Genomic DNA, 72,089 nt, shown 5'->3' on the forward strand with positions numbered 1-72,089 from the left:
ATTTCTCCACTAGAGGGCAGTCTTACATGTGTTGATCAATAGAGGTGATCGATCTTCTCTGGGCATCATTGACGTCGCCCTTCCACACTAACAATTTTGATACATTATATTCCAATGCATTTGACTAAATATTCATATGGCAGATTTTTTCACAATTATTTGGATAAAGCCTTTACCTCTGTTTAACACGTATACACAACGTGACTGTTACCTCGTGCAGATCACACGGTTGAACACAAATCACACAACGCTAGTTAGTGTCAGGCACATCAAACCTTCATGATGTTGATGCCACGAGTAGGCTACAAGACTTTTATCCATTAAAAGGAATCTGCGGGAGGATAACAACAGTTCAATATGTTATATTGTTGTTTTTCTTTTTGTTTGTCACACATCACATGAACATGATGTCCTGCTATTGTGAAATGTGATGGGCTGAGTCACTGGAGAGAGCGATAAGAAGCTCGGCCCTACCTTGATCAGAAGCTCCGTCCTTCCTTGATCAGAAGCTCGGCCTTCCTTGTTCCTTCCAGCTTCTCTTTCCCATTAGTCCAACAGAAGTCTGATATCTGCCCTGGAATAAAAAGGAAAAGCCTCGTAGGAGCGATTACCCACACAGAAAAATAGGCTAGGACACACCAACAGTATTCTGCTGGAACGACCTTTTCATTGATAATTAAACTATACTGCACATAATCAATCAATCAATCAATCAAAGCTTTATTTATATAGCGCATTTCATACCCAGAGGCAACACAATGCGCTTTACAGAGAACAAGGGAGGTGGGCAGACATCCCACCCCTACATATTCCAGAGGGAAGCAAAAAAACGGTAATCACCCAGGGGCCAGATAAGTGAGCTGTAAAAAATTCTTCCCTGACCCCTCTCAACGAGGCGATCGAGCAAGCTCCTGGAGTATGTTTGTCTACCGGCTAAGAACATTTATAGAGCAATAAATAACATTAAATTACATTTTCAGAGTAAGAGAGGCTAATAACATCATAGGAGAGACATGGCAAACATTGGTGTATGTCTGTGTGTGCATAAATGTGCCTGGGCCCAGATAGAGGCAGGGGTTGGGGTAGGGTGGGGGGTAGGAAAAGGATACGGACCCGGGTTAGGGTGAGGGGAAGGGGATCTGAGCCCAGGACTGGTGTCTGTCAGTGTGTGTGTGAGTGTGCCTGGGTCCAGGTAGAGGCAGGGGTCAGGGGTAGGGTGGGGGTAGGAAGAGGATACGGACCCGGGGTAGGGTGAGGGGAAGGGGGTACTGGACCCAGGCCTAAGGCCGGAAGTGGACTGTTGTATGTCTGTGTGTGCGTGTGTGTGTGTTAACTAATTTGCTACAACATCTGCAGCAGACACAGGGGTATCTATCGGACTCAGGGTGGTCTACTGGTGACAGTGGGGCATCCACTGGACCTGGTTAGAAGATAGGAGGGAGAGAGAGAGGCACTAGGGAGAGGGGAGGCAGAACAGGGTTAGTAGCACACGGAGCCATATATAGAGCAATACATTACGTCAAACTACATTTTCAGAGCAAGAAAGGCTAAGAGCATCATGGGAGAGGTGTGGCAAACACTAATGTGTGTGTGTGTGTGTGTGTGTGCCTGGGCCCCGATAGAGGCAGGGGTTGGGGTAGGGTGGGGGGTAGGAAAAGGATACAGACCCGGGTTAGGGTGAGGGGAAGGGGATCTGAGCCCAGGACTGGTGTATGTCAGTGTGTGTGTGAGTGTGCCTGGGTCCAGGTAGAGGCAGGGGTCAGGGGTAGGAAGAGGATACGGACCCGGGTTAGGGTGAGGGGTAGGGGGTACTGGGCCCAGGCCTAAAGCCGGAAGTGGACTGTTGTATGTCTGTGTGTACGTGTGTGTGTGTTAACTAATTTGTTACGACATCTGCAGCAGACACAGGGGTATCTATCGGTCTCAGGGTGGTCTGCTGGTGACAGTGGGGCATCCACTGGACCTGGTTAGAAGATAGGAGGGAGAGAGAGAGGCACTAGGGAGAGGGGAGGCAGAACAGGGTTGGTAGCACATAGAGCCATATATAGAGCAGTACATTACATCAAACTACATTTTTAGAGCAAGAAAGGATAAGAGCATCATGGGAGAGGTGTGGCAAACCCTGATGTGTGTCTGTGTGTGTGTGCGTGCCTGGGCCCAGATAGAGGCAGGGGTTGGGGTAGGGTGGGGGTAGGAAAAGGATACGGACCCGGGTTAGGGTGAGGGAAGGGGATCTGAGCCCAGGACTGGTGTATGTCAGTGTGTGTGTGAGTGTGCCTGGGTCCAGGTAGAGGCAGGGGTCTGGGGTAGGGTTGGGGTAGGAAGAGGATACGGACCCGGGTTAGGGTGAGGGGTAGGGGGTACTGGGCCCAGGCCTAAAGCCGGAAGTGGACTGTTGTATGTCTGTGTGTACGTGTGTGTGTGTTAACTAATTTGTTACGACAATTGCAGCAGACACAGGGGTATCTATCTGTCTCAGGGTGGTCTGCTGGTGACAGTGGGGTATCCACTGGACCTGGTTAGAAGATAGGAGGGAGAGAGAGAGGCACTAGGGAGAGGGGAGGCAGAACAGGGTTAGTAGCACACAGAGCCATATATAGAGCAGTACATTATATCAAACTACATTTTTAGAGCAAGAAAGGATAAGAGCATCATGGGAGAGGTGTGGCAAACCCTGATGTGTGTCTGTGTGTGTGTGCGTGCCTGGGCCCAGATAGAGGCAGGGGTTGGGGTAGGGTGGGGGGTAGGAAAAGGATACGGACCCGGGTTAGGGTGAGGGGGAGGGGATCTGAGCCCAGGACTGGTGTATGTCTGTATGTGTGTGAGCGTGAGTGTAGGTGTGCCTGGGTCCAGTTAGAGGCAGGGGTCGGGGGTAGGGTTGGGGTTGGGAAAAGGATACGGACCCGGGGTAGGGTGAGGGGAAAGGGAACTGGGCCCAGGTCCAGGCCTAAGCTGGATGTGGACTGGTGTGTGTCTGTGTGTACGTGTGTGTGTTACCTAAGTACTACAACATCCACAACTGACACGGGGGTATCTATTGTCTGCGGGCGACAGTGGGGCATCTACTGGAACAATGTATACAGAGGATTCACAGGTAGGTTTGAGGCTGCCTTTCTGTGTCTCAAGTTCCTAGCTAGTGATTGTAGGCTAGGTCGAAAAGGTATGTCTTGAGGTCTCGCTTGAAGACCTCCGTTGTTTCGGCCCTTCTTAGGCACTCCGGTAGGGTGTTCCAGAGGTTGGGGGCATAGAAACTAAAAGCTGCCTCTCAGTGTTTCTTGGTCCTGGCTTTTGGAACTGTTAAAAGTTCAGTACCTGAGGATCTGAGTGGTCTGTTGGGCATGTACTTAACAAGCATGTTTGAAATATATTCTGGTGAGTGATTGTGGAGAGATTTATAGACTAGTAGTAGTATTTTAAAGTCTATTCTAGAGTTGACTGGTAACCAGTGTAGTGATTTTAAGGCTGGTGTGATGTGTGCCCTTCGTCTAGTCTTAGTGACGACTCGTGCTGCAGCATTCTGTATCATTTGTAGCTTAGAGATTGCTTTCTTTGGTAGGCCTGATAGTAAAGCATTGCAGTAGTCCAGCCTGCTTGTGATAAAAGCATGCATTACTCTTTCGGTGTCAGCCTGAGAGAGAAAGGGTTGCACCTTGGCAATGTTCCTTAGGTGGTAGAAAGATGTCTTTGTAATATTCTTTATGTGGTTTTCGAAATTAAGATCTGAGTCAAGTATGACACCTAGGTTTTTAGCCTGGCAATTGGTGTCAATTTCCAGAGTTTTTAAGTGTGCAGCTAGTTTCTCTCTTTCAGCTTTTTCTCCAATGATCAGTACTTCTGTTTTGTCCTGGTTTAGTTGGAGGAAATTATGTGACATCCATACATTTATATCTGTAGTACACTTGACAAGGCAGTCAACCAAGCTGTAGTTACTGGGTGTTACAGAAATATAGAGTTGGGTATCATCTGCGTAGCTATGGTAGCTAATGTTGTGCCTCCTGATGACACTGCCAAGGGGCAGCATGTACAGGCTGAAGAGTAGAGGTCCTAGGATCGATCCTTGGGGCACCCCACAGGTCATTGGGATCTTTCCTGAGCTATAATCACCGAGGGCGACGAAGAAATCCCGACCGGTTAGATAGGTCTTAAGCCAATTTAGGACTGGACCAGAGAGGCCAACCCACTTTTCCAGTCTTTCGATGAGGATTGCATGATCTATAGTATCAAAGGCTGCACTCAGGTCCAGGAGGACGAGAACAGAAAGCTCTTTGGAGTCAGCATTAATTCTGAGGTCATTTACAACTTTGACTAATGCCGTCTCTGTGCTATGGTGGGCGCGAAAGCCGGACTGGAAAAGGTCAAGGGTACAACTTGTAGCTAGGAAATCATTAATCTGTTTGAAAACTATTTTTTCCAGAATTTTACTCAAAAAGGGAAGGTTGGAGATTGGTCTAAAATTGCTAAAAACTGAAGTGTCTAAGTTGTTTTTCTTCAGTACGGGTCTCACCAGAGCAGTTTTAAGTATTGGTGGGAAGACACCTGTAGATAAGGAGTCATTAACAATGGATAAAATGTCATAGGATACAGAGTCAAAAATTGTTTTGAAAAAATCGGTGGGGATGGGATCCAGCAGGCATGTGGAGGTTTTGAGTTTGGATACTACTTTCCTCAACATTTCTGTGTCAATCAGTGTAAACAGATATATAACAAATATGTCCATTGCATGGAGGGAGAGGATCTGTAAACGGGATGCATGGCCTTTCCTGGGTGATATTTCTCCTAATATTCATAATCTTATCTCTGAAGTAAGCTGCAAATTCCTCACATTTGGAGGTAGAGAGCAGGTTATCAGGTGTTTTTACGGCAGGGTTTATTAGGCTATCAATTGTTGAGAAGAGCACTCTTGAATTATTTCGATTGATAGATATCAATTTTGAGAAGTGGTCTTTCCTTGCATTTCTTATTGCTTTATTAAAAGCAGAGAGATGTTCTTTGAGAATATTATGGTGGACCTGTAGCTTGGTTTTTCGCCATATACGCTCAGAGCTTCTGCAGGTTCTCTTTAGTTGATATGTTTCCTTATTTCGCCATGGAGCTTTATTATTGGTTGTGATCCTTTTCAGTTTAATAGGTGCTACAGAATCCAAGGCTGCCCAAGGGCCCCACTTCTGGAGTTGATAAATTGTTTGTGGTCATTATTTCTCTAAAGCTATCGGCTACTGCGGAGGTAAGATAACGTTTCTTGATAAAGCGCTCAGTACTACTTTTGACTTTAGGAACCAATGCAGTGAAGAAGATACAGAAATGGTCGGAGAGAGCGAGGTCACTAATAGAGGAAACAGTGATAGTCAGGCCCTTAGTAATAACTAGATCAAGGGTGTGGCCGCGGTTGTGGGTTGGCTCAGAGATATGTTGGGTAAAATCCATGGAGTTTAGGAGGTTGATAAAGTCCCTAGCTTTCGAGTCCGCCTCAGTGTCTACGTGTATGTTGAAATCTCCAGTGATGATAATCTTATCATAATTTGTATGGATGATGGACAGGAGTTCTGAAAATTCTGTAGAGAAGGCAGAGCATTGTTTGGGAGGCCTATACACGGTTACTGCCAGAACTGGGGGCTGGCATTTTAGGACAATAGCGTGGTATTCAAAAGAGGCGAAATCATCAAAGGAGATGGTCCTGCAGCTGAGGGCATCTGTAGCTATGGTGGCTGTACCTCCACCTTTTTTCCCACTTCTGATAGATTGAAAAAAGCTATAGTTAGGAGGAGAGGCTTCAATGAGGGCTGCTGGTCCATTTATATTTAGCCAGGTTTCAGTTAGGAACATACAGTCTAATTTACGTTCACATATAAGATCATTAATGAGAAAGGTTTTGCTTGGTAGGGACCTGACATTTAGAATCGCCATTGAAATAGCTTCCGGAGAAAAGGGCTGGCTCGCCTGTCTAGTAGGCCTGGATAGTATATTCACTGGAACGGATATCAGGTTTTTTATATTAGATCCACCTGACTGTTTCATTATGGTAATAGGGGTGCGGTGGGAGATAATTCGCTGAATGGCATATTCAGGTGGGCAGAATTTGTTTATAGAAATATAAACGTCATATAAACATAAAGCTTATGTATCCACTTACTTTTTCGAGTTCTTTGTATTTTTGCTAGATATAAAAGAGGAGAGAAAATATATTTCCTGAAATGTTTTGTATATATAGGACAGCCATACGGGTTCTAGGCTACTTACAGGGGAGGCGTAAGTAGCATTTGCAGATTTACCGGCTCCTCTTTTTCCCATAATCCCAGATGTGGCGCAGTACAGGCTGTCGGGTCATTCTTTCCAGGACCTCCTGAAATGCCTCAGGCAATGACTCTAGAGAGAGGGAGAGAGAAAGAGAGAGAGATTTGGAATAAATTGTACAATAGCCCATAGGCTACGTACATATGCTATTAGATGTCATTGTTCTAGAAAAATATGCGAATAGAATAGTCATACAAATGTACAGCAATACAGAAATGTACCTCGCCGGAGTCTCCAGTTGTCGTCGTAAAAATAAACTTCCTAGGAGAGGGTATTCGGCAAAAATAAGAAACCTATAAGAATTAGTAGGATAATCTTCATTGTACCAAGTGGCTTTTCTGAACCTATTCATCTATGCGTAAAACAAGTTTTATATCTTCACCATAAAACTCATAAAAATAGGCTAAATGAAATTACTGCTGTCCAACGTGTTTTTGGTTGGTTCTGATAATGTTAGGAGCTACACTCCATTGACAGAGACAGATGCGTAGTCTCTTTGTTACGCACAGCTGAAGTGGATGTCGGAGGTTTTCCTTGTCAGATTGTTGTTACTGTGCTAATGAGCGCAGGTTTCTAAAACGTGGGGCAAATTAGTCAGTCACAGTTGTCTCTGTCCGTGAATTTTTGGCTTTCGAACGACCAAGCAACAAATCAACAAACAACCGGCCAAATCTTAATTCTAGATTACAATTACCTCCTTGTGCGCACCAGGGAGACCATAGGTATTTTTTCGTTTATGGGCCACCGTAGAAGTGCACTGCACGCCTACTAATTAAAAGTGACTTCAAAGTGAACAGGGAAGGGACGGACGAGGAGGTACAAGACTGTCCGCAGTGTAGATTTTAATTTCAACACGTAACATCAATGTCTAGCCTTTACTATAAACAGGTCAACATGCTATATCAGCGGTAGTGTCTCATTTTCTTCCAGAAACATGGCTTGGTTGTCTTCAAGGAGCCTGGTTCTGTGCTTCATTGTGACAGCTCATGTGATCCAAATTAATACGGAGTTGAGATGGCAGCGCAGTAAATTAGCACAACTGGGAGACAACTATCGTTCATTTCTGAATTCTGAGTTTATCGAAAACACGGTCAGTTTGAGATCAAAAAGAACCCCCCAAGTTAGGGGACTCGAGCCGGGGGATACGGCGACTGCTTTCAAAGTAGCAACACTGGATGGATACTTTGTTTACCCGCCACAAACGGGGATGCAAGGTTCCCTTATAATTCATGCGTTTACCAAAAAGTCCGGATTTTTGGAGTGCCTGTGGAGCTCGGACTCGTCTCTGGCCGCCTTGGTCCAGGAGCTGCCCGAAAGCGCGCAAGTCCTCTTCGTGTCGCTTGACGACTCGAGCGTCAGTGACGCGCTGTGGATGAGAGAACAGCTGGAGCGCGCGGCGACGCAGATGAGGTTTGACTGCATCTCAGGCTCCCCTGACAGACCGGTTCTGGTGGTTAATGTAAAGCCATGAAATAGAATATTCACTCAGTGATTCATTAAAGCACATTGGATGTACTGTGTGCTTGTGCACTTGACAAGTGTTATTTTTGGTATTCACAGAAAGAAAGAGGTTTTGTCCAGGCTGCATTTCTCCCCAGTGCCTGTCTTTGCCCTGGGTAACTGGATTCCTAGTGTGCTGTACTCCTGGGGTTGTACGGGACACAACTGTGGCCTGTCCCAAGCTGTTTTCACTTCTGCATGTAAGGCATATGGCGTCATGATCTGTTCTGATTTAAAGCCCAAAGGAGTCTCTCGGGTCCGATTTGTACATTTAGAATAAGTGGCAATGCAATGCTAATATTATTTTTCACTGACAGCATGGAAAATGCCAATAATTGTCAAGAGACTGGATGCCAGATATGATTGGCTGATGGGCCGTTGGAATCAGAAGCCAAGCCGTCTGATTGGTGCAGGCGACGGGTGTGAGCCCGTCCCCTCCCTCTCAGGTGCTGTTGCCTGGGTGACCGAGGACAACTGTTCTTTTTTCTCCAAGGTCAGTGGTGTCAGTTATCTCATATTGTACAGTCAAACGTTCTGTAAGAATAGCAGGACAAAGAAAGTGCAACATTGTGGCTGCCAGTTGAATTAGGGATTTTTAAAATGTGCTTTCCAATAAGCCAGACCCATACAGCAGTGTCACAGTGTCCAGTAGTATAGTGTTTCTTGAATGACCCTCTTGTGTTCTCCCTTCTCCAGGTGCAGAACATGGCCCGGTCCAACGCGTCGGGGGTCCTGGTGTTTGCGCTGGACGGTAACCCGATCCGGGATATGACCTGTGAGAAGGACGAGTGCTCCACGCCGCTCGGCCTCCCGGGCGCCATGATGCACCTGGACCCGTCTGTGTCCCAGGCCCTGCAGTAAGACCACCACCCGTAACACACCGTCCTGTAACACACACCCTCCTACCCTGTAACACACCCCCTCCTGTAAAACACCCCCTCCTAACACACCCCTTCCTGTAACACACACCCTCCTAACACACTCCCTCCTGTAACACACTCCCTCCTGTAACACACTCCCTCCTGTAACACACACCCTCCTAACACACTCCCTCCTGTAACACACTCCCTCCTGTAACACACACCCTCTTAACACACACCCTCCTGTAACACACACACCCTCTTGTAACACACACACCCTCCTGTAACACACACACCCTCCTGTAATACACACCCTCCTGTAACACACCCTCCTGTAACACACTCCCTCCTGTAACACACACACCCTCCTGTAACACACACCCTCTTAACACACACCCTCCTGTAACACACACACCCTCCTGTAACACACCCTCCTGTAACACACACCCTCCGGTAACACACTCCCTCCTGTAACACACACACCCTCCTGTAACACACACCCTCCTGTAACACACTCCCTCCTGTAACACACATACCCTCCTGTAACACACTCCCTCCTGTAACACACACCCTCTTAACACAAACCCTCCTGTAATACACACACCCTCCTGTAACACACACCCTCCTGTAATACACCCTCTCCTAATAGTGGAGGAACCAACCCTCAAAAAGAGCCTTAGTTTTTGAGATACCCCTCCCCGGGGTAGAACAAAACGGGACATTGTTTTTTCATATCTTTAATATGTCCCTTCATGAAATGGATTGTCCCAAGTTTTACTTTTACTGCAAAAGTCATGAAATTCATCCATGAAGTGACTTACCCCATAGGCCAAAAAAGTGCAAAAAACGCCTACTTGTTTTGAAAAAGCCATAAAATTCTTCAATAAAGTGATTCACCACATTTGCAAAAAAGAGCCAAATGCTCCAGGCCTGCCCTGAAAAAGGAGTTCCAAGGTAATCCTGCATCATTTCCCATCTACTGGTTGGATTTACTTTATATTTCCACAGATTGTCTACAGAGACAATTTCTGAGTTACTTCTAATCCTGGTGTAATAATACTGTAAAATACCTTCATAAAACACAATGACTGCTAAATAACACGGAATACAATTTGATACCATGTTTTCACCCACTTCATATTCATATGGAATCTGTAGATGACAATCAGGTTATATCTCATACACCTTAATGCAGCAGGAATGACAAATATCTTTTTATTGGCAGCCTTCTATATGGTAGTCAGACTTAAAGTGCAGTATGGGTTAAGTACACACAGTGGAATACACTACTACAGAAAACTGTGCCATTCTTGAAAAATCATGAATCAAGTGCTTATTCTCAGTTTCATTTTTTTAGTTACTTTTTGTGATATTTAGAAATCAACAAACTATTTGAGCAGTGGGGGAGGAACTGAATAATTACTGGTCAAATTGTTTTCCAGGGGGGTGAATCAGTCACTAGCATTAGGACAGTCTATGGAAGTGCAGGAGCAATATTCTGTGCAGTGCAATCCCACAGACAGACACTGGCACTTTCTTGTTTTATTGCAATCTGTATCATTGCAATAGAGATGGGTGAGATCTCTCACAGCTTTCGGTGCAGGCTCCTTTTTTGGAAGGACTGGCTGTAGTGATACATCATCTTTTAGTATCCAACCTTTTCCAACTGGATTCCAAAGGAGGGGTTTAGCGACTTGAATGTGGCACCATATGCCAGTTTGGTACATTGCTCATAGGACGTGCTGTTCAAAAGCATCTTCAGTGGGAGGCAGATGTGAGACTGGCATGTCTGTGGTTGATGCGAGATAGACCTACATAAAAATCCACAGCTTTCAATAAACTTGACAAGCACATAAATGAGCTTCAGGATCTGAGAACCTTTGGCTTGACTGATTGCCTTCCAGAGGCTCTACCGGTTAAAATAAAATATGCTATTCATCTCTATGGTCCAAAAAAAGAAGGCAAAGTACCACTCTTGTTGGGCTCCGATGCATTCCGATTGCATCAACTACAGACATGCCAGTTGTATGAAGGCATTTTACACTATGATTGTGTGTGCATTACTGTCCAGGGTTGTGTGATGCTTAATGCAGTAGATCTGTGGTAGTAGTGCTTGCAGTTAGTGCATGCTGCATGCCGCTTCTGCTTGCTACTCTGCTTTCAGCTACCGCCGCCGGCTAGCCCTCCTCACTGAGGGTGAAAAGAGGAGCCGAGTGCGTAAGCCTCCTTCTGCCGGTACAAAGACATTCCACTGCCAAGACTCCTACAGTGCCTCCCCGCGGCCACACATGGTAACTGGGTACCTCGCGGTCCCAGGCTAAACTGTAGGGGATCTCGGAGCAACAGAGGGCCCCAGAGGCAAGGCGCGCAGGCCCACCCATGTGTGGACATGCCCTGGCTCCTGCCAACCACTGCCCCAGCTATGGGCAAATAGCATGGGCAGATGGGGCTCATAGCCATGGTAGGCAACCCATCTAGGAGAAGGTAACTCGGAACAAAAACCACAGGTGCTGCTCTCGCCTGGCTCCGCACCGTATACTGTGATAGTATTTTAAACTGATCTAGTCAAAAGATTTACCAAGATACGTTCAAAAGGTTAAGTCTGGTTTATTGTGAAAAACAATACGAGCGCAAGGACTTCCTGAAAAACGCAACAAAGGTGGTTTCGTCAGCGAAGTGAATTCAAAGCTTGTCATGCCCAGTCTTATATTCAAGCAAAACACAGGTACGGCGCTTTGAGGATGTGATTGGCTAACTCATTGCACGTCATGAAATGGCAGGCGTGGCCAAGAGTACAGACATGTGACAAACAAAGAAAACAAAAGGTCTGAGCCAGGACGGGGAAGACGAAGGTGTGGCCCTTCTGACTTAAACAAAGAGATGAGGAAGAGCGAGGCAGAGGGGGTGTTTACAATTACAAAGGGGAGATTGAAACTAGAGGTTGCAGGGGACTTGATGAATACTTGGGGGGAGGTGATGAATTACAAGAGAAGTGAGAGGACAAAGGTTTAAGGTGTTTGGATGTAAATTCCTGGACAATCCCCCATTTGTGCCTGAACAGGTACACAAAAATAAAATATAAAATCCAAACACAGTGTAAACAGTCAGCTATGCTATACATGTGGAAAGGAAATAATCTCTCCACTAGGTGGAGCAAAAAAAAATTTTTTTTTTTTTATTATTTTCTTTCCACGTGCAAAATCACGCACCAAAACCCCTTGTTTCAGAAATTTGACAGGAAACAAGATAAAAAAAAGATGACATGATTATATACTATTTATAGTCTAAGAGTGGACAACCATTCACCAAAAAACTTGATTTAACAAGGCAAAAAAAAAAAAAAGGTTACCAGTGTAAGAAGGGCAAAAAACCTCTTGGTCAATTTAGAGGAAAAACCCAAACTTATTTATCAACTCATGTTTCAACCATTGTAACTCTTGTAAGCAAATATGATATTTTTCAGATTATTTCAAAGTTCATTTACTCTTGTTGTGAATAATCGCATGTGATGTCCTATGGAACATAGCTTCCATGTGTGCGTCTCTGAATGTTTAATGTAGGTTCCAGTGTGTGCGATTAGAGGCGCAGTCATTGCTGTTGAGATTGTCCATGTTGTCATACCACAACCACAAGAAGGAGGTGACCGGCAAGGTCAGTCTCCGATTGCTCATCAGAGGAGAGGAGAGTGTGGCGGTGACTGTCAAGGTCACTCTTGTTCACAGTGTATATCCAACAGTCATTTAGGTGACACTTCTCTTTTGGGCAATAGAATGTCATTGGGGAATGCAAGGCGTCTTCTCTTCTAGATCGCAACTTCAATGTAGCGTTGTTTGAATCAGTTATGTTCAATGTTAGTTGCAGTGTGTGCAGGTGTGTGTGCGTGTGTGGTGCATCTTGTGAGGTCATGGCTGTGGAGTTTCTCCATGTTGCCATCATAACGATCATGAGAAGGAGGTGACCAGCAAGGTCATTTTTCCTCCGATTCCTCGTCAGAGGAGAGGACAGTTGTGGCAGCTCATGGCTTTGGCCTCTGAGCCCTCTGGTTCAGCTGCATCCTTGATCTCCTGGTGTTGGCGATCCCCTGGTGGACCGTCCTCTGCTGCTTGGACCCGTCGGCAATGGCTTGCATGGATCCACGAAGTCCTCTCAGATCGCTGTCTGCGTGGTGAGTAGAACCTGGTACGGCCCGAGCCACCTCGGCGAGTTCCAGCTCCTTCGTCTGTGGTCGCGGACCAGGACCCAATCCCCAGGAGAGATGTGATGCAGGAACCCCTCCTTAGCCTCAGGAATGGCGGTCCTCACTCTGTTGAAGACATCCCTGGCATGGAGAGAGTTCAATAAAATCCATTATTACATGTTCCCATGGCCCACTTGGCCGAGGATGTGCTGACAGTTCCTTTTTTTTTTTGACGGGTAGGTTCCTCCCGCAACATCTACTTCTCTTCCATGTTTTCTGGCCTGTTCTCAGGCTGCTTATCTGCTCCTGGTAGTCTCTTGTCTCCCCACTGGGCAGGTCCACATAGAGCGGTCAGCCAGCGAGCTCTCGGCAGGTGAGGAGGGAGTCCCTGTCCTGGTTCAGCAGGGTGAAGGTGCGGTGGGACACCACACAGCCAGGGCGCCAGCAGCACGTACAGGCTCTTGAACTGAACCCGGTCCATCCCTGTACTGCTCCACGTAGGGCCGGCCCGGGTCGTGCTGCTGGAGGGCTCACCTCGGCGCTCCCGCTCCCCCAGTACAGGCTGATGAAGTGCTCCGTCTGTGGATCCACAGATGAGAGAGACAAACAGAGACAAAACAGAAGAGCAAAAGGAGAGTCCTCTGGTCTGGTCTCCCTGTTCCCCTCTTTGGTCAGGAACGGTTATTCAAAGTCTGTTGGAGATTCTCAGAAACATGGTTAAGCGCAAGCTCCTGCTTTGGGGAAAAAATGTTGTTATTCAGTCAGGAAAACTTAAACAGGGTGTCTGTTCAAGTGTCATTTAGAGCCAGTCTGCAGTAGCCTACAGTGACATCAGGGGCAGTGTTAGAATGACTTCAACATGCCCAGTCCCCAGTCATGATCAAGGCAATTGGATTTGGCTCTAGAATTTCTCTCGCGATTTTATGAAAATAAAATAAAATAACCACATTCTCGTCTCAACAAAACAACACCCCCTAAGGGTGAAAACAAAATTTCCTGAAGTCAGGATAAAAATAGAGATGGGGCAAAGAAAATGACACTAAAATGAACTGGCTTCATTTACAATTAACTAATCAAAAAAATCCATCAAAGCTTCATTTGTATAGCTAAAATTTGTATATCTAAAACCTCCCTCTTCTGCATTTGAGGACAGAGTATTGGACCCGCTTCGGACAAAATGGTCTCTTCCCTGTTTCATACTTATCTGTTGCTCACAGTGAGTTGGTGACATGGCGTTGGCCTTGCATCTCACGAACCCCAGATCGCCCATCTGTAGGGAAACAGGCCAGTAACCTCCATCTCCACCTCCGGTCCTGTGCCCGTCTCCTGGTTCAGCATTCACCCATCACTCCCGGAACGACAGTTGTCCCGTCTGAAACAGGGAGAACACTCCAGAAATGTCCAAGAATGACCCTCAAGTCATTCGTGACTCCACACAGTTCATAGCTTCATGCTGGCGAGGGGCAACCACTCCTTGGTAGCCCACACAATACACTCCAGGAAAATCTGAAAACATCAACACAGAACTTCACAGAAACAGAACATCCTATAGAAATAGACTAACCCTAAATTACTACAAAACAGAACAATCTAACCAAGGAGACGTGTACACACACCTGAATCAAAAACACAGGTGAAATGTAGGCGACATCCTCAAGCTTTATCGAACAAGACCCGCTTAAACAGAAATGATATATAATGCTAAACATCCAGTAACCTCATGTTCCTACATATATCAGAAAGAGAGACAAAACAAACAACAGTTAAACGGACAAACAGCAGGTTCCAAGCAGTCCCCAGGAAGGCATGATCCAGGCTCCTCAAAGACCTGCCGCCCAGGGTCCATAGCACCTGAAAAATAAGACTCAAACACAGACTGGGTTCAATAGCAGAGGGGAAGGCCTAAAGCCAACTCCTCAAAAAACACATCATCATTATATGAATGAAATTCATACAGTAGAATGCATAAAACGAACAGCTTATGGCCATTCATTGACTATTGAAACAAACAAAACTGAATCAAACACCTATTCAAAACCCTGTCAGACTTTTGAGTTCGCACCAATACCTAAAAGATCCGCTCAGAAACATTAACAACAACTTAAGACTCAAAGGCTCTACATCTATTTCATCCTGTTTATTTACCTTAAAAATTATATATATATCTCTATCTTGGCTAGTTAAAATCTCCCTTGTGAGTTGTTCAAGGGAACTCCAGCAGGTGGCGCTCGACCCCAAATCGGAGGCTCTTCCCTTTCATTCAGCTTGCGGTAACTGTGACACTGTTCAATCCAGTGACCATATTGACCACAATGAAAACATGCCTCATCTTTCCCACTCTGTCTGTACCTGTGAACATGCTTAGACCTACTGCTACGTTGCCTATTCTCCCTTTGTCGCCGTAGAAGTTGATTCCCAGGTGTGGCATATCATCCTCACTCGGTCAGACAAAGAGGAGAGAGAGTTATTCATTAACTGTTGTTTCAAAATCTTTTTATAATCGGCGTTCGCTTTGTCCATGCCACTGTGTGACGCGAAGATTGATTCCAGTCTTTCCCAAAATTTCTCGAACTGCTCATCGGAATTTTGTTTACAATATGTGATACGGTCCCAATCCATCTTTTTAGGGAATCGAGTTTTGATTCTGTTCAACAGCGCAGCGTTTTGTGCAGTAAAATCGACATGAGAAAAAGGCAACGTTATATCAAACGGGTCTTTTACTTCGATCCATTTTAACCCAAGTACTTGTCGCATGATCATGGCGATTTCCTCGGCGTGAGGCTCATACATTCGAACTAAACTGTTAAAAAGATTCTCGAACTCGTTCATGTCTTTGGTTGGATCGGGCAAGGTTTTAGCAACATCACGGAGTTCGTCTGAACGCCACGGTCTGTACACCCTGATTTCAGGGGTCCAGGCCGCGTGGCCCTCTTCATCATCTGTTTGAGACGGTCGGGGATTAGGGTTCGGGCATCGTACCATTGGGGCTAGGAGTTGCGGTTCCTCCAGACTATTACTAGCTATTTGTAGTTGTTCCAAATTTAACTTAGCCTCAGATATGGCTCTAGCCAATTCTTTCTTCCTGTCCTGCTTTTGCTCGGACGAATACCTCGTAGAAAGGGGCGCGCTTAACTCGTATTGTAGAGGGGAGAGAGAAGGGGCGTGGCTAAATGCGGGAGCAGCAACAGCCTGGTTGGGTGTGAGCACGGAGCAACGAGTCGAGGGGGGGGGGAAATCTAATTTTAAATCAGAGTTATTCTGCTGGGGAAATGGTGGAGAGACTGTTTGCGGAACCTCCTTGTCTTTCCTTCCTGACCTAAAAACCCGCTCTCGTGCTACTCTCTCCCAAATCTTAAAAACAGACCAGTCTATAGAATTAACAGGCTTTTCCCTTAACCTAATCATCTCAACCACCTCTAGCTGAGCCCGAATCTTAGAATTTAACACTAAAATGTCAGATGTGGATGTAAGAAATCGAAAATGCTTTAGCACATAACGAAATCTGCCAACAAACGCTCGCAGAATAATGCTTCAGCGCAACAATCTCCTCAGGGCTAGACAAAATGCAAGTTAGCAGTAGAATCCTGTGACATCCTCTAGCCATATGTTAGTAGCCGGTGTTACAGGGACACCTAGTGGTGCTCCCAAAATGTTGCATGTATGACCCGGATGTGGTCTATGGCCGTGCGCGGGGAATTCAGTTTAATAAAGGCTATACTGCGAAAAACCCTAATAAACACGACGCAGCCTAAAACCCCAAAACAGCAATGAAAGGAAACCTTATAGTTAACTCACGGCGGGAAAGAATACAATTTCGAAAGAAACAAAGACAATAACCCGCTTAGTACTCACCCAGTCAGGAAGTTCTTTGTTCTCTGGCTCAATGGCGGATCACCGGGAGAGTTGTTTTCCTGCGTCTCCTAGACAACCAGCTAGCCAACTGGAATCTAGCAGTTACGAATTTTAACAGTCTAAAAAGTGTACAAAAATACTTACAATATCCATGGCGCGCGTAACAAACAATACAAAGCAAGAGCCGAGGCTCAAACAGAGAACACATAAGACACATAAGACGAAACAAAGGCCCACGTTACAACAAGCATGCCCGGCTGCACCAGCAACTTGGTCAAGGCTAAACCGGATGTCTAGATCCTACCAAATACTGTACAGCCACTTGGTCAAATCTAACTTCTCGTTAGGTTTACCAAACCACCCGGGATCAAAGGGACAAACGCTTCTACCAGAAACGCGGATTGCAAAACTCTCAATCACGCCCTGTAGCTACATCTGTTGGAAATCGTTCTTCAACGAAACATCAACAATCACTTCGAAGCTAGTTGGCAATCGTGCTAACACGAAACATCAACAAACGGGGCTTAAGCTAGTTGGTATCGTTCTGAAACGAAACATCAACAATGCTCGCCCTACCCTCGGTAGGAAAACATACAAGGACGAAGTCAAAGGACAATACGATATAAATATCTATTGCTGTTCACATCTCCTTGGATAGTTACTTACTTAATACCCACGCTGGGGTTTCTGTTTTCAACAATCCAGACCAACACAACTGAACCAAATCAAGGCAAATACAACTCAGAACCATAAGAGGGTTCGTTTAAACGTACCTGTGAGCCTCAAGAATCCAGTGGAAGAACTGAGGAAATAATCTCGGCGTGCGCTCTGGCGCAAGAGAGAAGATTGATTTTCCAAAACCCACTATAATGGACCGACACGTCTGCCGATCAGTTCATCCACTGGAATCCCGAAGCAACACGCAGGTAGTCCTCCCAGATCATCCGCGTCGCCAACTGTGATAGTATTTTAAACTGATCTAGTCAAAAGATTTACCAAGATACGTTCAAAAGGTTAAGTCTGGTTTATTGTGAAAAACAATACGAGCGCAAGGACTTCCTGAAAAACGCAACAAAGGTGGTTTCGTCAGCGAAGTGAATTCAAAGCTTGTCATGCCCAGTCTTATATTCAAGCAAAACACAGGTACGGCGCTTTGAGGATGTGATTGGCTAACTCATTGCACGTCATGAAATGGCAGGCGTGGCCAAGAGTACAGACATGTGACAAACAAAGAAAACAAAAGGTCTGAGCCAGGACGGGGAAGACGAAGGTGTGGCCCTTCTGACTTAAACAAAGAGATGAGGAAGAGCGAGGCAGAGGGGGTGTTTACAATTTACAATTACAAAGGGGAGATTGAAACTAGAGGTTGCAGGGGACTTGATGAATACTTGGGGGGGGGGTGATGAATTACAAGAGAAGTGAGAGGACAAAGGTTTAAGGTGTTTGGATGTAAATTCCTGGACAATACCATCTGGAGGTGTGGAGGAAGGGCAGATGAGGGCTTTAAGCCCAAAAGGTCCAGAGTATGGCTGTGAGGAGTTGCACCCCACAGTCCTTAACTAGCATTGTAAAGCCTGACAATGGAGACACCGATCATCGAGAATCCTATACTTCCAGCGGCGGGAGTCCGCAGGAACCAAGCAGCGGATGGTGGTGCTGGTCCTCCCTCGGGGAGACACTATGACGACTGGACCCCAAACCCTCTCCATTGGAGAGGAAGGGTTCAGTCTGACCACAGCCCACTGTCCAATGCACTCTTGCGCTGTAGGAGACCATTTATTATTGGAACCTTCAACCCAAACACAGTAAGGGAGGAGACACGGCTAGAGGAACTAGCGCACTGTGTTGGTGAGAGGGGAGTGGAGATCCTGGGAGTCCAGGAGCACAGGAGAGTGCACACTGACCAGCCAATTGTATACCACAGAGTGGGGGAATGTTCGTTCATCACCTCATCTGCCTGGTGGAATGACGCCCAGGCTGCCACAGGTGGCGTGGGGCTAATGGTGAGCCCTCAAGCACGAAAAGCTCTTCGTAGGGTGCAGCAACACACGGACAGGATCCTTATCGCTGACTTTGAGGGGAACCCGGTAACAACTGTCATGAGTGTGTACTCTCCCACCAACGCAGCACCAGTTGAGGAAGTGGAGAAGTTCTACGAGGACCTAAGCACAGCGATCCACCATGTGCCGGCTCACAACTTCCTGATAATCCTGGGGGACTTCAATGCGAGGCTCGGACCAGAAGATGCACCCTTCACATACCACAACACCACCAATCGCAACTTAGAACATCTACAGATGTGGGAACATAAGAATGTAACTTGACCCGCGGTATTCTAACAGGCGCTTTACGTCATTCCGCACCACCGCTCGCCTGCCCATAGGGGCACAATAATACCACTCATTGACTCATTGCTGTAGCTCATCTCGCACATTAGATGAGCCTACCGTTCTCAAACTCCTTGTTCTTTGTCTGGTTGTAATTTAATTATTATGAACAAAGCCTATCTATTTATAGTTTCTATCTCTGTAAATGTCGCCGGGTCTATATCTGTTAACTGTCGGGACAAGTAGAAGTTTAATACATTAGGCTGAGTGTTCTCATATGGAACATGGCATCAGGACGAGTAAGATGGCTAACGGAGATGACCAGAGATGTGTTTGAAATGGTTCACTCACTCCCTCCCTATTACCATGGATGTATTGAGTGCGACTCATAGTGAACTACATGGGGAATAATTTAACAGTTTTGGGACACTACATGGAATATAACTGCGTAAGATATTCATGACTCAAACAAGCAGACGCGCCGATCACTGATGGCAGCAGGTTGAAATATCAGGTAGTATTCAGGTTCCATGTTTAGTTGAATGATAAATCCCATATAAATGGTTGGAATTCTAATAATGTGCAAGTGTGATTTTGTCAACTTTAGTGCTGTCTGCTAATAGCAGGCTGTGAAGCTGCACGATAGTACAGCTGTAGCTATTTTGATGCTATTAGTTCAACTTCTGTTTCTCGGGCAGGAACGGAGACAAACTCGCATTAGCAGCAAAGCAGCTAGAGGAATGATCTTAACATTAGCTAACTGCTTTAGCTACTGCTAGCTACCGTCTTCTTCACTTCTCCTTCGGTAAAACATGACACCGTTGTGTTGTGGTATTGTGGAGGGCTTAGGCAGAAGCAGGAAGAGAAACCACTTTTGCCCCATATAAGTAAAATAATGGTCTCAAGCATTTTCGATTGTAAAATTGTGTTCACTTGTTTTAGTTTGCAAACATATGCAATTTTCTTAGCATATCTACTGGCTACATGATAACATAGGTTTCAAGTTTCGTGCGAGCAAGTCGTGCCTAAGCCAGGGAGAAATGACAGGAGACCGTGGCGGGGCATTGTGATGGCTTAGAACCAGAGGGGTGCGCGAGGGACATTTGGGCAGAATGAACAGGTGAAATGAAAGCTCTCGAAGAGATCTTTCTAATGCTATTGGTCAGCTTTGTATGTAGTTTTAATGTGAAAGATGCATTTTGAATGCAGTCAAGACAAATTATTTTGCCTCTTAACTTTTGTCAAACCCCCTGGTTCCAGTCAATTGGATTATAGGCTATAGGTACAATGACGTTACCTTATGAACATAAATAGTAACCTATAGGCCTACATAAAAACAATAGCCTAAAACCATGTTTATTTACAATGTATTTTCTTTCATTGATAGCATGCCAATATATTAGGGTGAGGAACGACGCGCGGTCTCTTTAGCCCTGAGACCATCATCAGGCAGGCAGCTCAGGAGGTCGTTGGCTATATATATTATTATGATATTATGTCTAATAATACATTCGTTGAAAGTACACAGGCTGGTCTACTATACGGAATTGGACCGAGGAGTGTTCTCATATGGAACTAGGCTGCACACGCCCGCCCGCGACAAGAGCTGAATTGTAGTCAGCTTTCCCCGCTGCGCGCAGGACGCGTGCATCCCCCGCTCCGAGCGAGAACGCAGGCGGAATGTCACTCCCCGTCTGAAACGGCCTTGACTCCTGGAATCCCAAGGTCTTTCATATTGAAATTCTCTTGATGGTCTGGTAAGTTGCGAGACGTGTTAAGGGAGTGCATCAGTCGTGATCCTTGACAGTAGGCTACCAGCCTGCGCTGCGCTCAGCACAAAGTTGGATGAATGGATGGACTTATTGGAATCGTGGAAAATGTTTATTGCGCTCTAAAATCATGAAAGCATAAATGTAAAAATGCAGCAACAGAAGTAGTCTAGATGAGATGGTGGTTTAAATGAATGGCAACACATAAATTGAGACATAAATTGAGACTGGTGATAATGCTGATAATCTACAGTAGGGCCTACCTCTGGCTGAGTTCATGGTTACAGCCATTCATCTCTTACACATGGGCCTATACAATACTTGCACAATCTACTTTGGACGTTAAATCCATCTATCAATCAAACTAGAGAATTCGATGGCCGGTCATGGCAAAGCACCCGCTAACGCAGGCTACCCCCCTCCCCACGATCCAGGGCTAGGAAACCGGTTCATCCAGTTTATTTGAATATAAAAGAATTGGGGGGGGGGGTTACAATAGTCTAGTCCAGGTTCGCTGGCGAGTGATGAGCTAGTCAGATGGCGCATGCATGTGTGGACATTGTAGGCCGATTCTGTGAAACCTAAAGAATAAAAGTAGGCTACGTTCAACATTCATTGGAGTGGTCCAGTTGGATAGACTAGTCTAATCTAAATAAATTGAGGACCTGTATTTTCAGTGTTTGCTGGTAGCGAATGAATGCCACAGACAGACAGGGAGGAAATCTATTCGTTTCATTGTTTCATTGTTTGTGCTCTGTATGCACAAGATAGTTAATGTTCGGATATAAATGGCAGTATATAGCGGGAAAAAACCCTATCAAAGGCCAAGATTAGAAGGGATTTGAAGATGTAATTGGTCATTTTAAATGGGCCTACTTTATTTTTTGATGCCTATTTGAACGGACTGCATCGATCAATGCAATGACTCCATGTTTTTAAGTTTTACCCTTTTCATCAATAAAACATCATTTTTACAACCATGTCTCATTGATTGGGAAGGCATTTAGAGCTGCCGGTCTATTAGCCTACATTCGGACTCAGAGGATGACATAACTGTTTATTGAGAAACAATTGCAGGCTGGGCTATATAAAGAAATACCACAATGCATGTAGTCTAGATATATTACATTATGTTTAGGCTATAGCCTACACTTTATGGTAGACTGCCCTCTCGCTCGCTAAGCAGGCTACATTGTGGCTGTTTTGTTCATCGCAGAAGCCTATAGCCTAGGCTACACATTAAAAAAATGTTTTTTTTTTTATATAGACCTAGAAGGAATCAGAATATGTGGAAATTTAATTTTAGCCTATTTTAATACAATTCAAATTCTGCTTAGAGGGAATTATTTTCAACGGACATTATGACCTGAGCATAATTAATAATTATCTAAGTTAATATAGGCCTATGAGAACGCTTTTTACGATAGGCTAGGCCTATGCGTCTTGTGATTGTTCTGTAGCCTAGGCTACAACTTAAGGCTTATTTGGCCCTATTGAATTAATTTAAGCCTACTAGGCTACTCATTATTATCGAATTATCTAGTTGATATATGAATAAAACAATAAGCCGTTTTAATGGCCATGGGCTACTAGTTGTAGCTATACACGAGTTGATGCGCTCTGCTCTTATACGCACGGTTGAGGCGGCAGCTCAAATACACTTCGCACATATCCTCTGCTATAGCCTCTCACAAACAGCTAGGTGCACTTCATGCATTGGTAGACAGTTCTGCAGCTTGTCTTCACCATGCAGGTATTTTGGTGGGGGTATTCTTCTGTGGACACTGCGAGGGGCGCCGCAGGTGGCTGTTTAGACGCCAGAGCGCGCAGCTCTTCAGCCAACTGGAGGATGTCGCGTCTGGGGAGGCTCTGCGTCTCTCCACCAGTCCCCAGCGAGTCCAAGCTCCCCCATATTTATAATAGCCTACGTAGCGCGAAACTGTGCATATAATAGGCTGTAGCCAGCGCGAAACTGCGCATTCCCTATAGCCGTTCATGGAACGACTGGCGGCCGGTATAAATAAATAAAAACATACACGATATTTTGTTATTTTAATGATCTTGAATATATATATATTCAAGATCATTCAAATAACAAAATATTGTGTATATTGTGCATGTGAAGGCACTCACTGTCAAACCTGCCGCTATCTATGCACAAGATAGTTGAGTGATCTTTACTCATGGCGACTATGTCAATTTTGTATGGATCACAAGTTGATCGAGCTTATTTTTTCTTTGTATCGTGCTGAAGCCATATAGCCTACTGCGCTCAGACTTGGCTACTTAAGCTGGTGCCCCGTCTTCAAATTTACTTCCGGGGTTTACGAGTAGCCTACCAGTTGAATGCGTTCCAGAAACAAAACGCAAAACCCCCACGTTCACCACATCTTTACTAACAAATATATTTACAATACTGTTATTTTGCGCATTTGACCTAACAGCCACCACGTCTTGACCCGACGTCAGTTACCGAGATAGATAGGCTACTGTAGGCCTAGATATAGGTGTTCGTAATAATTAAATTACATCCAGATGGCGAAAACATGTGTTTGAGAACAAGGTAATAATAACAATTAAACGTTATTTGTATAGCACCTTTCATACAGATAAATTCAGCTCAAAGTGCTTTACAACAGAGCATTTAAATTAAAGAATGTGAAACTTAATGATGCTTCATTCGTAGACTATAGGAGAAAAACAGAGCCCAGCCTGCTAAATCTACTCAAAGACGCCACCTGGCGGTGGTGCATCACTAAAACGAAATAACACCCGTCTGAAATCCCACGAGATTTCCAACGGGATTTCCCTGCCAAATACCGCGACGTGAAATGCTGCAGCATGTGACATTTCTAACTTCCCACATCTGTAACTGCTCTGCTCACGGAACACAAGCTCCTGGCCGCCAACACCTTGTTCCCTAAGAGAATGGGCAAGAGATGGACATTCCAGGACCGAGCTACCGGTATGCTATGTCAGCTGGACTACCTACTGGTAAGAAGGAAATGGAGGACGTCTATCATCAACGCAGAGTCGTACAGTACGTTCGACTCTGTAAGCTCCGACCACCGTGTGGTCTCTGTGAGGCTGCATCTGAGCCTGAGGGTCCCCAAGAACATCCCGAGGCCTCAGCCTGACTGGGAGGCCTTCGCAAGAAGCCCTGACCTCCAGGCCAGCTACACGGTGGAGGTGAGAAGCCGCTTACAACTGCAGGCCGAAGAGAAAAAGCCTGGACAACATACAGGTATGGGCAGTTTCTTGCTGCAAACGAGGAGGCAACAAGGAGGTGGGTGCCGACAAAGGGGAGACTCAGAGCCTCCCCCAGCTCCAAGCACCCGGAGGTCATGAGGGCGCGGGCACGGATGGAAGAGGCGCGTAGAAGCTTTGAGGAAGAGAGGACCACAGAGAGTCGGGAGATGTTGAACGAGGCCAAACAGCAGCTGTTCAACACCTACGACAGGTTCAAAGGGGAGGAGCTGATGGAGAAGGTGAAGAAGGTGGAGGCGGTGCATGGCGAACAACAGTACAAGGAGTCATGGAAGGTCATAAATGAGATGAGTGGGCACAAGAGGTCGAGGGAGGGACAACTAGCAAGCTGCAGCCCAGAGGAGAGAGTGGCCTCCTGGTTCACCCACTTCCGGGATCTCCTAGGCACACACCCGACAGTGGAAGGAGCTGAGGAATAAATACCTGCAGTCCTCACAAATCTTGTGATTGAGGATGGCCTCTTTACAGCTAAGGAGTTTGCCACAGCGAAGTCTGCTCTGAAGCAAGGGAAAAGTGCTGGGCCGGATGGCATCCCCCAGAGGTCCCTAAGAACTGTGATCTTGACAACATCATATTGGAGATCTGCCACCAAGCTCTGATAGAAAACATCAAGCCTGATATATATATGGTCCCTCTCCAACATCATCCCGGTGCCAAAATCTAGAGATCTGTCTAAGCAAGACAATTATTGTGGCATTAGCCTGACATGTGTCATAGCGAAAATGTACAACCGTCTGATACTAAGCCGGATTCGAGATGCTATTGACCCTCACCTGAGGGACAACCAAAATGGCTTCAGGAAAGGAAGGACCACCGTAGCCCACATCCTGGCCTTAAGGAGGATCATCGAGGAGGTGAAAAAAAAACAACTAACAGCAGTCCTGTGTTTTATTGATTTCAAAAAAGCATTTGACTCAATACACAGAGGCGTGATGGTAAAAATCCTTAAGGCCTACAGGGTCCCTTCTAATCTACTCTGGGCCATAGAGGCCACGTACAGGGGCACAAGAGCCAGAGTGGTAACCCCGGATGGCAACAGTGAGGAGTTTGACATCCTAGTAGGGGTGCTACAGGGGGACACTCTTGCCTCCTGCCTCTTCATTGTAGCCCTGGACTACATGCTTAGGAAAGCCATCAGTGGGCAGGAGCAGGAGCTTGGCTTCATAATAACACCTAGGAAGTCTAGAAGAAACCCCGCTGTAGTCCTGGCAGACCTGGACTATGCAGATGACATCTGTCTGATGTCCAACCGTGTAGAGCAGGCACAGGAGCTCTTGAACAGAGTAGAGGCAGAATGTGCCAGGGTTGGCCTCAGGTTGAATGCAAGAAAGACTGAGGCAACACCCACCTGGACCACCCACATCTCAAGACAGCAGGGGGCAATGCTCTAGCAGAAGTTAGTTACTTCAAATACCTGGGTTCCTGGGTCAACTCATCAGAACAGGACCTTAAGGTAAGAAAAGCGCTGGCATGGAGGGCCCTGAATGGCATGACTAGTGTGTGGAACTCCAATCTCCCTCGACACATCAAACTGAGCTTCCTCCATGTGACCGTGGAGTCTGTCCTCCTATACGGCTGTGAAACTTGGACCCTGAAGCCCACCCTGCAGAAGTTTCTGGATGGGTGCTACACCAGAATGCTGCGTGTTGCTAAATGTCAACCAGAACGAGCATGTTACCAACAAGCATCTGTATGGGGGGCTACCAAAGCTGAGTGAGAAAGTGGCATCCAGGAGGATGAAACTTGCTGGCCACTGCCACAGACATTATGAACTCACAGCCAGCAAGCTGGTGCTCTAGGAGCCAACACACGGGCACCGATTAAGACGCCCCACACCAACATACATGGATGTACTGAGGAGGGATGCAGGAGTGGAGAGTTCTGCAGAACTGGCTGGATGTATGGACGACCGAGACGATTGGAGACTTGTCAAGCTCATCTTGAGGACGACCTAATGAATTACACCAGGATTAGAAGATTGACACTTTGGTTGGTTTGGGGTGTTAGGGTTCTACCTGTAGACAATCTGTGGAAATATAAAGTAAATCCAACCAGTAGATGGGAAATGATGCAGGATTACCTTGGAACTCCTTTTTCAGGGCAGGCCTGGAGCATTTGGCTCTTTTTTTGCAAATGTGGTGAATCAATTTATTGAAGAATTTCATGGCTTTTTCAAAACAAGTAAAAAGTCTGATCATTCATTTTATGAAGGGGATAAGTCAAAGTTATGAAAAAATAAGGTCAGGTTTTGTTCTATCCCTGATAGAAGAGTAGGACCAGGATTAAAAGTGAATATTCCTCATACAAAATAACTTTCTGCTCTTTCCGCCTATAATAAGGCCTTATATAGAAGGCTGCTGATTCAAAATAGAACCAAATATTGGCATCCTGGTTGCTTTGGGATGTAGGGACACTACCTGTAGACCATCTGTGCAAGTATGATGTAAAAACAACCATCTGGTAGAATGACAAAGGATTATCTTGGAATTCCCTCTTTCAGGTTAGGCGTTTTTTGCACTTTTTTGGCCTATGGGGTAAGTCACTTCATGGATGAATTTCATGACTTTTGCAGTAAAAGTAAAACTTGGGACAATCCATTTCATGAAGGGGACATATTAAAGATATGAAAAAACAATGTCCCGTTTTGTTCTACCCCGGGGAGGGGTATCTCCAAATTTTGAGGGTTTGGTTCCTCCACTATACCCTGCAGTGAGACCACAGCCCAGTCTACATGTCTGCTTGCCCAGGGCTCTCGTTTTACCCAGCTACGGCCATGAAAAACTAGCTCTTCATCTGCAGGAGTGGAGGGTATTTATACTGGGGGAGTGAGTTTGACCAATAACTCGCTATCTACTCAGGACTCACAAGGACTCTGGCTCTCTCGGTTACACTCACACTTGGCTCTAATGTCCTAACCCAGGAGAACGCCCTAATACACATGATGGGGTCACGGTTCTCCACCCTGTGCACTTTGGGACATGACTGTGGAACCAAAGATTGCATTTCTTTCCATGAATTTTTGTGTCTCCATTTTGTCCATTAAATCGTGTCTGGGTATTTATTATGGAAAGCATATATGATTATTATGAATGACATTCCAGTCACCTGTTCTGATTTCATAGACAAGGCCAGGTGGTGGAAGTGTCTTTCCAGACGACTCCCTCTCCAAACTTCTTCATGGGTATTGACCAGCACGGGGCGTTGTCTGAGATGGGCTGGTTCCTCTACCCTACCTTCAATTTCCTTAACTGGCAGGCCCAGTGGTAAGTACCACAGAGCATCTGGAGTCTAAACACGTGTTATAACACAGTTATACTGTATCACCTCAGGAGATGGTGGGAGAATGAGACATTCAGGTCCTGGGAATGGGAATAGCAGAGCTCTCTTGAATTGCACCGAACCGAAAGCATTACATTTACATTGCATTACAGTTATTTAGATGATGCTTTTATCCAAAGCGACTTAGAATAATTGCATTTACCATAGTAAAAGCCAATCTACTACTACTTGCCACAACTCACACGTGCATCTCCTTTCTAAAATAAGTGACTTAGAGCATAAAAAAGCAGTGACTACTATGTGTTGACGTGTTTTTTTTCTCTTCAAAGCCTGCTTAGCAGAGCAACACTTCATCCAGCTTTTCCCATGGCTTCTCCATCCTCTCTGCAGGTTTGACTTCTACGAGGGGCTTCAGAAGTGCCTGCGCAGCTCGGCCAGGGTGGTGTCGGTGTATGACAGGGTCCAGATGCAGGGGGAGGAAGGAGCCATCAGCACTGTGACCGTGTCTTCTGGTAGAGTTAACCCTTTGTATGGTTGTTCGTGTGTATTTTAAAGCTACATGAGATAACTCTGCACTTTGGCGGCCCCTCTGGTCGTGATAAAATCGGCACTGCATTTTAAGAACCACACTTCCCACAATCCCCCACTCACTCGCTATAATGATGGGGGGGGGAATGATTAAAAAAAACGTGCGGGGCGCAGACTGGATTGGAAGATTGTAGCTACTTTCTGGAAGGATGGCTCCATTGCAGGTAAATACCGGTCTTTTTTCTTTTATGTGCATGTAGATTTCGTTTCGCGGGGTGAAGTGTTGTCTTCCCTAATATTGTGACACGCAAAACGTGTCACTTCCGTTTCCACCACAAGATTTCCCGCCAGTGTACTAGCCAGTACACCGAAATTCTAAAATAATAAATTCACAGGGTCTCATGCAGTCTCATGTCACAAAAATGATTTTGGGGGTCTTGCTAAGGCCAATTCATAAACTAATAGCAAGTAAATGTGAATATTGAACTATAAAACTTATCTCATTGAGCTTTAAACAAATTACTATCATAGGCACTGTAAAACTGTATTAAAGTCCATTCTGTTAACTTCCTTTGAATGTAGAGGATGCAATATTAATGTTTTTTTTATTTTATTTTATCTACTGTTGGCAGACCTTTTGGATTTTGACATGCTGGAGTTGGACGCCTCCCTGTCTTGTCCTGGCCTGAGAGACGCCACCTGTGCCCACTGGGACCACACTGTGCAGCTGTACGTGTGTTGCGATCATTTCAGTCCCTACTGCAACATGGAGCTGGGTCGCTGGATAACAGCGTTCCGCAGGTATGCTCTGTCAGTCATCAGTGCCTTAATCTGTCCTGTGTGACCTCAGAGACTGTCCTATCATGTGACCTCAGGGGCTGTCCTGTCATATGAGCCAATAATGTTCTGTTAAAGGAGAAGGCTCTTTTTCAACAACCTGGACCTTATTTACGGCATATTATAAGACGTTTGATTCACCGAGATAACTTTGGTGTAATTTGGAGGCCTGTACAAGAAATTTAAAATCCAGCGCGAGCCAAGTATATCCATGTAATGGCGGCGGACAGGGCACCGAGAATGCAGCTTCTAAAAAATTTATTTTCTGCCGCGAAACGATTGTTTTCATCAATCTATTTTTATGAAACACTAGTTGTGCTTCCATAGAGCGAAGGCTTGTTGTGGTTTTCACATGCCTCTGTAATATGATCTTTAGAAACGTCTTTAGAAACGAAATAAAGTTTCCCCACTTGCTCCAGCACGCAGCTCACATTCTCTACGCTACAATCGGCTTCCATCATATTCCAAGTCATCTTCTATATCCTCAAAATCTGAGAAATATTCAGCGATATTGCACACAGTATTCCAGGCACCAACAAGCCGATCATAGTGTAGAGAATGTGAACCGTGAGTGTAGCCTACAGACGGAGAATAACCAGTCTGCGCGCTGCTCTGCGCATGCGTGCTGGATCAAGTGGGGAAGCTTTACAGAAGACCCCACTCATCCGAACTTCAGAGATCCGAACCTCTCGGTCTACCGGACAGGCTTAAAAAACGTTTTGTTTTTTTCTTAGCCTGCTATCTGGTTACTGGTGGGATTTTCATTACAGTACTGTATCCTACAGTGAATAAAAACAGAACTGTATGTAGACCTACATGTTGCCTGTAGGCTGTAGCCTACTGTCACGTTTCATTTCTTTGTTACTCTAATGTCGAGCGCAAAACGCAAACGAGTCTGCTGCGCGAGATCTGCATTCCTTGGTAGCCAGAAAGCGCGTCAGCAACCTGAAGCAGCATCGAGTCATTTTTCGTTCCCAGTTAATGGACTTCAGGAACACAGACGTGTTGTGGGCATGTAGATTAGCCTACTAGACCTACTGTATTTGTTAAATAATAGCCTAAGCCTAGGCCACGTTAGCCTACATCGGTTGTTTTAGAGACTTTCTTTTAGGCTACAATAGCCTAAGACACGACAACTTGTCTGTCATTTCATTTATTTATTTATTGATTATCATTTGCTCTAATTGTTCTAATGTTGGATTGTTTTTAGGCTATACCATTTTGTTCTGGGAATACAGTAGCCTATCGATGCAGCGTACGCCTCATTTGAGAATAAAGTACAGTATTTGATCAAAGCATGCACTCAAGTGGAAATTCGGTTATTTTATTATAGGCTACTGTAGGTCTATTATGCTAGGCTATATGAGTTTAGTTGGCTATTTGATTGCAATTTTGATGCATTTTCACAAGTAATTAATGGTATTTATCTGTCTATTATGAGTCTATATGAAACAAGTATACCAGTTATTGAATTTGGTGCATTTTAACATACGTTTCAGTCATCCGGACATTTCAGAGATACGAACGACCTTTGGTCCTGTTGGGTTCGGATAAGTGGGGTCCTACTGTATTTTGTTTCTAAAGACGTTTCTAAACATCATATTACAGAGGCATGTGAAAACCACAACAAGCCTTCGCTCTATGGAAGCACAACTAGCGTTTCATAAAAATAGATTGATGAAGACAATCGTTTCGCGGCAGAAAATAAATTATTTAGAAACTGCATTCTCGGTGCCCCGTCCGCCGCCATTACATGGATATACTTGGCTTGCACTGGATTTTAAATTTCTTCTACAGGCCTCTGAATTACACCAAAGTTATCTCGGCGAGTCAAACGTCTTATAATATGCCGTAAATAAGGTCCAGGTTGTCGAAAAAGAGCCTTCTCCTTTAACAGTGTCTTATCATTGTCCCAACGTTGTCCCCCCAGAGGTACTGGGCGCTGGCTGACCGATGTGTCTCCTCTGAGGCCTCTGCTGAGCAGTAGGAGGTGCAGCTTCACCATGAAGACAGCAGCCTGGGCCATGCCCTGGATGGTCACCCTCAACCTCCGATTCAGCCACAACAACCACACAGGTCATCATCATCATTATTATTATTATTATTATTATTATTATACGTGTGTCCGCATGATGCCAGACATTAGGCTGCTATAAGAGAGAGCATAGTTGGGTTTTCAGCACCATTGCTCATTTATTCATTAATTCATTCAAACGTTATGGTAGGCTCAAGGCCCAGATAAATAACAAGACATAACACAATGAATAACATACAAAAAAAGAATCTTGGTTAAAATATGAATGTGTTGTCTTGAACAGATGCGATTGTGCTTAGATAATGGTATTAAGAACATTGTCCTAATTTAAAATCATAGATGTGATTGCTTAGCTAGTTAGTTCTGTTGCGTAGCTAGTTAGTTCTGTTGCTTAGCTAGTTAGTTCTGTTGCTTAGCTAGTTAGTTCTGTTGCGTAGCTAGTTAGTTCTGTTGCTTAGCTAGTTAGTTCTGTTGCTTAGCTAGTTAGTTCTGTTGCTTAGCTTGTTAGTTCTGTTGCTTAGCTTGTTAGTTCTGTTGCTTAGCTAGTTAGTTCGGTTGCTTAGCTAGTGAGTCCTGTCGCTTAGCTAGTTAGTTCTGTTGCTTGGCTAGTTAGTTCTGTCGCGTAGCTAGTTAGTTCTGTTGCGTAGCTAGTTAGTTCTGTTGCTTAGCTAGTTAGTTCTGTTGCTTAGCTGGTTAGTTTCACTGCCTATTCCGTTAAACTAGTTTTGCGACAAAATGGGGACAGAGGAGCAAAGTCAAAACACTTAGAAAATGGGACCTTAGATTCACTAAGACTGACTCACTAAGACTGACTCACTAAGACTGACGTACAAAGACTGACTCACTAAGACTGATTCACTAAGACTGACTCACTAAGACTGACGCACTACTGCACACTACGCCTACTGTAGGAGCGGAGAGATGGAGAGAATTGGGATACCTCTAGAGTAATTGAAACCATTTGATCCTCCACTTCCATGGAGAGATGTTCGTACCCTCCACATGGTGTGTCTAAGTAGGCATCTCTGATTAAGAAGGAAGAATATGGCAACAGTGTTACCCAGACAAAGGAGAGCGAGTCTTTGTGAAAGTCGAGGAAAAGAGGAAGAAGTGTCATTGAAAGTGCTAGCTTCGGTCATCCTGTACTATGCAATATTCTTTACTCTCTGTGTGCAACACTAATACAATATACTAATACTAAATATTTGATTGACTGGTAATTATGTGTTTTTTTCCGTCTTTTAAAGGTAATCAGGTAGACAAGCTTTATTCCTTCAAGCTGCTGTCACTGTACAACGGGGGAACCTTTGACAAAAACTACAACAAGAGATACGAGCCAATCAAATTCACTGTTCCTGCCTCAACCAAAAAGGTAAGGAGTAAAGGCCTGGTACGTCTACATTTATGTATATGTAATATCTAATGTAATATTTAATATCTACCTTTAATTGGAAGGAAGTGGGCTAACTGATATGGCAGTGTATTGGTGTGCATGTTGTTGAGCAGGTGGAGCTGTATGCGGTGATCACAGGACACGGCAGCGACGACCACGGCTGTGGCGAGTTCTGTGTGACATCACACCACTTCCTGGTCAATGGAGCGTTCAACAACACCCGTATATTTGACTCTGCAGGTACAAAATGTTGTCTATATTTAGATAGTGTTTAGCCTGGAGCTTTCTGTGCAGTGGTTTACCCATGGATGTATTAATATAACTGGATACAGCCACTCCATTCACTGACCGCTATCAACAATGAAGCCCTATTGAACCGTGCCATCTTGGCAAATTTTGTAGTCATTTGACCATTTCCAGTGACTTTTGTACTTGCACAATTGTGCTTTTCTGGCCTTCTGGTGACTTTTGTACTTGCGCAGTTGTGCTTTTCTGTCCTACGCGCGTCCAACGTTGACCGCTTCTAGCTATCGAATGGCCGACTGGTGTAAGATGGATAGCCTAACGTTAGAGAGATAAATGTAGTCTATGGTTATGTTAATAAAGCTAACAATGATGTTGTAACGTGCATGCAGCACTGCCGATCTGAACGATTGATTCATTATTACCATGGATCGATAATATTGGGATTGATCAAGGGCGAATGTGAAATAGCAGCCACAAACTCAGCGGGTTATTCGAGATGCGGTAGCAGCGGCCAAAGCTCCTGCTGGCGGGGAGTGAAGCTTTTCAACTCGCTTGTCACTGGCTCCCTGGAGGAATTTAGCCTGGCTGCAATAACGTTATCGCGAACGGAATTAATACCATCTACTAGCAAACAAAACATCTTCAGCTATAATTAACCTGTTAAAACTAAGATGCCTGGATGAAAAAATAATTTCTCCAATGGATATATTTTACAAAAACAGGGTCATATGCAAGCCGGTTTTCATTGCTAAATCAAAGCGGGGAGAACCAGGAACGTGCGTGGACGCGCGTAGGACAGAAAAGCACAACTGCGCAAGTACAAAAGTCACTGGAAATAGCAAAATGACTACAAATCTAGCCAAGATGGCGCGGTTCAATAGGCCTTCACTTTAGATTTCGAATCCTGGGGGCTTGGGTTTACCTCATCAAACTATCATGTTACAGATCGGTGTTACTGGCTGTTCCTTTGACTGCTCTCTTTCCTGTGTGGTGCATTGTGGGTCCTGTAGGCACAGCCCTGGGGTGTGCCATGCGGGTCGGGGAAGGGGCGGTGCCCAACGAGCACGGCACCTGGCTGTACGGGCGGGGCGGCTGGTGTGACGGGCTGCAGGTCAGCCCCTGGACGACCGACATCACTGGACAGGCAAGTTTTTATCCTCAACCTCAACTACTCCATTTATCAAATCATTATCTGTGTTTTTGTTATAATTATGTGTAGGGTTGCAAAATGTCAGGAATATTCAAAGTTGGAAACTTTCCATGGTAATTAATATATGGGAATTAATGGAAATTAAAGCTGCAATAATTGATTTTATTCACTTTGTCAAAACTAGTTAAAACCACCTGATATCAGATTGTTTCATTGAGCCATAGCGTTCTAATAGCGTCCTGCTTCAATGAAGTAGAAAGAGGAGGTAGGCTAGGCTACAGTACCTCAGAAAGAGGAGGTAGGCTAGGCTACAGTACCTCAGAAAGAGGATGTATACAGTAGTAGGCTAGGCTACAGTACAGTATGTTAGAAAGAGAAACCCAATCAACAATTTCAAAGATGATGAGAATAAAGTATCCTAGGCTATTCAGTCAGATCCCGCACATTAATTCTGAACATATTTTTGTTATTCAAACAAATTGGAATTACAAGCCAGTTCACTAAGAAACAAGTTTGTGTTTAAAGCAGGCGTAAGGCCGTTTCAGACGAGGAGCGATATCCACGCATTGTAAGTCATTTTCAATGAGAGAGGCGGGCGGACAAATTGGGAGCCACGGACAATCTGGGGCGGAGCGGCAAGCGGGCGCGACCCCGTGAAATTGTCGCGCGCGTGCTCGTTTCGTGCACACGCCCGCCCACGACAAGAGCTGAATTGTAGTCAGCTTTCCCCGCTGCGCGCAGGACGCGTGCGTCCCCTGCTGATCCAAGCGAGAACGCAGGCGGGATATCGCTCCCCGTCTGAAACGGCCTTTAGGCAGCCAGTGTGCCGGACTGGGCCAGGTAGGGTGGAGCCCAGTGCATGCAGGGGGCGTGGCCTCAACAGCGTGCCGGAGGCTGGGAATTATCTGTGCATGTGATGGAGGAATGCACAGCGCAGGGTTGAAACTCAATTGAAACTCTAACTCAACTCAACTCAAATTTGTATTAAATCAGTTTTTTTTAAACCAAGATCATGCTGCAAGATCTAGAATTGCATTTTGTTTTGTCCCCCACCAACTACAGTTCCCTGTTATTTACCAGAGATTTACCAGAGATTTTCCACCCCTTTGCAACTCTAATCATGAAATGTGTGAATGTATTGTATCATGAACATTACACAAATCCAAGTGTCACAGAAAGTTTCTGTTCTGGCGCAGTAGTATCATGGCACTCGTGTAGACTGCCCTCTGTCATTCTCTCTTGCCCTGATAGTATTAACTGAGTCATCAGTATCTGTCACAGAGGGTCGAGGGTGCAAGGCATCAATGACAGCTGACTTCATGGGAAGTGAAATGTCTCTCTGTCCTTTAATGTGCCATGAACAAGATTATGTTTGAATACATTTTAATTGTCTTTGGCATAATTTTTTTAATCAATTTTGCTTGTCTTTCCAAACCTGTAAGAGTGGAAATATTCAGAAAGTGTTATCAAACCAATTTTACATGAACAGTAATTTTCCAGCAGAAGGTGGTAGTGATTGCCACTGTACCTGCTAGATATGAGAGGACTCTTTACTTCAGGGTTGCTCAGTGAGCATAATAGTCAACTTCTTATTGAGAAGCACATAATGAAGATGTTCCTTAGTGAGTCTATCTCTATGTTGCTGTTTCTGTTTGCTCATAGAGCACCTGGGTTCTCAGCGGGGTACCTTGTTCCCCTGTGTTCTTCCTCTCAGGTGGACGTTAGTGGGCATGAAGCCAACACCTTGCTGTACTTCGGCCTGTTCAGGGGTCATGACCCCGACCCTGCCCGTGACCCCGGCTGCATCGTCATGTACTCATATCTGGTGTTCTACAAGTGAGAAATAGACTAACCCTCACCCTGTGTGAAAATCAAAATGAATGTAATGTAAATTGATGTGAATGTAAAGCAATTATCAGTAAAGATGTATTTTTTAATCTGGCTTTGGTCAATGTTTAACTTTTCTTGTCCTCTTATTCTGTGTATTGTACTGTAACCAACGGTGCCGTAAGGAGTTTTTATGCGGCAGTTTGCATAGCTGCGGGAATGTATTTTGAACAGCAGTTGCTGAAAAAAGGCGTCATCTACCCCTTGACAACTGCACAGCGGCGGAAGCACCATGGATGTAATGTTAGCAGCAGTGAACTGATACAAAAGTGTCATTTAAATGGCAGTCAGACTCCGTGCTGTGGCACCGGCTATCAGAGTGCAACCACCGTCTTACCTGGTGTAGCTAGCCTAGCCTCGGTGTAGAAAACCGAGGAAGTGTTTTACGTGCACACATAAATCTGTTCAAGTAATGTAGCGCTGTAGCTGCAGCTGTATGAGCCCTGATGTGACTCCAAACCAGGCCCCCAGGAAAGTGATGCCCTATTGAACCGCTCCATCTTTGAAAAAAACGCGTCACTGATACCTTTGACATGCGCAGTCAAAGGTATCAATGACGCGTTCTTGTAGTCCATGAACAGTTTGCGTTCATGGCTCTCCCCGCTCTGAGTTAGCGATGAAAAGCGGTTGGAAAACATATTTTTTTTATCCAGGCATCTTAGTTTTAACAGTATAATTGTGACTGAACATGTTTGCTAGTAGGTGGTATTCATTCTGTTCACAACAACGCGATGGGCAGCCAGGCGAAATAGCTCCAGGGGACCTGGTCCCAGGCGAGTTGAACAGCTGTCCACCCAGAGAAGGGGTCTCTCGTTGCGGCATGAAGTTCGCGGATAACCCGCCGAGCTCGAAACAGAATGAATACCACGTACTAGCAAACAAAACATGTTCAGTCACAATTAAACTGTTAAAACTAAGATGCCTGAATAAAAAAATGCTTTCCAATGGATATATTTGACGAAAGTAGATTAATGAGAAAGCCGCTTTACAACGCTAACTTAGAGCGGAGAGAGCAATCTGTTCGTGGACTACAAAAACGCGTCATTGATACCTTTGACGGCGCATGTCAAAGGGATCAGTGACGCGTTTTTTTCAAAGATGGCGCGGTTCAATAGGGCTTCACTTTTTCAAGCAGTCAGTGTTAGGGGGTTATGGTCCGTAAAAAACACAACGGGGGCCAGAACACAAACCAAATAAACAACAAAATAAACGTGAGTTGACAGTCAGCAGTCCAGACATATTTAGTGTCGCCCCTCAACATGTTGGTAAGCAGAGTCACCACACTCGAGAAATTTCTGCAAAAACTGTGTTAATAGCCGAACCCAAAAAGCTCTGCAGCTTTTTCTTAGTGTTAGGCCGCGGTAATGCATTATGGTCTGGACCTTAGCCTCGACCAGGGCAACTTTCCCGTGCCCCACCACACGACCAAGATACCTGACTGATGCCTTAGCGAACTTTCGGAAGGTTGACAGTAAGTTGGGCATGCGCCAGGCGATCAAACAGTGCGCGCATATGCTGGAGATGACTCGGCCAGGTGTCAGAATGAATGACAACGTCATCCAAATAAACGGCACAACCCTCCAAATCGCCAACTACTCTGTTCATCAGCCGCTGAAATGTTGCGGGAGCGTTTTTAAGGCCAAATGGCATGACAGTATATTCAAATAGGCGGATATTTCCCGAGCTCTCTGGGTCAACGGGACCTGCCAGTACCCTTTAAGCAGATCGAACTTGCTGATGTAGGCCTACTTAACAAAGGACATTCTTGGAGGATTGCAGTGTAATCCGAATCTGTGAAAAACCGTACCGTATGATCAGGCTTGGGTACAGTCAGGCATGGAGATGCCCAGCTGGAGGACGACGGGACAGCAATGCCATTGTCCAGAATATATCTTATCTCCCCATCCAACTGCTTACGCCTCTCTGGATGAACCCTATAGAAACGCTGCCTAATTAGAGAGGCCTCACCCACAGCGATGTCATGTTACATGTCACTAAAGTTGTCCGCGTGGGGGTATCTCCGAAAAGAGATGGATAACCGGAAATAAGGTCCATTAACTGCGCACTCAACCTCGGTCAAATGCCCCAGAGAACCAGTGAGATCTCGGAGCGACTCTTCAGCCGTCCAGTCAAAACCCCAGGATCAGGAAAGCCCAAACCCTCCCCCTCGAGCTCTACCACCGCAGGAGGGGGAGAGACCGCCGGAGCTGCGACACAAACAGCGAGCTGCCCCCTGCTCCGCTGATCCCGCACGGTCAGAATACGGCTTCAATAAATTCATATGACAGTTGATTAGGCCGCCTACGCAGCGGAGTGGCAATTAAATAATTCTGGTCAGAAATCTGCTTCAGGATGGTATGTGGACCATAAAACCTAGCATGAAAAGGCGAACCCACAACCGGTAACAGCGCGAGAACCTGGTCCCCCGGGCTGAACCGACGTTGTATCGCTCGGCGATCATAAAGTAACTTCATTTTCTTCTGGGCACCGGCGAGCTTCTCCCGGGCCAGCAGGCCAGCCGCATAGAGCCTATGTCTAAACCCATTAACGTAGTCCAGCAAATTCTGAGGCGGGCTGGACTCCCCCCACCCGTCCTGGATGACTGCTAAAGGACCATGTACTGTGTGCCTGAAAACGAGGTTGTTAGGGCTGAACCCGGTACTTTCCTGAATGACCTCCCGGGCAGATAGCAATAACCACGGCAACCCATCCTCCCAATCTCCCCCCAACTGAACACAATACGCCCACAACAGCGATTTCAGAGTGGCATGAAACCACTCAAGCGCGCCTTGCTCACCGGGTGATAAGCCTATTGTGTTTCACCTTGAGCGACGACAAAACCTGGGCGAACAGGTGGGAGGAAAAGTTAGATCCCTGATCGGATTGTATGATCTTTGGAATGCCAAAGATCGAGATAAATTGAGTCAGGGTGCGCACCACAGACCTGGTAGTTATGGTGCGTAATGGGTATGCCGCAGGGTAGCGTGTTGCTTGGCACATCACCGTCAGCATATACACTGACCCAGAGCGCGGGCCTACACAGTCAATGATCAGGTGCTCGAACGGCTGACTGATCGCTGGAATTGGATTCAACGGCACCGGGGAAATGCCCTGGTTCGGCTTTCCAGTCAGCTGACATGTATGACAGGTCTTAGCGTAGGCTGCCACATCCCTCTTCAAACGAGGCCAATAGAAATAACGGAGAATGCGATCGTACGTTTTACGCACGCCCATATGCCCACCCTCATCATGCGACACCTGTAAAACCAAAGCACGAAATTTGGTAGGTACAACAATGTAAAATGGGGTCCACGACAAAATCAACCCTGTGGGAAACCCACTTCCTCGCCAAAACACCCTCTTTGTCAGTGAAATATGCCGTGTCCCTCGCTTCATCAGTGGACCGAGCCTCTTTATAAAGCTCCGCAACAGTCGGATCTGTCTGCTGCTCTTTCACCAAATCACTGTAAGAAACAGCCAGGGGATAATCGGAGAGAGGTATTACACAGTCTGAATCATCACCCTCCGACTTTTCATGCTTGGCACGGCTCATGGCGCGCGTCACGGCGCACGCCGTGAACACCTCGGGAAACTCCCGTTCACAAATATCAGGCGCACTCTTGAGTAGAGGGATTGGGGTGACAATAGCAGGCGGCGTCACATCAGCCCACACACGAGCCCCAGCCACACCATTACCCAGGATCATGGTAACCCCTTCGAAAGGCAGCGCTGGGCGCACTCCCACTGTCATTTCGCTTAGAAATAAATCTGACGAAAGATGTATTCTGTGCAATGGGACATGCCAAACGTTCAGGCCCATATCACGGACAGGGATGCAATCCCCCGTGGCCGAAGCCACAGAGAAAGGCAAAACAGAAGACTCAATTAAAGAGTCCCATACGCCTGTATCCCACAGGATTTTCACTGGCACCTGCCCCTCGCCACCCACCAGTGACACAAACCCATCCGTAAGAAATGGCAAATACCCCTCCAGCTCTAGCGGAGGCGGTTCTTTAGGGTGCAGGTCAGAAGTTGGGATACCAGAGCTGGCGCTCTTACCCACAGGCGCAACAAGACCAACGCCTTTTGGCTTGTAAACACTGTTAGCCCCTGAAAACTGCTTGGTCTGCTTGGGCATAGCAATCGGACTTCCAGTGCCCTTTCTTATGACAGTAGTGACAAAGCTTCTCTGTCTCGCGAACACTGCTTTCACTTCCCGAGCGAAACACAGGGGGTGTGTACACCGGAGGAACGTTTTTTTCTGAACCCCGGCTCACCCCCACCAGCACGTGGCTCATCAAACCGGACCCTGTGGGCAGGGCCGTTGCTAGGAATTCTGGGCCCCCTTAAAGAATATTGGTGTGGGCCCCTACCCCTCCGACTTTTCGTCACCACTCTTTTCGACCCCTTTTTTTAAATTATGTATCATTTTGTATTTATTTTTCTGTTTCTCTATGTTTTTCCAATTAACCTCTCCATAGACACTGGGTATAATTATAATAAATGATGCATTGTGTATTATCAGGTGTCTTTATTCACATCTCTTTCTGATTTGCATCATACATTGTTTTACCTATAGTCTAACAAGAAAATTATTGATAATTTAGCAATTTCAAGAAAATCTCAAGCATTGGTGTGCAACAAAAAAAATTCACAGTGAATAATTTCTTGCAAAAAAAATGGACAACACAATAAAATACCCTCTTGTAAAATAAAAAAAGAGATACCTTCTTGTAAAATAAAAAATAAAATATTTTTTATTAAGTTAGACCTGCACTAGTCTGAATTTATTTTTCCGAGGTAGTCTTCTTCTGTGCTGGTGGCGGTCTCTTTGAAGCTTCGGAAAAATAAATTCACTCGGACAGAACGCGTCTAAATAAGTTATTTAATGGTAGCGCCGAGGCTTCAAAACCCAGCATTTGTTTAAATAGACCCTTTTGCTTAGGTAAGTTTTTATCTGACACTTGTAAATATGAGCACCTCTCCTAAATAGGCCGACACCGATTTATTTTGACGGCGAAGTGAATGGAGCGTCAAAGGACTGTTGTCTGGCATGAGCGAGCATGCGACAACAGGACTGAAAAGGGCTACATCTAAAGCATCTTCTGGGGGCTGGGAGTGGGTGTCTAGATCAGAGGGGGCCACAGTTGATTCTGTGAGTAGCAGCACATAAAGGTTTTTAAAAGACATGTTTAAAACAGGACCGGCTAGCTAGCACAGCATTATAATTTAAGCATTCATGAAAATGGAAACATGTGTCCTGGCTGCTGCTACTGGATTTGTATGTATTTATTTAACATAGCTACTCTCACCTTTCTTGTGTAAAAAATTGCTCCCGCTCTGCTGCCTTTTATCCTGGCCTCTCTCTCCACTCTTTTTTGGTGACTGGATTTATGTTTAGGCAAGGTTTAATGTTAGGCTATAGTGCTACTGTGCTAGAATTTGACAGCCCGCCGGTATAGTGATGTTAATGTCAAAAGCGGTGAGGCTTGCCAGCATGAACCATGGCATGGACCAAACCATTTAAGAAGGGGGATATTGCTCAGGAAATTAAAACTTTTTTAAGCAGATGAGACCTTTGTTTCGCTAATATATGTAGCAATTTGTGACACCACGGCAGTTTTAAACTGCTCCAGCACCATCAGGTTGCGCAGGCCATCAAAGGTCTCCACCTCCGAGGCCTGGCACCAGCAATCAAAACGTGTCAACAACTCGCGTGCAAACTCAAGATGGGACTGAGTTTTAGACTTTCGCCAGTGTCGGAATTGCGATATGCCTCAGGCACTAACTCGAAGGCTTTCAGTACTGCTGCTTTCACTTTGGCGTATACACTGCTGTCTTCACAGGTTAAGGAAGCATACGCCTCCTGGGCTGTCCCCGTGAAAACGCATTGCAACATCAGGGTGCGCTCCGCATCAGGCCACTCCCGGGTGTCTGCAACCCGCTCGAAAAGATAAAAAAAAGAATCGGGATCCTTTTCGTTAAACTTAGTCAAGAGTCTTAAATTACAAATAACATCAAAAGAGCCGGGGGAGACCCCGCCCGGAGACAGTAACTCAGCGGGAAGTCTCCCTGTGCCTATTAATTCCAGCTTTTGTTTCTCAAAATCCAATTTCATCTTTTCCTTCTCCAACTGAAGGTCATATTGCATGCGGAGCTGCATCTGCAATAATTCCTTCCGCTGGTCGAAGGAAAGACTGGAGTCGGACACAAGGCTGAACCAGACCCTGGCACTTTACCTCACCACCGGCAGCACCACCGATAACCGACGGCAAAACCCCCTGGTCTACCAGACCAGAAGTCAGAAAGTCCCTAACCTTCTGTTGGTTTCCCTCACCAACTGGGATCGTATAATGCTCAGCTATCTGCACCAGCTGAGTCCTGGTATAGCCGTCCAACAACTCGTGCGACGGCGCCTCGTAGAACTGTTCTACCCTAGACATTATTCTTTGCTTCACAAATCAACGGTGAGAAGCGCAAACAGACATGACCACAGCCAGCGCCAATGGATGGATAAAGACTACGGGGCATACCCTCTGACTACCTCACGAACCTCTACCTAACTGTGTCAACCCTAGTCTTCATGCGGATTCGCGGGAGGCTCTTCAAACACGAGCTCGATAACCCCGGTTAGGCCCCCAGCAAGCTGATTACCTGCCTAAAGGTTATGAAAGTGTCCCAACCCGTTCCACCGCAACACTACCGGAGAGCTCAGCAACTTCCAAAGGAAGACGCCGTAAGCCTAACAGGGCAGCCCCCAGCCTATAACATAACCCTGGCACTAGATGTCGGTCATGCACTACATGCCACCCCCCACCAACAAAAAAGCAAACAATGAACACTCCCCCTCCAAGCCATGGAGGTATAATATAAACTGGAGACGGCATTGAAAATGGCTGCCTATTCATTTCAATGAAAGTTGCTCACCGGCGCATGAAGCCATTTGACGTAGTGGCCAAAGCTCTGTATTGCAAGTCACGTGACAGCATGCGGCCCAAGACCCTTATTTCCCATGGTTTGTGGATTATGATAGATAGGGCTAGAAAAGGAAAACAAAATTTTTCTGGGTATCATTCAGCATCAGAGACCAATCTAATCAATATAAACTTTTAATTCAATTGGAGTTTTTTGTTTTTGAAACCACCAATACCTGTATCGAGCCCATTTGAAACATGTGCTGTGAACGAGCCTCGGGGACGCTGGGCGCGCGTTCATGAGTCCTGCAAACTCGGCGGAAAACACTTCACCATAGGAAGACCCGCCCTACTCTGCCTCTGATTGGATAGGAAGTCATATGTAATGACGTCGGCTAACATTTGCTAAGCTTTTAGCAATGAAGCTCCTATGATCATGCTAATCATAGATATGAACTTATGTCTATGATGCAAATTATCATGACATGTGGTTACTTTAGGACATCGTTGGAAAAGATCTAGAGGGTAAGTGGGTCAATGTTGAATAACTTAGCTAACATTATCTAATGTTACATTTCTTTATATTAACGTCAACTATATTGATAGGCTAGGTAGCTATGCTAACGGTAGCTAATGCTAACGGCTAAGGGTTAACTTTAGTTAACGTTAGTTAATGCTAACGTTACGTTCGGAGGTTTCAGATGTATTTCAATTTTAACATAATGTTGAGCATGCTCAATGTGACATTGTTCATACATTGATTACAGTCTGTAATCTTGTCTGGCGTTATTTAGCTATAGTTGGCTGCTGCTTGCTGCTCCTATACTGCTACTGCTTCTATAGCATTTGCCACATTATACATCAAATTAATCAAGCATGGTTATTGTTATTACCTGAAGGCATTATTACCATTGCAAGTAAGCATGCCATGTATATGCCATGTCTGAAAATCAAATTCATATTGTGATTCTTCCCCATCATGGCTCATTGTACACTGATATAATCATTCTCCTTGCTTTTGCTAATACTCATCTCTTTTACCAAACTTTGTGCTAGGAAAGAAATCTGGGTGTGATTCGGCGCTAGTGCTAATCCAGGCTGTTGTCATCTCCCGCCTGGACTCCTACAACTCCCTACTTGCTGCCATCCTGCAGCGTTGGCCATCAGACTCCTGGAGAAAGCTGCTGCTGACCTGGTGTTCAACAGCCCCATGCTCTTCCACACAACTTCCCTACTCCGTTCTCAGCACTGGCTCCCTGCGCTGTCCCATCCAGTTTAGGACTGTGGTGCAAGCCTACAGGGCAAATGAACAGCTCCCTCCTACCTCCAGGCTGTGGTCAAGCTCTGCTGCCTTGAGGTGATTGGTTCCCCAGTTGCTCCAAGCCCCCCTATGGCAGATTGGCGTGGCCATGGCTTTTTTCTGTCCTGGCCTCACAGTGGTGGAATGAACTGTCCACTGACTTAGAGGATTTTATGCAGACTAACGAGTGTAGGCAGGGAAACACAAAGGTGTCTATAAGGAAAGGAGCTGACTGCCTTAGCAAGTGGGTTGGTGAATCAGAACACATAATCAGCTCTGCCTTCTCTTTGACCATGTTAGCCAATGGGGCAACTGTGGCGTTTGGGGAAGGGGAGTATAATTATTGGACAGGACACCCGACCATCATCCTAAGTGTTGACTGAGAGCTTATGATGGCTGTTTGTTGGTCTCTCCCCAGGTCAACCTAATGAGACCCTCCTTCATCTTCTTCCACAAGATAGACCGGCTGGCCCCAGTACGCTCCAGCAGACAGAACCAGATACACAGGTGAGGCTTGTCTGTCACGGAGCCCCGCCTCTGGTGTAACTCGGTTCTTCAGCTTGGCTGCGTACTTGATTGATGTTGCACATGGGCGATTGGAACTAAACTAACCTTGCGTTGCATTTGTCTCTCTCTCTCTCTGGCTCTATCGTGTCCACTCTGCTGGCGCTGATGGATGGGTTGGACAGTCAAGGGGAGCCAGCCAGTGGTCCAGTTCCAGTTCATGCTTGGTTGTTGCCTACTCACCTTCCCATCTCCTGCATCACCTGCCACCTGTCTCCGCCCTGCCCAGCTGCACCTCATCCCTCATTACCCTTAGCATTAATACCAGTCAATTTCCAAAGGTTCTCTGTAAGATCATCCAGTCATCTACCTAGTACTGCTCAGCTCTTCTGTCTGCCATATTTTGGAGTTGTTTATTGAAATTGAGTTAAAGTAGTTTGTATGAGTCAAGCATCCTCCAGTTTGTATGACTCAAGATCTGTTTACTGCCATGTATATGGTTCACACATACTAGAAATTTGACTATGGTTAAGGCATATGCTGTTGTAGACACAGGACTGGGAGCAGGACAGGACAGTGCAAAGACATGACAGTTTTCTTGCATGTCAAGTTGGTCAGTTGGTGACATGTTTTTAATTGTCGTTTTGTGATCCCTGTCTTTGTGATATTTTCTGATGACCAAGCCTTTGATCTAAGCAGAGCCTTAGCACATTATGGAGGAACCATGTCCATTTCTTTTACCGATCCCTGTGAGCAAGACCTGTGAATGTCCTGAACAGTGTGGTGGCCACATTTGTTGGGAATTTGGGTGGAAACAGTGTGGAACATCATTGCATAGTTTGACTGCCATTTCATACCAACATTGTGAGAAAGCGGAGAAGTAGGCTATACCTTGTAAAATAAAACAAAAATCACCAATTCTTTTGTACAGTCTGGTAGTTAAATGGTTAAAAATGGGCAAGAAATAACATTGGAGGGAAATGTATACTGACACCGATGATTGTTTCAGAAATGGTGTGAGACAAAATAATGAAATGTTTTAAGTATTGTGAAACACTGAACATATTTTAATGACTGACAAGGAGAGAGGAAACAGTCCAAGTTAATCAATAATAACTAGGCTCACTATGAACAGTGTGTATTATTGGCTCTGTTCTGACATCAGTGCACAGTTCATTCCACCACTGTGAGGCCAGGACAGAAAAAAGCCATGGCCACGCCAATCTGCCGTAGGGGGGCTTGGAGCAACTGGGGAACCAATCACCTCAAGGCAGCAGAGCTTCACCACAGCCTGGAGGTAGGAGGGAGCTGTTCATTTGCCCTGTAGGCTTGCACCACAGTCCTAAACTGGATGGGACAGCGCAGGGAGCCAGTGCTGAGAACGGAGTAGGGAAGTTGTGTGGAAGAGCATGGGGCTGTTGAACACCAGGTCAGCAGCAGCTTTCTCCAGGAGTCTGATGGCCAACGCTGCAGGATGGCAGCAGGTAGGGAGTTGCAGGAGTCCAGGCGGGAGATGACAACAGCCTGGATGAGCACTAGCGCCAAATCACACCCAGATTTCTTTCCTAGAACAAAGTTTGATAAAAGAGATGAGTATTAGCAAAAACAAGGAGAATGATTATATCAGTGTACAATGAGCTATGATGGGGAAGAATCACAATATTTGATTTTCAGGCATGGCATATACATGGCATGCTTACTTGCAATGGTAATAATGCCTTAAGGTAATAACAATAACCATGCTTGATTAATTTGATGTATAATGTGGCAAATGCTGTAGTAGCAGCAGCAAGCATCAGCCCACTATAGCTAAATAACGCCAGACAAGATTACAGACTGTAATCAATGTATGAACAATGTCACATTGAGCATGCTCAACATTATGTTAAAATTGAAATACATCTGAAACCTCCGAACGTAACGTTAGCATTAACTAACGTTAACTAAAGTTAACCCTAAGCCGTTAGCATTAGCTACCGTTATCATAGCTACCTAGCCTATCAATATAGTTGATGTTAATATAAAGAAATGTAACATAATGTTAGCTAAGTTATTCAACATTGACCCACTTACTCGCTTGATCTTTTCCAACGATGTCCTAAAGTAACCACATGTCATGATCATTTGCATCATAGACATACGTTCATATCTATGATTAGCATGATCATAGCAGCTTCATTGCTAAAAGCATAGCAAATGTTAGCCGACGTCATTACGTATGACTTCCTATCCAATCAGAGGCAGAGTAGGGCGGGTCTTCCTATGGTGACGTGTTTTCCGCCGAGTTCGCAGGACTCATGAATGCGCGCCCAGCGTCCCCGAGGCTCGTTCACAGCACATGTTTCAAATGGGCTCAATACAGGTATTGGTGGCTTCAAAAACAAAAAAAACCAATTGAATTAAAAGTTTATATTGATTAGATTGGTCTCTGATGCTGAATGATACCCAGAACAATTTTGTTTTCCTTTTCTAGCCCTATCTATCATAATCCACAAACCATGGGAAATAAGGGTCTTGGGCCGCATGCCGTCACGTGACTTGCAATACCGAGCTTGGCCTGAAAGCCCATGGTGGCTTCAATGCGCCAAGCTGATCCTGGGGGCTTGGGTGGACCCGACTGCGTCCGACTTGCTCTGACGTCATGCTAGCGCCGGTAACGATAATCTCACGAGATCAAATCAGCCGCAGTCCCCAGAGCCAGGCGGCTGCAGTCAGTGGAGAGCAACTGCAGCCGCCTGGCTCTGCTGCAAGGGACTGCAAGACCCAGGGCTTGATGGGAAACGCTCGACTGTCGCCTGATCAAAGAGCTGATTTGCCTTTAGTTATGACCACAAACCACACATTACATAGAAAATCCTGATGTTCTGTTGTATGAAACGCTAGACTGTACTAGTCTCATGTTGTGCAATAAAGGTTAAATCTCTTAAGAAACATAATTATTGTGTGGTTTTTGATGATAGAACATAATTCATATTTAACTCTTAAATGTAGGCCTATGTCTTTTTATATAACCATATGTTGCTTATACATTGTCTTGATGTCTTTTATACATATAAGCACTTTGAATTGCCTCGTTATTGAAATGTGCTATAAACTTGCCTTATCAAAATGAGGAAGTTTAGTTTAGTTTATTGTTGTCATATACATTAGAAGTACAGTGTACAGTCAATGCAATTAAATTAATTTTGCCAGACACCTTCTCAACCCTCAGATCACAATAGAAATAAAATACATAAGTCAATAAAATGTCAATCAATCAATCAATCAATCAAAGCTTTATTTGTATAGCACATTTCATACACAGAGGCAACACAATGCGCTTTACAGAGAACAAGGGATGTGGGCATACAGCAGATGTGAGAACATAAGAATGTAAAAATACCCGCGGTATTCTAACAGGCGCTTTACGGCATTCCGCACCACCGCTCGCATGCCCATAGAGGGCGCAGTAATGGTGCGTTTGTTTATAACTGGGAGGTGGCAAATTGCGACTTGCTACTAGGAATGATTAAATAAAACACCGCATGAACTCGCACTTCCTCGTCGCAAATTCGGATATGTTTCTCTGCCCCCAGGTGCTCGAATGCACTAGATATAACTAGGTAACTGTGATATAATGGTGATGAATCTCGTTGTCTTTTATTAGTGTCCTTGATTAGCTCTGCGTTGTGTTTTTCGTTTCCAATAAAAGACGGCCCCAATCTCACACAATACCACACAGTCCAGTGTCTCCTTTTCAGGTGTATTCCAAATGAATCTCTCCAACACGGGATTTGAGCCTCAGCAAAAGCGGTTTATTCCAGAAGGTTTTACATACAAAAGACGATGGCATGTCTAATGTACAGTTGACCTCTCTGTATGCTGTCTGAACCCAAATCAAAGCATTGGTCCTCGTCTCTTCTCCGATAAGACTGTCTCTGGTCTCTTCTGTGGCCTTGTTTTGACACTGTCCAGGAATTTACATCCAAACACCTTAAACCTTTGTCTTTGTAATTCATCACCTCCCCCCAAGTCCCCTGCAAACCCTAGTTTCAGTCTCCCCTTTGTAAATGTAAAACACCTCAACCCTCCCCCTTTGTAATTGTAAACAGACTCCTCTGCCTCGCTCTTTTGTCCAAGTCAGAAAGGCCACACCTTGTCCTTCCTGCCCTGACTCAGACCTTTTGTTTTCTTTGTCTCTATTCAAAGCCATATTCAAAGTGAGTTTCATCCCACATTCCTTTCTTTCACTGTGTGATATCCGTCCCCTCACGATGACGCATAGACAACTCAGCCAATCAAATCCTAGAAAGACTCTACCTGTGTTTTGACTGTATATAAGCCAGAGCGAAGAGGCTGACTTCACTTCTCTGACTAACCCACCCTTGCTGTGTTGTTCAGGAAGTCCTTGCGCAAGTATTGATTTTCACAATAAACCAGACTCAACCTTTTGAACGTATCTTGGTAAATCTTTTGACTAGACCAGTCTAAAATACTATCACAGTTTGGCGACGGGGATGGGATCACTACCTGCGTGTTGCCGGGATTCCAGTGGATGAACTGATCGACAGACGTGTCGGTCCATATGGGCTTGGAAAATCAATTTTCTCTCTTGCGCCAGAGCGCACGCCGAGATTATTTCCTCAGTTCTTCCACTGGATTCTTGAAGCTCACAGGTACGTTTAAACGAACCCTCTTATGGTTCTGAGTTTGTATTTGCCTTGATTTGGTTCAGTTGTGTTGGTCTGGATTGGTGAAAACAGGAACCCCAGCGTGGGTATTAAGTAAGTAACTATCCAAGGAGATGTGAACAGCAATAGATTTTATATCGTATTGTCCTTAGACTTCGTCCTTGTTTCGTTACGAGGGTTAAGCAGTGTTCAGAAGAAGTGTGAGTTTTGGTCTAATACGCCAAAGAGTTGGCACAGGACGTGTTTCCCTTTTGGCCGGTCGCGGATGAGATTAAAACCGCAGAGCTGTAGCTACGGGAGTGATTGAGAGTTTTTGCAATCCGCGTTTCTTGGAGAAACGTTTTTCCCCTTTGTTCCCGGGTGACTTGGTAAACATAACGAGAAGTTGGCTTTGATCAGGTTGGTAAACCTAACGAAAGTTGGCTTTGACCAGGTTGGTAGACCTAACGAGCGTTACCTTTGACCAAGTGGCTGTACAGTATTTTTGGTAGGATCTAGACGTCCGGTTTAGCCTGGACCAGAATTGCTAGTGCAGCCGAGCATGCTTGTTGTAAACGTGGGCCTTTGTTTCATGATTGTGTGTTAAGTCGTATATTAGTCGTTTTTGGTCGTCGTTTGGTCGTTCTTTGTTTGCGTTCCCGTGTGAGTCTGCTACGTTCTCTCTTGCATGTGCACCGGGGGTTGTTCGTCTTATGTGTTCACTGTTTGAGCCTCGGCTCTTGATTATTGTTTGTTATGCGCGCCATGGATCCAGGTAAAGTATTGTTTTGTACACTTTTTAGACTGTTAAAATTCTGCTAGATTTCCAGTAGGCTAGCTGGTTGCCTAGGAGACGCAGGAAAACTCCGCTATCGCGGTGTTCCGCCATTGAGCCAGAAGAGAACAAAGCACTTCGCTGACTGGGTGAGTACTAAGCGAATTTAATGTGTCTTAATGTGTGTTCTTTCGAAATTGTATTCTTTCCCGCCGTGAGTTAACCATAAGGTTTCCTTTCATTGCTGTTTTGGGGTTTTTAGGCTGCGTTGTGGTTATTTGGGATTTGTTTCTTTAAATTTCCCCGCGCACAACCATAGACCACATCCGGGTCATGCATGCAACATTTTGGGATCACCACTAGGTGTCCCCAAAACACTAGCTATTAAAATGGCTAGAGGATGTAACAGAATTCTACTGCTAAACGTCTAGCCTGATGAGATTGTTGTGCAAAAGCATTTTCGATTTCTTACATCCACATCTGACATTTTAGTGTTAAATTCTAAAATTCTAAGCAGCTAGAGGTGGTTGAGATGATTAGGTTAAGGGAAAAGCCTGTTAATTCTATAGCACCCAACCAGGCTGTTGCTGCTCCCGCCATTAGCACGCCCCTTTCTACGAGGTATTTGTCCGAACAGGTCCGGAAGGAAGAGCCTCCGATTTTGGGGTCGAGCGCCACCTGCTGGAGTTCCCTTGAACAACCCATAAGGGAGATTTTAACTAGCCAATATAGACTCATTTTTTTAAGGTAAATAAACAGGATGAAATAGATGTAGAGCGAACTCAAAAGTCTGACAGGGTTTTGAATAGGTGTTTGATTCAGGAGTTTGTTTCAATAGTCAATGAATGGCCATAAGCTGTTCGTTTTATGCATTTCTACTGTATGAATTTCATTCATATAATGATGTGTTTTTTGAGGAGTTGGCATTAGGCCTTCCCCTCTGCTATTGAACCCAGTCTGTGTTTGAGTTTTATTTTTCAGGTGCTATGGACCCTGGGGGGCAGGTCTTTGAGGAGCCTGGATCATGCCTTCCTGGGGACATTGGAACCTGCTGTTTGTCTGTTTAACTGTTTGTTTTGTCTCTCTTTCTAATATGTAGCTTAAGACATAAGGTTTGTGCATAATAGTGGGGGGAATAGATAAGGGTTGCCAGTGTCTTAATCTGAATGCAGCATCTCATAACCCAATTATATTTTTTAAATGGTTATGTTAAATATCTCATGTTTATAGTTTGAGGCACATTCATCGGGCCTGAGTGTTTTTTCTGAGTGGTTTTTTACAGACAACTGTCGTTCCGGGAGTGATGGGTGAATGCCGAACCAGGAGACGGGCACAGACCGGAGGTGGAGATGGAGGTTACTGGCCTGTTTCCCTACAGATGGGCGATCTGGGGTTCGTGAGATGCAACGCCAACGCCATGTCACCAATTCACTGTGAGCGACAGATAAGTATGAAACGGAGAAGAGACCATTTTGTCCGAAGCAGTGCCCAAATACTCTGTCCTCAAATGCAGAAGAGGGAGGGTTTAGATATACAAATTTTAGCTATACAAATGAAGCTTTGCTGGAGTTTTTTGATTAGTTAATTGTAAATGAAGCCAGTTCATTTTAGTGTCATTTTCTTTGCCCCATCTCTATTTTTATCCTGACTTCAGGAAATTTTTGCTTTCACCCTTAGGGGGTGTTGTTTTGTTGAGACGAGAATATGGTTATTTTATTTTCATAAAATCGCGAGAGAAATGCTAGAGCCAAATCCAATTGCCTTGATCATGACTGGGGACTGGGCGTGTTAAAGTCATTCTAACACTGCCCTTGATGTCACTATAGGCTACTGCAGACTGGCTCTAAATGACACTTGAACAGTCACCCTGTTTAAGTTTTCCTGACAGAATAACAACATTTTTTCCCCAAAGCAGGAGCTTGCGCTTAACCATATTTCTGAGTATCTCCTACAGACTGCTGATAACCGTTCCTGACCAAAGAAGGGAACAGGGAGACCAGACCAGAGGACTCTCTTTTTGCTCTTCTGTTTTGTCTCTGTTTGTCTCTCTCATCTGTGGATCCACAGATGGAGCACTTCATCAGCCTGTACTGGGGGAGCGGGAGCGCCGAGGTGAGCCCTCCGGCAGCACGACCCGGGCCGGCCCTACGTGGAGCAGTACAGGGATGGACCGGGTTCAGTTCAAGAGCCTACCCTGACAAGATTCCTCCACTGTCCCTGGCAGACATTTCTGACCTACAAGCATCTGCTCCACCTGCGGAGAAAAAGAAATGAAGAGTGAGGACCGCCATTTTCCTGAGGCTAAGGAGGGGTTCCTGCATCACATCTCTCCTGGGGGTTGGGTCCTGATCCGCGACCTGGGGCCGTCCCCACGAGAGAACTTCGACGCCGTTGCATCCCAAACCAAGGAGCAGATGAGCAGCCTGAGAACAGGCCAGAAAACATGGAAGAGAAGAGATGTAGCTGGGTGAACCTACCCGTCAAAGAGATGTAGCGGGGTGAACCTACCCGTCAAAGAGATGTAGCGGGGTGAACCTACCCGTCAGAGAGATGTAGCGGGGTGAACCTACCCGTCAAAGATGGAACAATCAGGACCATGGCATTCTGGCCTGTGTGGAATAGCTGTCAAAAGTAGCTGAGAGGACGGTCCATGCAGCCAAACCAGAGATCTCAAGGGCAAAGCGGTCACCGCCACACTGTCCTCTCCTCTGATGAGCAATCGGAGAGTGACCTTGACGGTCACCGCCACACTGTCCTCTCCTCTGATGAGCAATCGGAGACTGACCTTGCCGGTCACCTCCTTCTTGTGGTTGTGAAACAACATGGACAATCTCAACAGAATTGACTGCACCTCTAATCGCACACACTGGAACCTACATTAAACATTCAGAGACGCACACATGGAAGCTATGTTCCATAGGACATCACATGCGATTATTCACAAGAGTGAATGAACTTTGAAATAATCTGAAAAATATCATATTTGTTTACAAGAGTTACAATGGTTGAAACATGAGTTGATAAATAAGTTTGGGTTTTTCCTCTAAATTGACCAAGAGGTTTTTTGCCCTTCTTACACTGGTAACCATTTTTTTTTTTTTGCCTTGTTAAATCAAGTTTTTTTTGTGAATGGTTGTCCACTCTTAGACTATAAATAGTATATAATCATGTCATCTTTTTTATCTTGTTTCCTGTCAAATTTCTGAAACAAGGGGTTTTGGTGCGTGATTTTGCACGTGGAAAGAAAATAATAAAAAAGAGAATTTTTTTCTTTTTTTTTGCTCCACCTAGTGGAGAGATTATTTCCTTTCCACATGTATAGCATAGCTGACTGTTTACACTGTGTTTGGATTTTATATTTTATTTTTGTGTACCTGTTTCAGGCACAAATGGGGGATTGTCCAGGAATTTACATCCAAACACCTTAAACCTTTGTCTTTGTAATTCATCACCTCCCCCCAAGTCCCCTGCAAACCCTAGTTTCAGTCTCCCCTTTGTAAATGTAAAACACCTCAACCCTCCCCCTTTGTAATTGTAAACAGACTCCTCTGCCTCGCTCTTTTGTCCAAGTCAGAAAGGCCACACCTTGTCCTTCCTGCCCTGACTCAGACCTTTTGTTTTCTTTGTCTCTATTCAAAGCCATATTCAAAGTGAGTTTCATCCCACATTCCTTTCTTTCACTGTGTGATATCCGTCCCCTCACGATGACGCATAGACAACTCAGCCAATCAAATCCTAGAAAGACTCTACCTGTGTTTTGACTGTATATAAGCCAGAGCGAAGAGGCTGACTTCACTTCTCTGACTAACCCACCCTTGCTGTGTTGTTCAGGAAGTCCTTGCGCAAGTATTGATTTTCACAATAAACCAGACTCAACCTTTTGAACGTATCTTGGTAAATCTTTTGACTAGACCAGTCTAAAATACTATCACAACACGTTAACCTACGCCGCCTCGGCGCCCAGGCCTTTATCTCTAACCACAACAATGGTGTTTGGCCCAGAGTGTACCAGCCATGGAATGTCGTTATCTCATAGGTCTATGGAAGAGGGACACCGTTGCTTACCGAAAACTCAAGCCGACAGCCATACTCAGAGGTCAATCATCATAATTAGGAAATAGCTAACGATCATATTAAAAGGCATTTCTCTGAAAATCAACCATATTCAACAATCCCCCCTAGATTATACGTGAACACGCAGAATCATAATGATCAAGAGAAATGTTGACTTCCAAAACCTAAACCTGAACAGCCATTATGCCGAAAGAAAAAGAATAACTGAACAGAAAAGCATGCTTAAGATAAACAGATGAACAGTTACATAATATCCCAATCGTTGCTTCCCCTAGCAAGATTACAATTTCAAAGGAAAACAAAATAACTATCTATTAGGTTACTTCATGTATGAACCTAACATCCATACAGGTACGCCCTATATAGAATAGCTTCATGTGTCCCTTAGACCATTCTTACAGATAACCTGTGGGCAATGGATCTCATCTCCAGTCTACTGACGTACGAACGTGACCTCCCTCCGGAACATGCCCTGCTAAGGATACAGCAAGATCCTGAGAAGTGTCGCTAGCTGCCGTAAGAAAGATATGAGCGGATTGCCCTGCAACCAACCAAACAGATCTGTGAAATGAGACACCTCGCCTATGTGTAGCGAATTAGTCATGGTTCTGATCTGTTCAATCTGATTCTGCACCGGGAGTTGATTATCCGCAATGGTGAAACAGCATGTCCGCCTTAATTTCTTACACTGCCTTCCGCATGCTAGACATCTTCTCATTAATCAAACCCTAAGCCTCAGTTGTTCTGTTGGACAACGTCCCAAATGCCACTGCAAGTTTCTCAATGTCCGTCACTAATAATTCGACCCCCATGCTATGTGCGAAAAAGAAAAGCAAACTATCTTTCTAGACCCCATGTGAGTGAGTATGCCATCCACAACCTCCGCCCTAGTCTCTCTCCTAGTACGGCGGATTTCAGAATGTTGAATCGGTCTTTCTCCCACTATCCCTTTAACCTCCTACCGCTGAGTCCCGCAATCCTGATGGGTAACCACCCCTGGCAAGGTAACCCCAAACAAACAGGAACCCGTCCAGTTCCTTGGTAGGACCGTCTCCCCCCAAACCCAGTAGACCCCCCTAGGGTGCACAAGTTCCATCTACCACATTTCGGAGCACTACAAAGCCTAGTATGCAGACACTGGCTGCGCCCCACATTCTTTGCTCCTCTCTCTCTGTAGACAAAACAACCCTGGGTTTTCTGCGAAAGATACACTAGTGAACTGGTCTGAGCCCACTTTTGCGGTCCTAACCCCCCGTTCTCTGTAGGTCCCTCCAGAGTGGAATCTAACCATCATCTGAACAATCCCTCTTTCTAATTCAGCGTCTGCTACTTCCCTGGAACAGTTGATGTATCGTAGCATTAAAGTAGAGTTAAAGGGGTGTGCCATTTGAGGCACTCCGCTCGCTTGGGAGTCTGGGATCTGCATACACACAAAACATGGTGACACATTCTTGACTGACGTAGCTACCTCATACAGATGTGGGAAGTTAGAAATGTCACATGCTGCAGCATTTCACGTTGCGGTATTTGGCAGGGAAATCCCGTTGGAAATCTCGTGGGATTTCAGACGGGTGTTATTTCGTTTTAGTGATGCACCACCGCCAGGTGGCGTCTTTGAGTAGATTTAGCAGGCTGGGCTCAGTGTTTTTCTCCTATAGTCTACGAATGAAGCATCATTAAGTTTCACATTCTTTAATTTAAATGCTCTGTTGTAAAGCACTTTGAGCTGAATTTATCTGTATGAAAGGTGCTATACAAATAACGTTTAATTGTTATTATTACCTTGTTCTCAAACACATGTTTTCGCCATCTGGATGTAATTTAATTATTATGAACACCTATATCTAGGCCTACAGTAGCCTATCTATCTCGGTAACTGACGTCGGGTCAAGACGTGGTGGCTGTTAGGTCAAATGCGCAAAATAACAGTATTGTAAATATATTTGTTAGTAAAGATGTGGTGAACGTGGGGGTTTTGCGTTTTGTTTCTGGAACGCATTCAACTGGTAGGCTACTCGTAAACCCCGGAAGTAAATTTGAAGACGGGGCACCAGCTAATGTAGCCAAGTCTGAGCGCAGTAGGCTTTATGGCTTCAGCACGATAAAATAAGCTTGATCGGAGGTGTTGATCCATACAAAATTGACATAGTCGCCATGAGTAAAGATCACTCATTGCCAATCATATCCGGACATTAACTATCTTGTGCATAGATAGCGGCAGGTTTGACAGTGAGTGCCTTCACATGCACAATATACACAATATTTTGTTATTTGAATGATCTTGAATATATATATATTCAAGATCATTCAAATAAGAAAATATCGTGTATGTTTTTATTTATTTATACCGGCCGCCAGTCGTTCCATGAACGGCTATAGGGAATGCACAGTTTCGCGCTGGCTACAGCCTATTATATGCACAGTTTTGCACTACGTAGGCTATTATAAATAAGTATTATTCATTGAGGGAGCTTGGACTCGCTGGGGACGGGTGGAGAGACACAGAGCCTCCCCAGACGCGACATCTCCAGTTGGCTGAAGAGCTGCGCGCTCCGGCGGCGCCCCTCGCAGTGTCCACAGAAGAATACCCCCACCAAAATACCTGCATCGTGAAGACAAGCTGCCGAACTGTCTACCAATGCATGAAGTGCACCTAGCTGTCTGTGAGAGGCTATAGCAGAGGATATGTGCGAAGTGTATTTGAGCTGCCGCCTCAACCGTGCGTAAGAGCAGAGCGCATCAACTCGTGTATAGCTACAACTAGTAGCCCATAACCATTAAAACGGCTTATTGTTTTATTCATATATCAACTAGATAATTCGATAATAATGAGTAGCCTAGTAGGCATAAATTAATTCAATAGGGCCAAATAAGCCTTAAGTTGTAGCCTAGGCTACAGAACAATCACAAGACGCATAGGCCTAGCCTATCGTAAAAAGCGTTCTCATAGGCCTATATTAACTTAGATAATTATTAATTATGCTCAGGTCATAATGTCCGTTGAAAATAATTCCCTCTAAGCATAATTTGAATTGTATTAAAATAGGCTAAAATTAAATTTCCACATATTCTGATTCCTTCTAGGTCTATATAAAAAAAAAACATTTTTTTAATGTGTAGCCTAGGCTATAGGCTTCTGCGATGAACAAAACAGCCACAATGTAGCCTGCTTAGCGAGCGGGCAGTCTACCATAAAGTGTAGGCTATAGCCTAAACATAATGTAATATATCTAGACTACATGCATTGTGGTATTTCTTTATATAGGCCAGCCTGCAATTGTTTCTCAATAAACAGTTATGTCATCCTCTGAGTCCGAATGTAGGCTAATAGACCGGCAGCTCTAAATGCCTTCCCAATCAATGAGACATGGTTGTAAAAATGATGTTTTATTGATGAAAAGGGTAAAACTTAAAAACATGGAGAGTCATTGCATTGATCGATGCAGTCCGTTCAAATAGGCATCAAAAGATAAAGTAGGCCCATTTAAAATGACCAATTACATCTTCAAATCTTCAGCCTATCCAACTGGACCACTCCAATGAATGTTGAACGTAGCCTACTTTTATTCTTTAGGTTTCACAGAATCGGCCTACAATGTCCACACATGCATGCGCCATCTGAGTAGCTCGTCAATCGCCAGCGAACCTGGACTAGACTATTGTAACACCCCCCCCCCCAAATTATTTTATATTCAAATAAACTGGATGAACCGGTTTCCTAGCCCTGGATCGTGGGGAGGGGGGTAGCCTGCGTTAGCGGGTGCTTTGCCATGACCGGCCATTGAATTCGCTAGTTTGATTGATAGATGGATTTAACGTCCAAAGTAGATTGTGCAAGTATTGTATAGGCCCATGTGTAAGAGATGAATGGCTGTAACCATGAACTCAGCCAGAGGTAGGCCCTACTGTAGATTATCAGCATTATCACCAGTCTCAATTTATGTCTCAATTTATGTGTTGCCATTCATTTAAACCACCATCTCATCTAGACTACTTCTGTTGCTGCATTTTTACATTTATGCTTTCATGATTTTAGAGCGCAATAAACATTTTCCACGATTCCAATAAGTCCATCCATTCATCCAACTTTGTTCTGAGCGCAGCGCAGGCTGGTAGCCTACTGTCAAGGATCACGACTGATGCACTCCCTTAACACGTCTCGCATCCCCAGACCATCAAGAGAATTTCAATATGAAAGACCTTGGGATTCCAGGAGTCAAGGCCGTTTCAGACGGGGAGCGACATTCCGCCTGCGTTCTCGCTCGGATCAGCGGGGGACGCACGCGTCCTGCGCGCAGCGGGGAAAGCTGACTACAATTCAGCTCTTGTCGCGGGCGGGCGCGCAGCCTAGTTCCATATGAGAACACTCCTCGGTCCAATTCCGTATAGTAGATCCGCCTGTGTACTTTCAACGAATGTATTATTAGACATAATATCATAATAATATATATAGCCTTCAACGACCTCCTGAGCTGCCTGCCTGATGGTCTCAGGGCTAAAGAGACAGCGTGTCGTTCCTCACCCTAACTATTGGCATGCTATCAATGAAAGAAAATACATTGTAAATAAACATGGTTTTAGGCTTTTGTTTTTATGTAGGCCTATAGGTTAAGCTATTTGTGTTCATAAGGTAACGTCATTGTAGGCTACCTATAGCCTATAATCCAATTGACTGGAACCAGGGGGTTTGACAAAAGTTAAGAGGCAAAATAATTTGTCTTGACTGCATTCAAGATGTATCTTTCACATTAAAACTACATACAAAGCTGACCAATAGCATTAGAAAGATCTCTTCGAGAGCTTCATTTCACCTGTTCATTCTGCCCAAATGTCCCTCGCGCACCCCTCTGGTTCTAAGCCCCGCCACGGTCTCCTGTCATTTCTCCCTGGCTTGCAGGCACGACTTGCTCGCACGAAACTTGAAACATGTTATCATGTAGCCAGTAGATATGCTAAGAAAATTGCATATGTTTGCAAACTAAAACAAGTGAACACAATTTTACAATCGAAAAATGCTTATGAGACCATTATTTTAGTTGTATGGGGCAAAAGTAGTTTCTCTTCCTGCTTCTGCCTAAGCCCTCCACAATACCACAACACAACGGTGTCATGTTTTACCGAAGGAGAAGTGAAGAAGACGGTAGCTAGCAGACAGCACTAAAGTTGACAAAATCACACTTGCACATCATTAGAATTCCAACCATTTATATGGGATTTATCATTCAACTAAACATGGAACCTGAATACTACCTGATATTTCAACCTGCTGCCATCAGTGATCGGCGCGTCTGCTTGTTTGAGTCATGAATATCTTGCAGTTACATTCCATGTAGTGTCCCAAAACTGTTAAATCATTCCCCATGTAGTTCACTATGAGTCGCACTCAATACATCCATGGTAATAGGGAGGGAGTGAGTGAACCATTTCAAACACATCTCTGGTCATCTCTGTTAGCCATCTTACTCGTCCTGATGCCATGTTCCATATGAGAACACTCAGCCTAATGTATTAAACTTCTACTTGTCCCGACAGTTAACAGATATAGACCCGGCGACAGTTACAGAGATAGAAACTATAAATAGATAGGCTTTGTTCGTAATAATTAAATTACAACCAGACAGAGAACAAGGAGTTTGAGAACGGTAGGCTCATCTAATGTGCGAGATGAGCTACAGCAATGGGTCAATGAGTGGTATTACTGCGCCCCTATGGGCAGGCGAGCGGTGGTGCGGAATGCCGTAAAGCGCCTGTTAGAATACCGCGGGTCAAGTTACATTCTTATGTTCCCACATCTGTAAGCCCAATTTCAAAGCAAGGTTTTCCACGGCTGACGGTGTTGGTCTAACCACGGAAAACCACAGATGATAAGACACAAACCCTTCATGATAGCAACTTGAAACCACCCAAATCTAGTCTGTGAGTTCGAATCGACGTGTCTTCTCCCTGAGAGACGTTCTTTAATTGCTGTGTGTATCTCTGCTGTGAAAGGAAAATTTACTCAAAATCCGAGTGTCCCCGACCCAGAAATAAATGACCTTTTTAACAAAATACACTTCACAATACCCCTGTCTCCGTTTCATGAGTATATCTGAAGTGCAACCTGGAGTTTTTATTCACAGTATGACAATAACCTATACCCTCCACGTCCTGTCCCTGACCAGCAGGCTGTGAATGGAAGATGTGGTTATTGTGTGGTGTGAAAGTTCAAATGTCCCGTCTTGGTCGTTGACGTCTCCACCCAGAGTAGTGTAGTCTTCCCTGTTGAGCTCCAGCACACGTTGATCACCGTGTCCCAAGTCAACCCGGAAGTCCTTCTCTCCAACTCCACCTGTTAGCACAGAAAAACACAACAAAACTGCGACAGTATCATTCATTCCACGACTCTGATTGTGATAGCATATCTCTCACTCTCTTTCTCACTCAGACCAGAACTAGAGGTTATGGTTTCACAAAATCCTTAGTTCCATTATCCTATTTCTAGAAGAGCCCCCCCTACTCCAGACTGTGACCTTCCGGGAAGGTCCGTTTTAAACCTGCCTGCGGTCTTAACACCCATTCTCCTGTCCCTTTAGCAGCGCTACAGTCATCTGAGCAGTGGGCACAGGTATAGAGCATTACGTCGTAATTCTCTAAGTTGTCGTCTTCATCCCGAGTCGACCCCCACCGCTAGACGGATGGTTCTTTAGCTCAAGGATTCTGCTCGAACAACAGCTGCCACGACTGTCCCTAGTTTTGGGGTGCTAAGCCTGGACACTATTCTACCCCGATGTTTTGAAGTCTGGAGTGGTTGGCTCTGCAATTTATCCAATTCAACGAGGGTGTGTTTGCTTTGAGGTGTACTCAGTCTAATCTGTGTCTGGTGGTGCTACCACCTTGCATTGACTAGCTTGGCTCCAGTTGGGTTTCTCTACTACCTTAACTGCTGTGTGGGTGATGAGCCAGATCTGATAAGGCTCCTCCCACTTCGCATCTAATGTCTCCCCCTGAAACTTCTTTATCATTACGTACTGGCCTGGGATTAAAGCCTGTCCCCCCTCGGGGATCTCGCTCCATACTGCCAGCACCTGTTTGTGGGCCCTGGCCACAGCCATGCTCAATTACTCACAGTAACCACTCAACACCTCACTAGTGAGATGAACATCTGCCTGCCACAGATGACCTCGAAAGGGCTAAAGCCCATCTCCTGATTGTGTTGCTCGAATGGAGCAAAGCACAAGACTCAAAGCGTCGGGCCAAATCACGCCCTCCTGATGACTTTGTGAGTCTCCCCTTGATGACACGGTTCATTCTTTCAGTCTGCGTCCACTACTCTGAGGCATACTGGGGAAACATCTCCCTTTCGGAGGCCCGTCCGATTTGGAGGACACTTGATACCGGCGGCCGCCACCAGAGGGCAGGGCGCCCGTCCGATTTCAGGGACTCCGTCCGACTTCGCGGACATTCAATGCGAAAAGCCTTCTGACCCGTCCGATTTCAGGGACTCCGTCCGACTTCAGGGACATTCAATGCGAAAAGCCTTCTGACCCGTCCGGCGAGCCCCCCCGACCGCCGCTGACCGCCACTGACCGCCCGCCCGATCCGATTTCAGGGACAGTGATCCGATTTCAAGGACATTTGACACATAATTTTTCAAATCTGTACGGTTTTTGTCAAATATCTCGGAAACGGAAGCTCGTACAGAAAATGTACCTGTATAGGGGAATGCTAACTGTAGAATTTGATGAGGAATCGAATGAGCCCATCTGCGAGGCTCTACGACTTTCGATTCAAAAGTTATAGCCGTTTGAACCACCGCTGACCACCACTGACCGTCCGATTCAAGGGACAGTGATCCCATTTGAGGAATTTGCACACAAAAGTCTTCTGACCGGTCAGTGCGGTCCAGAAAGCCCTCCTGACCACTCCTGACCGCCACTGACCGCCACTGACCACCCGGTCCGATTCAAGGGACAGTGACCCGACTCAGAGGACGTTGCACACAAAAGTCTTCTGACCGGCCAGGGTTGTCCAGAAAGCCCCCCTGACCACTCCTGACCGCCACTGACCACCACTGACCACCCGGTCCGATTCAAGGGACAGTCATCCGACTTTGAGTACGTTGCACACAAAAGTCTTCTGACCGGCCAGGGTTGTCCAGAAAGCCCCCCTGACCACCCCTGACCACCCGCCCGATCCGATTTCAGGGACAGTGATCCGATTTCGAGGACATTTTACACAAAAGTCTTCTGACCGCCCCCGGTGGTCCCGAAAGCCCCCCTGACCACCCATGACAACCCCTGACCACCCCTGACAACCCCTGACTACCCCTGACTACCCCTGACCACCACTGACCACCACTGACCGCCACTGACCACTCCCTCTGATTCAAGCGACAGTGATTCAACTTTGAGGACGTTGCACACAAAAGTCTTCTGACCGGCCAGGGTTGTCCAGAAAGCCCCCCTGACCACCGCTGACCACCCCTGACCACCTGCCCGATCCGATTTCAAGGACAGTGATCCGATTTCCAGGACAAAAGTCTTCTGAACGCCCCCGGTGGTCCCGAAAGCCCCCCTGACCACCCCTGACCGCCCGCCCGATCCGATTTCAGGGACAGTGATCCATTTTCGAGGACAGTGTATGGCAGAACATGTCCCTGAAATCGGATTGACCAAATGGTCAATATATCCAAAGTGCTTTGGGCTAGAAGGCTGACACGTGGGGGTCTTACACTACCAAGGGGTGGCATGAACATACTGCGATATAAGCCTGCTAGCCCAAGCCACTTTGGAGATATTGACCATTTGGTCAATCCGATTTCAGGGACATTTTTGATCCGTTTTCGAGGACACTGTCCCTGAAATCGGATCAAAATGTCCTTGAAAACAGATCAGTACAAAAGTCACCTTTTGACCTCCCAAACGTCCATTTACTGGTAGAATCGATCCAAATGCGGGTCAGTGGATCCAAAGACAGTGCCGGTGGACATTGTACAGGAGGCATTCAGCTAGGTACCCCAGAAATACCCTCACCACCCACACTCCTTGCAAATGGCCTCTACAGTAGGGAGAAGACCTTGTGGGCCACCACACACTCATCTTTCATGGGAATCTCACCAAATGCTGGTCACTTACTCCCAGGACCATGCCATTGAATATTATACAGTGACATCTCAGCCCATTACACCCTAAACACCTCATCCAGGAACAGGCCGCAAGAGAAACCTCTGTGTGTGTGTGTGTACAGTTCATGTGCATGAAATAGGTATAGCAAGGGCTGACATGTGAATGAATGTGAAGAGGGGCCCTACAATAGCCCCTGAGATGTGAAAGTGTGGTGATTGGACATTCAGTTCAAATTTGGTGAACCTTTGTTCCAATCCATTCAAATGTCCTTGAAATCGGATCACTGTCCCTGAAATCGGATCACTGTCCCTGAAATCGGATAAAAATATCCTTGAAAACGGATCAGTACAAAATTGACCTTTTGACCTGCCAAACATCCATTTACTGGTAGAATCGATCCAAATGCGATGAACATACTGCGATATCAGCGTCCTACCCCAAGACACTTTGGAGATATTGCCTAACCTAACCAAAAAACACTGCATTGACAATGCATTGACAATATATCGCAAAATTAACGGAACGTCATAGAGCTTCACGGATGGTTTCATTTGAAAGCTAGCCTAGGAATTAGTGCGATGAGGTGGTGGTTGGGAGAGGCTATGACCTTTCACTCTGGAGATATTGCCTAACCTAACCCTAACCTAACCAAAAAGCACCGCATTGACAATTCATTGACAATGTATCGCAAAATTTACGGAACGTCGTAGAGCTTCACGGATGGTTTCATTTGAAAGCTAGCCTTGGAATTAGTGGGATCAGGTGGTGGTTGGGAGAGGCTATGACCTTTCACTCTGGAGATATTGCCTAACCTAACCCTAACCTAACCAAAAAGCACCGCATTGACAATGCATTGACATGTATCGCAAAATTAACAGAACGTTGTAGAGCTTCACGGATGGTTTCATTTGAAAGCTAGCCTAGGAATTAGTGGGATGAGGTGGTGGTTGGGAGAGGCTATGACCTTTTACTCTGGAGATATTGCCTAACCTAACCCTAACGTAACCAAAAAGCACCGCATTGACAATGCATTGACATGTATCGCAAAATTAACAGAACTTCGTAGAGCTTCACGGATGGTTTCATTTGAAAGCTAGCCTAGGAATTAGTGGGATGAGGTGGTGGTTGGGAGAGGCTATGACCTTTCACTCTGGAGATATTGCCTAACCTAACCCTAACCTAACCAAAAAGCACCGCAATGACAATGCATTGACATGTATCGCAAAATTAACGGAACGTCGTAGAGCTTCACGGATGGTTTCATTTGAAAGCTAGCCTAGGAATTAGTGGGATGAGGTGGTGGTTGGGAGAGGCTATGACCTTTCACTCTGGAGATATTGCCTAACCTAACCCTAACCTAACCAAAAAGCACCGCAATTACAATGCATTGACATGTATCGCAAAATTAACGGAACGTCGTAGAGCTTCACGGATGGTTTCATTTAAAAGCTAGCCTAGGAATTAGTGGGATGAGGTGGTGGTTGGGAGAGGCTATGACCTTTCACTCTGGAGATATTGCCTAACCTAACCAAAAAGCACCGCAATGACAATGCATTGACATGTATCGCAAAATTAACGGAACGTCGTAGAGCTTCACGGATGGTTTCATTTGAAAGCTAGCCTAGGAATTAGTGGGGGTAGGTGGTGGTTCTGAGTAGCTACCAACTTCTGCACTGGAGAAATAGCCTATCTGGAAAACGGTTATATTTTGGGTTATAACCGTTTACCAGAAAATGGGCAACATTCAACTTCCTCCGATCCTTCCGATATCCGGAGGGCTTGTTTCTTATGGCAAGGGGATGCTGCGGTTACAATATGAGCCTCCTAGCCCAAGCAACTTTGGAGATATTGACGATTTGGTCAATCCGATTTCAAGGACATTTTGATCCGATTTCAGGGACAGTGTCCTCGAAAACGGATCAAGGTGTCCCTGAAATCGGATTGACCAAATGGTCAACATCTCCAAAGTGGCTGGGGCTAGGAGGCTCATATCGTAACTGCAGCATCCCCTTGCCATATGAAACAAGCCCTCCGGATATCGGAAGGATCGGAGGATCGGACCGGGTGGTCAGTGGTGGTCAGTGGCGGTCAGTGGCGGTCAGGGGTGGTCAGGGGTAGTCAGGGGGGCTTTCTGGACCGCCCTGACCGGTCAGAAGACTTTTGTGTGCAACGTCCTCAAAGTTGGATCACTGTCACTTGAATCGGACGGTCAGTGATGGTCAGCGGTGGTCAGCGGTGGTTCAAACGGCTATAACTTTTGAATCGAAAGTCGTAGAGCCTCGCAGATGGGCTCATTCGATTCCTCATCAAATTCTACAGTTAGCATTCCCCTATATAGGTACATTTTCTGTACGAGCTTCCGTTTCCGAGATATTTGATAAAAACCGTACAGATTTGAAAAATCATGTGTCAAATGTCCTTGAAATCGGATCGCTGTCCCTGAAATCGGATCGGGCGTGTGGTCAGCAGTGGTCAGGGGGGCTTTCTGGACAACCCTGGCCGGTCAGAAGACTTTTGTGTGCAACGTCCTCTGAGTCGGGTGACTGTCCCTTGAATCGGACCGGGTGGTCAGTAGTAGTCAGTGGCGGTCAGTGGAGGTCAGGGGCGGCAAGGGGTGGTCAGGGGGGCTTTCTGGACCGCCCTGACCGGTCAGAAGACTTTTGTGTGCAACGTCCTCAAAGTTGGATCACTGTCCCTTGAATCGGACGGTCAGTGGTGGTCAGCGGTGGTCAGCGGTGGTTCAAACGGCTATAACTTTTGAATTGAAAGTCGTAGAGCCTCGCAGATGGGCTCATTCGATTCCTCATCAAATTCTACAGTTAGCATTCCCCCTGCAGGTAAATCTTCTGTACGAGCTTCCGTTTCCGAGATATTTGACAAAAAACGTACAGATTTGAAAAATGATGTCCTTGAAATCGGATCGCTGTCCCTGAAATCGGATCGGTCGGGTGGTCAGCGCTGGTCAGGGGGGCTTTCTGGACAATGCTGACCGGTCAGAAGACTTTTGCGATGCAACGCATGACTGTCCCTCGAATCGGACCGGGCGGTCAGCGGCGGTCAGTAGCGGTCAGTGGCATTCAGGGGCGGTCAGGGGGGCTTTCTGGACCGCCCTGACCGGTCAGAAGACTTTTGTGTGCGACGTCCTTGAAGTCGGATCACTGTCCCTCGAATCGGACCGGGCGGGGGGTCCGGGGCGGTCAGCGGCGGTCAGGGGGGCTTTCTGACCGGTCAGAAGACCTTTCGCGTCGAATGTCCACGAAGTCGGATGGGTGTCCCCGGAAACGGACGGTGACCGCGAAGGTGGCGCCCCCCGGCGGACGTTCGCGGTCGGCGCGGCTCCGTCCGATTTGAAGGACTCCATCCGATTTCATCTCGGCCCGTCCGATTTCATCTCGGACGAGAATGTACTCGGAATCGGATATTGTCCCTGAAATCGGATGGCGAAACGGCCCCGATCCGATTGGGGGGACTATTTCCCATCCGATTTCGTGCCCCATGCAAATGTCCCTGAAATCGGATCTGAGAGTCCTCCAAATCGGATGGTTCCCTCAGTACTGCACACCGAAATATCACACCCTTTAACGGCGCCACACCCCGAGACGCGTGGGGTGCGAGGGCCCGCTCACTGCTGCTCGCAGCCCTAGTTAGGGCCCGAGCACTGGCGGTGCGAGGCCCTATTGAATTTCGAAGGATTATTAGGGCCCGAGCATTGGCGGTGCGAGGCCCTATTGAAATTCGAAGGATTATTAGGGCCCGAGCACTGGCTGTGCGAGGCCCTATTGAAACTCGAAGGATTATTATTATTAGGGCCCGAGCACTGGCGGTGCGAGGCCCTATTGTATTTCGAAGGATTATTAGGGCCCGAGCACTGGCGGTGCGAGGCCCTATTGAAACTCGAAGGATTATTATTAGGGCCCGAGCACTGGCTGTGCGAGGCCCTATTGAAACTCGAAGGATTATTATTAGGGCCCGAGCACTGGCGGTGCGAGGCCCTATTGAAACTCGAAGGATTATTAGGGCCCGAGCACTGGCGGTGCGAGGCCCTATTGAAACTCGAAGGATTATTATTCTCCTTCTCCTTCTCCTTCTTCTCCTCCTTCTTCTCCCCAAACAAATGCCTTTTTGGCGGCCTAAACATCGATGAAAACGGATGAAACTTTGCAGATACATCAGTCCCGGTGAAAATCGGATATTTCATTGGTGACTGAAATAGGCGTGGCAAAACGGCACAAGAGCGCCCCCTGGAAAGTTTAAAATGGCGAGCCCCACCTTTCAGTTTGATGTAGGCAAACGAAATTCGGTGGGCATATGTATGACATCGAGCCACACTAAAATGTCTCTTGGAGCTATACCCAACATGCAACAGGAAGTCCGCCATTTTGCTCTTAATGTGCCATTTTGTCCTTGTTTTGACCATTTCCATGCCTCGTACTTCGACGAACTCCTCCTACAGATTTCATCCGATCAACTTCATATCGGGTCAGCTTCATCTTAAGACCTTTGTGATCAAAAGTTATCAAAAAAATTGAGTTTTCACCAAACACCCTTGCCGTGGCGCCCCGCCAAAGTTTGACATTTCGCCATAAAACACGAAGTCCTCATAACTTCTCCATACATTATCCAATTTGTCCGATATATCTCACGCTTCATGACGGTTCTGTCCTGAACACATCTATGTGTCAGTATTGCGTCATACTTATAGCGCCACCTATTGGTGAAACAGGAAGTCCTCATAACTCCTCCATACATTATCCAATTTGTCCGATATATCTCACGCTTCATGACGGTTCTGTCCTGAACACATCTATGTTTCAGTATTGCGTCATACTTATAGCGCCACCTATAGGTGAAACAGGAAGTCCTCATAACTCCTACATACATTATCCAATTTGTCCGATATATCTCACGCTTCATGACGGTTCTGTCCTGAACACATCTATGCATCGGTATTGAGTAACACTTACAGCGCCACTTACAGCGCCACCTACTGGTGAAACAGGAAGTACTCATAACTCCTCCATACATTATCGGATTTGTCCGATATATCTCACGCTTCATGACGGTTCTGTCCTGAACACATCTATGTGTCAGTATTGCGTCATACTTATAGCGCCACCTATTGGTGAAACAGGAAGTCCTCATAACTCCTCCATACATTATCCGATTTGTCCGATATATCTCACGCTTCATGAGGGTTCTGTCCTGAACACATCTATGTGTCAGTATTGCGTCATACTTATAGCGCCACCTATTGGTGAAACAGGAAGTCCCCATAACTCCTCCATACATTATCGGATTTGTCCGATATATCTCACGCTTCATGACGGTTCTGTCCTGAACACATCTATGTGTCAGTATTGCGTCATACTTATAGCGCCACCTATTGGTGAAACAGGAAGTCCTCATAACTCCTCCATACATTATCCGATTTGTCCGATATATCTCACGCTTCATGACGGTTCTGTCCTGAACACATCTATGTGTCAGTATTGCATCATACTTATAGCGCCACCTATTGGTGAAACAGGAAGTCCTCATAACTCCTCCATACATTATCCAATTTGTCCAATATATCTCACGCTTCATGACGGTTCTATCCTGAACACATCTATGTGTCAGTATTGCATCATACTTATAGTGCCACCTATTGGTGAAACAGGAAGTCCTCATAACTCCTACATACATTATCCAATTTGTCCGATATATCTCATGCTTCATGACGGTTCTGTCCTGAACACATCTATGTGTCAGTATTGCGTCATACTTATAGCGCCACCTATTGGTGAAACAGGAAGTCCTCGTAACTCCTCCATACATTATCCAATTTGTCCGATATATCTCACGCTTCATGACGGTTCGGTCCTGAACAGATCTATGTGTCAGTATTGCGTCATACTTATAGCGCCACCTAGTGGTGAAACAGGAAGTCCTCATAACTCCTGCATACATCATCCGATTTGCACCAAATTGCTGACGCTTCATGAAGGTCACCTTCTGAATACATCTATGCGTCGGTATTGAGTCACACTTACAGCGCCACCTACTGGTGAAACAGGAAGTACTCATAACTCCTACATATGTTATCCGATTTACTCCAAATTGCTCATGCTTGATGAAGGTCGCATCTTGAACACTTCTGTAAGTCAGTATTGCGTCATACCTACAGCGCCACCTGCTGGTGAAACAGGAAGTCCTCATAACTCCTACATACGTAATCCGATTTACTCAACATTTCTCACGCTTCATCAAGGTACCGTCCTGAACACATCTATGCTTCAGTATTGAGTCACGCTTAGAGCGCCACCTACTGGTGACAGGAAGTTTCTTTCAGTACTGCACACCGAAATAGCACACCCTTTAACGGCGCCACACCCCGACACGCGTGGGGTGCGAGGGCCCGCTCACTGCTGCTCGCAGCCCTAGTTATTATTATTATTAGGGCCCGAGCACTGGCGGTGCGAGGCCCTATTGAAACTCGAAGGATTATTATTATTCTCCTTCTCCTTCTTCTCCTTCTTTACTCCAAACAAATGCCTTTTAGGCGGCCTGAACATCGATGAAAACGGATGAAACTTTGCAGATACGTCAGTCCCGGTGAAAAATTTGATAATTCATGGGTGACGGAACTGGGCGTGGCAAAACGGCTCAAGAGCGCCCCCTGGAAAATCTAAAATGGCGAGCCCCACCTTTCAGTTTGATGTAGGCGAACGAAATTCAAAGGGCATATGTAGTTCATCGAGACGCACTAAAATGTCTCTTGGAGCTATACCCAACATGCAACAGGAAGGCCGCCATTTTGCTTTTAATGTGCCATTTTGTCCTTGTTTTGACCATTTCCATGCCTCGTACTTCGACGAACTCCTCCTACAGATTTCATCCGATCAACTTCATATCGGGTCAGCTTCATCTTAAGGCCTTTGTGATCAAAAGTTATCAAAAAAATTGAGTTTTCACCAAACACCCTTGCCGTGGCGCCCCGCCAAAGTTTGACATTTCGCCATAAAACACGAAGTCCTCATAACTCCTCCATACATTATCCAATTTGTCCGATATATCTCACGCTTCATGACGGTTCTGTCCTGAACACATCTATGTGTCAGTATTGCGTCATACTTATAGCACCACCTATTGGTGAAACAGGAAGTCCTCATAACTCCTCCATACATTATCCAATTTGTCCGATATATCTCACGCTTCATGACGGTTCTGTCCTGAACACATCTATGTTTCAGTATTGCGTCATACTTATAGCGCCACCTATAGGTGAAACAGGAAGTCCTCATAACTCCTACATACATTATCCAATTTGTCCGATATATCTCACGCTTCATGACGGTTCTGTCCTGAACACATCTATGTGTCAGTATTGCGTCATACTTATAGCGCCACCTATTGGTGAAACAGGAAGTCCTCATAACTCCTCCATACATTATCCAATTTGTCCGATATATCTCACGCTTCATGACGGTTCTGTCCTGAATACATCTATGTGTCAGTATTGCGTCATACTTATAGCGCCACCTATTGGTGAAACAGGAAGTCCTCATAACTCCTCCATACATTATCCAATTTGTCCGATATATCTCACGCTTCATGACGGTTCTGTCCTGAACACATCTATGTGTCAGTATTGCGTCATACTTATAGCGCCACCTATTGGTGAAACAGAAAGTCCTCATAACTCCTCCATACATTATCCAATTTGTCCGATATATCTCACGCTTCATGACGGTTCTGTCCTGAATACATCTATGTGTCAGTATTGCGTCATACTTATAGCGCCACCTATTGGTGAAACAGGAAGTCCTCATAACTCCTCCATACATTATCCAATTTGTCCGATATATCTCACGCTTCATGACGGTTCTGTCGTGAACACATCTATGTGTCAGTATTGCGTCATACTTATAGCGCCACCTATTGGTGAAACAGGAAGTCCTCATAACTCCTACATACATTATCCAATTTGTCCGATATATCTCACGCTTCATGAAGGTTCTGTCCTGAACACATCTATGTTTCAGTATTGCGTCATACTTATAGCGCCACCTATTGGTGAAACAGGAAGTCCTCATAACTCCTCCATTCATTATCCAATTTGTCCGATATAGCTCACGCTTCATGACGGTTCTGTCCTGAACACATCTATGTGTCAGTATTGCGTCATACGTATAGCGCCACCTATTGGTAAAACAGGAAGTCCTCATAACTCCTGCATACATCATCCGATTTGCACCAAATTGCTGACGCTTCATGAAGGTGGCCTTCTGAACCCATCTATGTGTCGGTATTGAGTCACACTTGCAGCGCCACCTACTGGTGACAGGAAGTTTCTCTCTGTACTGCACACCGAAATAGCACAGCCTTTAACGGCGCAGCACCCCGACACGCGTGGGGTGCGAGGGCCCGCTCACTGCTGCTCGCAGCACTAGTTATTATTAGGGCCCGAGCACTGGCGGTGCGAGGCCCTATTGAAATTCGAAGGATTATTAGGGCCCGAGCACTGGCGGTGCGAGGCCCTATTGTATTTCGAAGGATTATTATTAGGGCCCGAGCACTGGCGGTGCGAGGCCCTATTGAATTTCGAAGGATTATTATTATTATTATTATTATTATTCTTCCGAAACAAATGCCTTTTTGGTGGCCTAAACATCGATGAAAACGGATGAAACTTTGCAGATACGTCAGTCCCGGTGAAAAATTTGATAATTCATGGGTGACGGAAATGGGCGTGGCAAAACGGCTCAAGAGCGCCCCCTGGAAAATTTAAAATGGCGAGCCCCACCTTTCAGTTTTATGTAGGCGAACGAAATTCGGAGGGCATATGTATTTCATCGAGCCACACTAAAATGTCTCTTGGAGCTATACCCAACATGCAACAGGAAGGCCGCCATTTTGCTTTTAATGTGCCATTTTGTCCTTGTTTTGACCATTTCCATGCCTCGTACTTCGACGAACTCCTCCTACAGATTTCATCCGATCAACTTCATATCGGGTCAGCTTCATCTTAAGACCTTTGTGATCAAAAGTATTATTATTAGGGCCCAAGCACTGGCGGTGCGAGGCCCTATTGAAATTCGAAGGATTATTATTAGGGCCCGAGCACTGGCGGTGCGAGGCCCTATTGTATTTCGAAGGATTATTATTATTCTCCCTTCTCCTTCTTCTTCTTCTTCTTCTCCCGAAACAAATGCCTTTTTGGCGGCCTAAACATCGATGAAAACGGATGAAACTTTGCAGGTACGTCAGACTCGGTGAAAAATTTGATAATTCATGGGTGACGGAAATAGGCGTGGCAAAACGGCTCAAGAGCGCCCCCTGGAAAGTTTAAAATGGCGAGCCCCACCTTTCAGTTTGATGGAGGCGAACGA

At 45.6% G+C, this 72,089-nt stretch overlaps 1 protein-coding gene across 1 annotated transcript; it reads left to right on the forward strand.

Annotated features, from left to right (window-relative positions):
• Window positions 1-7,225: 7,225 nt before the first annotated feature.
• On the forward strand, window positions 7,226-35,351 carry LOC311312522 (uncharacterized protein; the record flags this gene model as incomplete). The annotated part of the gene is made up of 12 exons (XM_084442484.1): window positions 7,226-7,701; window positions 7,852-7,991; window positions 8,109-8,284; window positions 8,488-8,648; window positions 27,166-27,306; window positions 27,713-27,834; window positions 28,483-28,651; window positions 30,618-30,763; window positions 31,970-32,094; window positions 32,229-32,355; window positions 33,372-33,505; window positions 35,226-35,351. 12 exons carry the CDS (start codon window positions 7,226-7,228, stop codon window positions 35,349-35,351), a joined length of 2,043 nt encoding a protein of 680 aa, XP_084298610.1.
• Between the last annotated feature and the right edge of the window lie 36,738 nt (window positions 35,352-72,089).

The sequence above is a fragment of the Borostomias antarcticus genome (genome assembly GCF_949987555.1).
Source record: "Borostomias antarcticus genome assembly, chromosome: 8".
Lineage (NCBI taxonomy): Eukaryota > Metazoa > Chordata > Actinopteri > Stomiiformes > Stomiidae > Borostomias > Borostomias antarcticus.